The 67795-nt window shown below is 46.3% G+C and overlaps 4 protein-coding genes, 1 long non-coding RNA gene and 1 pseudogene across 11 annotated transcripts; 2 read left to right on the forward strand and 4 right to left on the reverse strand.

Annotated features, from left to right (window-relative positions):
* Positions 1 to 3558: 3558 nt before the first annotated feature.
* On the reverse strand, positions 3559 to 6816 carry LOC112897973 (zinc finger CCCH domain-containing protein 56). Its single transcript, XM_025966381.1, has 3 exons — positions 6480 to 6816; positions 5297 to 6192; positions 3559 to 4103 (listed from the first exon to the last, which is right to left on the reverse strand). The coding sequence occupies exons 2-3, from the start codon at positions 6102 to 6104 to the stop codon at positions 3820 to 3822; spliced, it is 1092 nt and encodes a 363-aa protein (XP_025822166.1). The 5' UTR covers positions 6105 to 6192; positions 6480 to 6816; the 3' UTR covers positions 3559 to 3819.
* A 3719-nt stretch (positions 6817 to 10535) lies between these two features.
* On the reverse strand, positions 10536 to 14977 carry LOC112896555 (DEAD-box ATP-dependent RNA helicase 42-like). 6 transcript variants are annotated; one of them, XR_003229500.1, is made up of 4 exons: positions 11602 to 14977; positions 11312 to 11366; positions 11104 to 11193; positions 10536 to 10952 (listed from the first exon to the last, which is right to left on the reverse strand). XR_003229500.1 is itself a non-coding variant. In XM_025964571.1 (2 exons), exon 1 carries the CDS (start codon positions 14854 to 14856, stop codon positions 11650 to 11652), a length of 3207 nt encoding a protein of 1068 aa, XP_025820356.1. In that variant the 5' UTR covers positions 14857 to 14975; the 3' UTR covers positions 10542 to 11366; positions 11602 to 11649. The 6 variants fall into 6 exon arrangements, 1 of the variants encoding a protein (XP_025820356.1); XR_003229498.1 differs by having other exon boundaries at positions 10536 to 10797; positions 10898 to 10952; positions 11104 to 11366; positions 11602 to 14975; XR_003229497.1 differs by having other exon boundaries at positions 11104 to 11366; positions 11602 to 14975.
* A 5450-nt stretch (positions 14978 to 20427) lies between these two features.
* LOC112897660 lies at positions 20428 to 22669 on the forward strand. The gene is made up of 2 exons (XR_003229696.1): positions 20428 to 20804; positions 21531 to 22669. It is a non-coding gene; the product is annotated as an uncharacterized LOC112897660 (long non-coding RNA).
* Positions 22670 to 27225: 4556 nt separating this feature from the next.
* LOC112898550 (alpha/beta hydrolase domain-containing protein 17C-like) lies at positions 27226 to 32952 on the forward strand. 2 transcript variants are annotated; one of them, XM_025966888.1, is made up of 6 exons: positions 27226 to 27710; positions 27822 to 28513; positions 29237 to 29273; positions 30233 to 30469; positions 30565 to 30612; positions 32233 to 32952. In XM_025966888.1, exons 2-6 carry the CDS (start codon positions 28206 to 28208, stop codon positions 32683 to 32685), a joined length of 1083 nt encoding a protein of 360 aa, XP_025822673.1. In that variant the 5' UTR covers positions 27226 to 27710; positions 27822 to 28205; the 3' UTR covers positions 32686 to 32952. The 2 variants fall into 2 exon arrangements, with proteins under 2 accessions (XP_025822673.1, XP_025822674.1); XM_025966889.1 differs by having other exon boundaries at positions 27827 to 28513.
* Positions 32953 to 38091: 5139 nt separating this feature from the next.
* Positions 38092 to 41068, reverse strand: LOC112898276 (protein mago nashi homolog 2). The gene is made up of 3 exons (XM_025966632.1): positions 40759 to 41068; positions 40467 to 40643; positions 38092 to 38367 (listed from the first exon to the last, which is right to left on the reverse strand). Exons 1-3 carry the CDS (start codon positions 40996 to 40998, stop codon positions 38302 to 38304), a joined length of 483 nt encoding a protein of 160 aa, XP_025822417.1. The 5' UTR covers positions 40999 to 41068; the 3' UTR covers positions 38092 to 38301.
* Positions 41069 to 56044: 14976 nt separating this feature from the next.
* Positions 56045 to 57790, reverse strand: LOC112896871 (annotated as a pseudogene).
* Between the last annotated feature and the right edge of the window lie 10005 nt (positions 57791 to 67795).

Consider the following 67795-nt stretch of genomic DNA (forward strand, 5'->3'; position numbering starts at 1 on the left):
TAATTCTAATTTCCACGTACGCATGCATCATCAGACAGCTTCCTCGATCAGCTCTGGTCTCCTGGTCATTCTTTACCCTCGTAAAAATTCAGTTACTTTCTCCCCTCTCATCAGTAACTAATTAAATTCTTGAACCTGGTTTAGTTTGGTTAATTCCCACGCATGCATCATCAGACAACCTTTTCTCCCCTCCTGGTCATTCTTTATCCTCGAGAAAAATAAGTTACTTTCTCCTCCCAGTATATTTTGTCTTGTAGTTTACGCTCAACATAATCGAATAATGAACAAGCAATCCTATGATTGGCTTATGGTTTTTTTTATTCCTGACTAAGATGCAGTTTTTATTATCTTTGCATGCAAATATTCTATCGCATTGGGAACTAACACAGGGTACACGGACTAGTACTGAACAATCTTTCCATCCGGCACCTTGGATTGTTTTCTGTTTCTCCAATGGAGTGTACATCAGGGACAAGTGCGCTCTTTTCGCCATTTCTTTAGTGCAATGTCACAAACTGCGTGCACCAATGTTTATCCGATAAGATGATTCGAAGCAGTCTATCTTACTGATGCCAAGCACGCCAAAGATTCCAATATGCAAAGGAAAAATGTTTGCAAGATTCCTCCGGCCGAACGGATCGATTGTGTTTTGTAGATACGGGCAACACTTAACTAAGACGTCAAATGTACAAAAAGATTATCTCTAGTTTATGGTACATCTTTTTAGGAGAGTATCTTCTTCGGTTTATCAATGAAGCATCAGCCAGCATCCAAGTCATCTTGCAGCAAAACCTGGACATGTGCTGCTGGATCTTCAAGCCTCAGCTCCCATTAGCCCAAAGAGTTAGGCTGGGCTATTTGGCCCGACAACAGCCCAATAACATGAACCGATAGCATCCAGGATGGAATTTTTTTTAAAAAAAGGTTTTAAAAAATAAAATTCGAAAAAGGGATGTCGGTTGGGAAAAATTGGAAAAATGGGTACATTCCGCCCGTTGATCAGGAGGGAGGCGTGGGGCCGGGGACCAGGCATCCAGCCCGGCCAGTGGGCGGGAGATCCCCTGCTTATTTTTCTTGTTATTTTTTGTTGAAATTTATGTTTTACAAACTATTTGAAATTCAGACTTTTTTCAAATATAATATTTATTCGCCATACTTTTTTGTATACATATAAAATTTTAATTCAATTTTATGAAGAAAATTACTGTATCTAAAATTCGTATGAAGATGGTTAAACGATAACATTTTGCAACGTAAAATCCAAATATTACGATAGTACGATACATCAACCAATTAAAAAGAAAATAGTATCATACAAAAACAGTTTAAATATAAAAAGTCCACCGAATCAGGAGTATCTACCCCGCCTGTCCCGGACCTTGCGCTCTCTTCGTCCTCCCCTCCGAGTACGTAAATGCATATGGAGAACAGTGAGGACGAGGCGGAGGAGGTGCAGGCATGAACGAGTCATCTTGGGACTGTGCACCTGGAGTGTCATATGTCTGGGAGGGACCAATAATGTCAGGCCCGGCGCCGCCGCCCACCAACTCCGACCAAGTGACGGAGCCGCCCTCCCAGTCATCCCAGTCCGGCACACCGAATGGACCACTGTGTGCAGAAGCTCCCATCGACCATGCATGCTGAGTATAGCACTAAGAGTACGGAGCAGCTGGCGTCGAACCCGACGGGAGAGACGTTCCTGGAGCATAGGCGCCAAACGTCTGAAGCACCGTTCTTGCGGGAGGAGGTCCCATTGCCGTCGAGTGCATAACTATAAAAACAAACGAAATTAGTCGTGTAAATCAAAGTTGATCGAAATGGCAATTATAAAGGACTTACAGTTGGAACTAACGGCAGTACCGCTGGACGATGCGTGCGGTGCTGCAGAGGTCGATGGGCCAGCTGTGTACACGTGGGCGGATGCATGAGATGAACTGGAGGCCCCCACGTCGTCTCTGCCGCGACACGTCAGTGCACGTAACGCTCGCGTCAAGTTATCTTGAATCTTACGAAAGCTGTCTTTGTACTGTGCGTCCGGTACACGTACTCCACGTTCAAGCAAGGTGATTTGAGATGTAGCTTCGACCTCCGCGCAGTTGATTAGATCAATCTGCATACGTAATGGGAAGCAAAGTAATATTGTTATCGATTTTTTATAAAAAAAGATTTAGTAATTGAAGTTGCGAAAGACGTACCGCGCCACGCTGTGCTTGATCACGGTAGAAGGGATACGTGTCCGAGATGGTCGGCTGGTGCTGATGCTCCGCGTCATCAATACGTGAAAGAGTGATGACCGGACGCGTGCGAGTGAGGTACCAGCGGAGTATGCACCGTAAGATGCCTCCGTGTGTGGCTGCGGCTCGTCCCACACATCGTTAGGTGCGTGTAGCCACCCTCCTACGTACTACTGCAGCTTGACAACCCAGTTGACCTCGTTGGCATGATATCCCCTGCGCAAATATCTGTTGCAAACATTTGAAAGACAACATTATTTCATGATAACGATTATATAATTAATACAAAACGAGTTATCACAAACTTACTCGTGTACGCTGCGCGGCACGGCCTGGAACGCTCGACATAGGAGAGGAAAGTGCTGCCGTCGCCTGAACTGCCTCATCACTCGCTCGACGCAGTACGGCTCGACGATAATATCGAACACTAGGTTCGCCTTTATGAGCCGGTACATCTCATCACGCGTGCAGAGGGAGGATAACCCGTGCGGCGCACGTGTCTGGACAGCCGCAGCGGTGTACGGGGTCCAGATGACATCCTGTGGCCGCATCCGATCAAATTCGGACACAAACTGCGGGTATGCTTTCTCGAACCTGCTGATGTGCCCAGCTCATCTTCAAAATTACACAACCGCGTCGGTACTTTGCATATACAGAAACGTACAACAGTAAATTAAAGAGCGTACCCGTCGATCGGTCCAAAGCGAACCCATCGTGGGGCTATCCTAAGAAATATATCTGAAAACTATTGAAATTATAAAAACTATTCAAAATATAACTACCCTAAAAAATATATCTAAAAACTATTTAAAATAGAACTACCCTAACAAATATTTCTAAAAGCGATTGAAAATACTGAAAACTATTTAAAATATAACTACCCTAACAAATATTCGTAAAAACAATTGATAATTATACGACTATAACAAGAATATACCTCCAAACCGACGTGTGAACAGAGTTTCGCCGCTTCCTCTCCTCCCTTTCTTTTTTTGTTAATTTTTGCTGAATATTATGAGAATTAGGGGTGGATGGGGGCTTAAATAGTGGGGGAGGGGGTGGTGACGTCCCGCCCGTTGGGAGGGCGGGATGCCCCTCGGGAGACCTCCCGCCCGTTGGATGGGCGGGATGCCGCGTTAGGGGCCTGGGAAATATTTTTCGACCTCCCGCCCGTTGATCGGGCGGGGGCACCCATTTTTCGAATTTTTCCAAACCGGCACCCCTTTTTCGAATTTAATTTTTTTAACCCTTTTCTAAAAAAAGCTCATCCAGGATGCACCACGAGTCCATGACTTCCAGCGCACAGATTGCACAAGCATAGCAATGAGACTTAAAGAGTTCAACTAAACAACAGAACCAGTAACCCTGCTATGTTCTAGCAGTTTTCCTTCCCAATATAGGTCTTAGAGTTGATCTTCTCTTAAGCATGCATACAGCAGAGACAACAGGGCCTGCAGCAACATAATATTCAGACCAACACCGCACATTCTTCTGGGACCAGGTTTTGCGGTGCCATCTACAACTTCTATGCGGCCTGCACCAGCCGAGGTGAAGGCAGCCAGGTACTAAGCGAGGGCTTGCCTTCCTACTCATTCTCGTCTATCCAATCACCATAGATCCTGCTGATCTTGTCAGGACCCTTCCACTTCTGAATGGGCCTTTGCACGTGCCCGGACCTCTGGCTGACGATGGTGGAACGCTGCGACTGGATGCCTAGATGGTACACGTCTGCGTGAGGGGGCATGGCGGTGGATGCAGCAGCAGAATCTGCAGGGGCTTTTGCAGAAGCACCAGCTTGCTTCGAGTCGGGAGTGGACGCGGCATCCCTGCTGTCTATGTCGACAAGTCCCCCACCATACTTGTGAAGTTCTGCGATTATACACACAGCATGTTAAGACTAAATTACATCAAGAACTTGGGGTATACAAATAAGAGAGTAAGCACATGACCCGAGCAACAGTTCATGCACCTGACTGAAATTTCAGTATTGCAATGAACACTAGTCTCTTTGTAACAAATGGTCACCTCAGCCATATGCCCATATACATGAAATGGAAATGTTAAGCAAGATAAAGACTGCAAAAGAAATATCAGATATCCATAGCTGATCCTAAGGTAGTGCAAGATAAAGACTGCAACAGAAATTCAGATGTCTGTAGCTGATCCTGAGGCAGCACAAACACAAACCGTCAAAAAGAGAGCTACGCAGGCACGTGACATTCTCTGAACAACACCCAACAGCTCATTGATTGAATCTAAGATGAAAGCTTGGCACGAGATACGAAATGGTCATGTTAAATTACAACTTGAAATACCAAGTCACACTTTTTCCAGTAGTAAAAAGCTTCATTGGAAAGGTTTCCTTTTCCATGCTGGCACCCAACTCAACATAATGAACTCATTATTTGAAGAGACAAACATAGAGAGCTATATTCTGAACAATCATCTCCAACCTCATCGGAACTGGAGAAGACACTACCTGTCTACACCTACAAGCAAGGTTTACTAATAAACCCTAAACATCTCATAGGCCCAATAGATTTCTTCTAGAAATTCACTAGCATATGAAAAGCATAGCATACATTTCCAAGTTCCAATCATAAATGACTGAAAAATAATTTACAAAACAATAGTTCAAATCAGAGTAATCACTATGAAAAAACCACATGTGCCAGCATCATTTACTTCATAAACGATGTAATATTCCCATGACACAAGATAGAAAAATATACCCAAAAAACAATATTTCAAAATTGTACTACTATATATTGTTGCTAATCATGAAACACCATCGATATTGCAACCTATCAAACCTAGGATCTTAAACAGGGTCAGGGATGAAATGGAGACGACTAACATTATAGACTCCAATGTTTCAACTTTCAACTAGAGGTAATAATATAACGATGTATCATTCACAAACTACTTGAAAGATACAAAGAGTGGACATATTCAGTTTTGGCACAGGTTGAATCATAATTGAATACATTAGACCCTATATGGATGAATCAGGAAGCATAACAGACTAATGATTGAAGGCGCATATGAAACCCAAGACTCACCAGCAGCTCCATGAGCAAAGTGGCACTTGCTCCCGAACGGGCAGTATCCAGTCATCTCCCACTTGTTACAGATCCTCGTCTTCCAATTGGATGGCTTCTGCACCATTCCCCCGGTGGCAGAGGTAGCATTGTATCCCCCACTGCCAACTGTGGGCGAGAGACTGATGGCCACGCTCTCCCGCGCCTTGGACTGCTCATCATGCAGGAATGTGCAAGCTTCGCCGTAGGGGCAGCCCTCCTCGGTGTAGAACTTCTTGCAGTGGCGGCCCTTGTACGCCCTGCCCCCCTGCGAGCCACCTCCACCACCGTCCCCAGCCACGACGCTGCCAGAGGTCATGATGGGGATCTGGTGCTCCTCCCGCTGCTCCGTGGCCTCCTCGTGTGCGGCCACGATCTCCTGCCAATTGGGCGGCGGCTTGCGGAGCTCCTCCATGCCATGTGCGAAGTTGCAGTTGGTGACGTAGGGGCAGGTCCCGGCCCGGAACTTGCAGCAGAGCTTGGTCTTGAAGAACATCTTGCCGATGGCGCGGGACTTGCTCGTGCTGTTGCTGCCCCCGCTGTCGCCGCCGCCTCCTCCTCCGCTACCGCCCCCGGCCCCGCCGCGCGACTTCTTGCCCGGCGGCGGCTGCTCGCTCCCCGCCCGCGAGGAGGGGTTCCGGTCGCCGTAGCCGGGGTCGTTGCTCCACTGGCGGTAGTCGTCCTCGGTGGCCCAGATGGCGGAGTCCCCGCCGGCCGACGGCGCCGCGTTGGTCCAGGCATCAGGGCCGGCAGCGTCCGGGATGATGTGGATGGCGTTGGTGTAGTCCATCCCAGCAGCTGTCGTCCCTCCAAACTTTGGGGCCCAAACCCTACCCTTCGACTAGCGCGCCCGCTCGGAGAGGGCGGAGAAGAAGAACCTAGTCAGACCACGGATCGACGGAGGTCAGTGGCGGGCCCAGGAATTGAAACTAGGGTAGGCCTAGCCAAAAATTTCAAAGCAGAATCAAGTACCTAATAACCAAATTTGCAATAAGATAACTGAAAAGGTCTCACAATACGTTCAATTCAACATATTAGTTTGGTAAGAGTAATGTTTCCGTTCTTCATGATTAAAATAATTAAAACATATTAATCATGATTAAAACAGAGTTCAATTCCCTACTCTGCTGATTGCAATTGGAGCAAAGAGAAAGAGTAGCGGTACCAATCAGTAGCGATGGGCGGAAAGCTGCAGTGGGCGACGACGGCGGGAGGTGACGGGAGCCCGCAGCAAGGCTCAGGCTGGACCAAGCGAACAGACGCGCCCCCAGGCCGCAAGCCGTAGACGCGCGGCGCGCAGGGCGGCGGGTGGAGCCGCCGGCCGCGCAAGGCGCAGGCGCGCTGCGCGAAGGGGCGGCAGGCCGCAGCCGGCGGGAGGGAGCAGCGCGCAGGGAAGCGGCCAGCGGGAGGGAGCGGCGCGCAGGGCGGCGGCGGGCGCGCGGGCGGAGGGCGGAGGCGGAGCCGTGCGGCCGTCGGGGAGAGGAGGGCAGGAGCCAGGCGCGGCCGTCAGGGTCGGTCGGGGGAGGGGTTGGGGGGCAGCAGGCGTGATCTCCTAGCAGCCGCAACTGGGCTTAGGGTTCGCTTGTTGGGCCATTTCTTCGATTTGGGCTACAAATTCAATGTACTAAAATTTTGGGTAGTTCTACATCTACCTGGACTACTCTATGAGCGCGCCGCTCGGGAGGATTCGGGTTGCTTGCAAGCCGCGGCTAGAAAATCCACGATAAAATCGGCCGGTGAATCGGGGAAGAGGAAGGGAGAATAGAGGGTTTTGGTTTGGTTGCTCACAGGCCAAAGAGAACCAATCAATCAATTCCCTCGAAGCCCCGGTGCTTCGACACACCTTTGCCCCGTGGCGGTGCGCCGGCGCCGGCTCGCTCGCCGGTCGGGTCGATGATACAGCTAACCAACAACGACGAGAGTGAGCCAAGCCTTTCATGCCCCGCCTTAGGTTAGGCCTTGGCCCATATTCCTACGGGCCTTGTCTCATCCTCAGGAAATCAGCCCATTTCCGCTGCCAGCAGCATGGCCTATGTATGGGCCCGGTCACTTCCTCAGGATTGCAGTTGCAGCCCATTTCCTCCGGCAGGCAGCTGCTTCCCTTCCATATTCCATCGCCGAAACATCTGACAGTGTGTTTAGAACCGAGGTTCCATAGTAAGCAGCGGGCTGGCAGTGACCGTTCTGCCCCAGTCACAACACAATCAAGTAGAGCATGAACAGCATAACCTGCCCTTGTCACAGCACAAAATTCATCACTAAGCACAGCTCTTCCCAGCATCACAGGACTCTGCAAGGCTTGGTGACAAGGTACTGGCACTCTAAAAGGGAGAATCGCTGTCCCTCCATGAAAAATTCTGAGCCAGATGAAGGGTTGAGAAACATGTGCTACACCCGTGAGACAGGCATGCATGTTGCTAGGCTGGTACTGCCGTACTGGTAACAATGGGAGGGAACGGTGGCCAGCACTCCAGCAGCGACAAAATTCAGATGGAGCTCAAGGATGGGTGGCGCATGACGAGGTTCAGCTGCAACTCAGAGTATGTGAGTAGCCCTAAAAGGTCAAAACAGGCACTGATTCTGGAGCCCTTTAACAATAGTTACTGTAGTGCAGAAACAAAAAATCTAAAGTAGTATATACAAATAACAAGGAATCCAATGGATGGATGGATGGGTGGATAGATAGAAAATCAACAGCAAACAAAGCACATATACATGAACATTATTTCTTCTTTTTTCCAAGACCATACATGAACATTGCTGTGAAGGCAGAACACTCTACTACAAAACAATTCATCCAGATAGTAAACTACTGCGATACATAATGGTAAATTCTACCATGGTACTACCGAGGGCACCTACATTACTAACTCGATGTGCCCTCTTCTTATACTACCAAACCAAAGTTTCGCCCCTGCAGCTGAGCCACAGATTTAAAGGTTTGTGGCGCAGAAACCCGGTCTTGAGGCAATTTTTTTTTCCTGCAGCAGCAGCAGCAACATACCCAAGAATTTTCGGAAACTGGCACTGATTACACGAGGGTTGACATATTTTCGGATGCGATTTCACTGCCGGTATCCACATCAGGGGAGCCCATTGCATACTCTTCGAGAAAGACGACCTTGTAATATGGTATTAATCGCCAGATCACCACGAAGTAAACCGTCATAAAAGCAATTAGCCCCAGTGCCACTGGTAAGTCATTGCTCTCCAGAAAGTACAAGGACTGTGAGTACATGACGTACAGAGCAATCGTGAACCCCTTGCATGAGGATCTGCAAAGAAACAGCAGCGGACAGAGTTAGTCATGATGGCTTCAGGACGGTGCTGGTTTGGAAGTTGGAACAATGGAAAGAGACATGATTGTATCACCAGCAGAATAAAAATTAGGCAAGTAGAACTGCCCCCAATGCGAGACAAAGATAAGAATTGATGATGCAGTATCAAGGCATGCCTTCGAAGAACATTGCCATTTGCCAAGCCCAAGATTAAGCTTTCCCTCAAAAACTTCCCAAACAAATGTCTCTATTTAATTACTGCATCAGAACAGTATTCTAACTAGGGATAATTTGATTAGAATATGTTAGACTGTTATTCACGCAAGACAATGTACAAGGGTTAGCTGACAATGCTATAAGAAGAATAAAAGCAAGCGTCTAGTTCGGATAGCAGCTCTTTGATGGACTGACTATCTGGTGGACAAGAAAGGATGCTTATCGTTTTAATAATGAATTTCCTACTGATCTAGCAGTGGTCGAGTTCTTGGATGGATTATGTCTGGGTTTGCAGATATGCGATGAAGGTGGGTGGCATGCTGCATAGGTTGCCCAAGATTAGCAGACCTCCATCAATTGTTAAGATTGCAGAGTTCAATCAGTCATTTCGCGGCTGTAAATCTCAGATTACAACCAAAGACCACCCCCAATTCCACGATCATAGATAGACTCAGGGACGCGGGGGATACGAGAGCACCTGGTGGTCATTCAGATGGGAGGGGGCGATGAAAGAAAGCACGGGGTGCACTTACGGCGGCGAGCTTGATCAAAGCGGCCAGCCCATGGTTCTTGACGACCAGCCCCTCCGCCATGGGATGAGGTCCCAAGCGGAAAAGATCGAAAGGCTCGTGCTGCTTAAAATGCTCGTCAGCCGCTCCATCTCCGCGCCGTGCCCTGCCCTGTGGCTGCCTGCGAGGACCGTCCCGTGCTTCCTGATTTATGAAGAAGGGTAGGCGAAGGGATCGGGCTCGGATTTCAAGTAGCGTGGCACCACCATTGGATTCCTCCCGAGACAATCCGAGTTCTACTTGGAGTCGGTTTGTCTCACCTCCCTCTCCATGCGTTGCCCCCCGCCGCCGTCGTGCGCAGCTCGCCGAGGCACGACGGCGCTGCTGAACTGGCTGGAGAGACCGGCGAGTGGACTCGCCACAGCCCATCCGCTTTCCAGCGCTGATTGATTAGTGTTGGTCTCGGCCCATGGGTCTGCTTCAGGTATTTTCGGTTGGGCTTGCGGCCCAACACCGCTGGAGCGGAAGCTGAGGTCGCCGTCTTCCTCCTCTTGCCTTCATGTCAATACTCGTGCTCACTCATGGCGCCACGGCGGCTGCTCGAGGATGGAGAAGAGATTAGCATGCTAGAGAGGAATTCGTTCCAAATTTGAGGTCCTAGCGGGGCGGACGGACGAGCTGCCGGTAGTCCAAAGACCGGAGCTGCATGTTGCAGTGCCGCCATGGCGGAACAGGGCCTTGCCGAAGCAATGGCGGAAACCGGAGGCTGGCCGGCAGCGATGAAGCTGAGACGGAGGCCAAGGACGAGACGGCTGTTCTCATGACAGTTCAGACATCAGAACGCAGAAGCAGCAGCACGCGCAAACATAGCTTCGGAAAGATCATATCAACAGATGAAACGATACTCCACAAGCTCCGCTTCAGGATCACCGGAAGCGTATCATCAGGGTTCAGGGGCACCATTCCACATCCATACTAATGCGGACCAGCACATTATACGACGCGGCAATGGAACAGCAAAACTGGGTGCATCCCATGTCTCCTCGAGCCAACTCTTTCCGGTTCATCGTATCCAAGCACAACGAGCAACACACCAAACACATCCGCAAACATCAGATGGAACTGCCGCGGATGCACTGCTCACGGATGAAAGTAATGTACCATCACTTACCAGGAATCAAGCATAGCATACCATTCCATATTCGACACAAGCACACGAGCACATTATAGCACGATGAAATGATAAAATTGGCACCAAGTTATCCAAATTTTTTCAAGCTCAGGAAACCAAACCGAATGTTACCGTTCATCTATTTTTCACACGATAAGATCCAAAAGGAAAAATGTTAGGGCAATGGAACTATATGAGCCAGAAGTCCAGCAGCATCAGCCACCACCACCACCACCACCACGGCGACCTGCAGCAGCTCACAAACATACCTAAGCTGATCCTCCGCTTGCAATGGTAACAACACAGCATCTGAAGACCAAAACAAGAACATCACGGCACCTTTTTAAACACAAAAAAGAAAACACTAGAATCAGAGCACACAAGTAATAAAGGGTTAACAGAGCCAAACCAACAGAGAAAACTATAGCTTCCCAGCTTCCCAACAGGCAAATCAATATGGACACCTGGATTAATTAGACCATAGTCACACAATCTTTGTATTATCTCTCATAAAAATGGGGATAGTATCCATAAGCAAGCAAACAATAAGATCAGTTTTCAAGGGGAACAATAATAACAGTATCCATAACACAACCATCACTTTCAAAACCGCACCAGAAAGCTGAGTGCCTTCCTTGGCGTTACGGCACTAGCAGGCCAACCACCACCAGTGTTCTAAGCCTTCTGTCCAAAGGTAACCAAAACCTGTCAATAGAAGTTGCCGAAACACCCCAACAATTACATAATAACCATGTGATAGCAAGTAACCATTAGCTGCCTTATAAAAAAAAATTAGCAAAGAAAATTATATGCTGGAGACAACTCGAACAGTGGAAGTAGCAGTCCATCAGCGGCTTTGTGGTGTGCCCATTTATAAGCTGCAAAGAAAAAAAAATCCAGAAAACCATCAGTACATAACTACAAAGGCGAAAATAGCATTGAACAGAATAATGTCAAGTCAATATTAGACAAATGAGAAATGTATCAGTTAGGTAAGATAAGAGTGCTATCAGAGATCAGCTTAACATAATAAAAAGAATATTTGCATATTTTGCCCACAATACAGTAGCTAAATACTCAACCTATTGATAATGGTATCAATATCATGCATACCTTCTAAAGAAAGTCCCTACACAGCCATTCCATTGTCTGCTCAGCAACTCAAACAACAGAATACTTTCCAGTTTGAGCAGATCCAGGAAGATTCAGAGCTTGGTTGGCACAATCCTCAAGGACACGTTTCAATTCTGCTTTCGCCTTCTTCACAGATGACTCTGTCGGGCCCTCAATAAACAGGTACAGCTTGCGCTCATTTGCACCAACAATTTTTCCTTGAGGAATATATGTTCCCCTTGTAGTGATAGCAGCACCAGTCCAGTCCTGTATAGGAGCCAATGTCTCTTTGTGAGTGATCTTCCAGCGGGCATTCTGTGGGAAATCATTAATCTCAAGTTCAGCCTCGTAGTGTTCTGGAACTGCATGGGCCTGTATCCTCGCCAGATTTTGCTGTAAGTTCATTGCAGCCTGAAGTGCACGAGCTGTGGCTTCATCATTTTGTTGGTTAGTTGCAGCAAGTAAAGGAATCAAGGGGACTGCCGTGGTTCCTGGTACTTGCTGGTTAGCATTACTAGAAGCCTTATTTGCAACCAAAGCAGCAGCTGCATGAGCATTGGCAATAGCTTGTGCTGCCAGGTCACCTCCAGCCTTACGCACTCCGCCTTCCTCATCAGAATCAGAATCTGACTTGTCCTCTTCATACCCATATTCCCTTGCCTGAGCCTTCTTTGCAGTCTTTCGTGCTTCATCCTCTTCCTCATTGAACTTGAAACCACTACCACCGTAACCTGTACCATGAGCCTGCTCTGTGCCCTGCTTCACCTTTGCCATAAACCGATCAGCTAGAGCTTTCAGATCTTCTGGAACAGCTTGTTGAGAGAGCTCCAGGGCCTTAACAAGGTCTGGTGCATACCGCTCCTCTTCCTCAGAAATAAAAGTCACAGCAAAACCTTTTCTACCAGCACGCCCTGTTCGCCCAACACGATGAACATAGTCCTCATAATGGTTAGGGACATCATAATTGACAACCAGCTCAAGTTCTTTCACATCTAAACCCCTAGCAGCAACACTTGTAGCAATCAGTAAGCTGCAGACATTGCTCTTGAAATCAACAATAGTTGATTCACGGTCAGTTTGATCTTTACCGCCATGAAGAGACAGACATGGATACCCATGCTGGAACAGGTCTTTGAGTAGGGAATCACATTTATCTTGCGAGTGAACAAAAACAAGAATTTTCCCCTTAACATACCATTCACCAAGCAACTCTAACAGCCTGAAGAACCTGTCAATGTCTGGTCGCACCTCAACCAGTTGTGTGATATCTTTGTTCACAACACTTCTCCCACCCACCTGAATTTCAACGGGCTTAGTTAGCACCTTGCGTGCCAGTATCTCCACCTGCCGTGGAAATGTGGCAGAGAAAAGTACTGTCTGCCTATCTGGCCGGGTGTTCTGAACAATCCGAGTAATCTGAGGCTCAAAACCCATATCAAACATCCTATCAGCTTCATCCATCACTAAGAAGGTAACTCTGCGGAGGTTGGTTATTTTTCCGCTGCTAGTGCAAAGGATATCAATCATCCTTCCTGGTGTACAAACAACAATTTCAGCACCCCTCTTCAATTCGCTAATCTGCTGTGCAACCCCCGAACCTCCATAGATTGCAACACAGCTGATGCCGAGCACCTTAGAAAACTTCTTAATGTCTGAATGTATCTGCACCACAAGCTCTCTGGTGGGAGCCATAATAAGGCCAATAGGGCCATCTCCAGGAACAACAGGTGGCTGGTCTTTCACATGCCTCAGCATGGGGAGGACAAATGCTAGAGTCTTTCCAGATCCAGTCTTTGCAATTCCTATACAATCACGTCCACTCATGATGACCGGCAGTGCTTGTGCCTGTATAGGCATTGGTTTCTCAAAACCAAGCTTCTTGATGGTGTCAAGGAGCTTGCTTGTCATCCCACTCTGCACCCATGTCTTTATTGGTTTGGGAACATCTTTTCCATGCACCTTGAGCTCCAACTCCTTCCTGTAGGCCACCACTTCCTCAGATGTCATCCTGGTAATGTCCTTCACCTCAATATAGAAATTCTTCCGGAATGGTTGGTAGTCAATCTTCGAATGATCAACAATTGCCAGCTTCTCTGCCTTTGTCTTCTTGACACGCTTTATGAACTCCTCATCATCCTCATCCTCCTCTCCGGCCCCCTCATCATCAGCATCATCATAATCCGACTCTGAATCATCCCCTTGCATAATCCTCCCCATAGCTCTCCTTGGCCCCTTTTTATCCCCATTACTAACAGCATCCTTTGTGCTCTTACCATCCTTATCATCCACACCTGCGGCAGGGGCAGTATCCACTGCTGCCGCAGCACTCTCCAGCTTCGCAACCTCCGGCAGCACCATGGAGTTCATGAAGGCATCAAGCGGATCAATCTCATCCTCCTCCATACCAGCACCGCCGTTGGCATCGCCACCCCCATTCGGCAAATCCACATCCATGTTACCAGATCCTCCGTTCTCCTCTGCCTTCCTGGAGCCCTCATTATCCCCTTCCTCATCAGACTCCTCCCCATCCAAGGTCCATTTCTTCCCCTCCTTGGTGCCATCAGCCTCGGCTGCAGCCACAGCGGAAGCGCCGCCAGCGCCACCCCCGTCCTGCTCCTGCTCGCGGCGCTTCTCCTGCCACTCCTTGACGCGCCGGCGGCGGCGCTCCATCTCGTCATCCAGCCGCCGCTGTTCGGCCTCCATGTCCTCCTCCTTCTTCCGCTGCCGCCGCCGCTCCGCCTCCTCGTCGTCCACCGCCTCCTCCTCCCGTGGCGGCGCCGCCTCCGGCTCCGCATCGCGGTGGTGGTGGTGCGAGGACCGGCGGCGGCGCTTGCGGTCGCGGTCGCGGTCCTCGTCGTCCTCGCCGTCCGCGTCCCCGCGCCGCCTGGACGACCGGTCCCGCTCCTCGCGGTCCCTCTCCTCGCGCCGCCGCGCCCGCTCCTTCTCCTTCTCCTTCTCCTCCCGCGCCCGCTCCTTCTCCCGCTCCTCCCGCTCCCGCGCCTTGCGCTCCTCCCGCTCCCGCTCCTTCCGCTCCTCGCGATCCCGGTCCTTCTCCCGGTGGCGGTCGCGGTCCCGGTCCCGGTCGCCGTCGTCGCGGTGGTGCCGCGAGGACGAGCGCTCGCGCTCGCGGTCCCGGTCCCGGTCCCGGTCCTTGTCGCGGTGGTGGCGGGAGGAGGAGCGCTCGCGCTCGCGGTCCTTGTCCTTGTCGCGGTGGTGGTGCTTGGAGCTGGAGCGCTCGTCGTCGCCGGAGCCCATGGCGGCCGGCGGCGAGCGGAAGGTTCGGGAGGCAGAAACCCTAGACCCGGATTTGGTGGTGGCGAGCTTCGTTTCGTGCTGCGATTTTTCCCCCCTTCTCAAGGACAGACCTGGAATTTTGCATAAAAAGATTTATTTTCGCGATAATAATTCGGTCGCGGAAACCGGCGTCGTGTTCGTCCTAGACGCCGCCGGGTTCGGTCTGGAGTCTGTCAGGCGAGGAGGTTGAATAAATTCGTAAGAAACTCCGCTCTCGTTTCTGTTTCGACTTTCGAGTGGTGTACACAAATGGAAAGTTAAACGGGCCTAATCAGATGATGAATTCTGAATCTTGGCTGGTTATATCCTGCTGAACGGTGAATGATAACAGGCTTTGCTCTGGAAGTACTTTACATTCACACTAAATTTTTACACATTTTTCTGACAGGAAGCCTGGTCGGAGCAGAGAAGCAACCAGCAAAGCCATTTCATTTTTTGCGATCTCATCTGCAATTATAAGATACCCATTTTTTCTGTATTTTTTTTATCTATCAATCCTATGTAAAACTCACCTCCAATAGGTGAAACAAGATGGATCTTGTATTGTATATAGTCCCTATGGTCAACCTCCACCTTCACCCTTCATATCATGTTAATATTAGGTTTGATCACCTTAAGAGTTATAACTTTCTTACCGGCATGCATTATTGACCTAGGTTTTACACCACCGAACTCTAATACTTGAGAAAATGTGGATATATGTCTTTATATATTCCCTCGGATGAACTTTCATCTTCATGATGCTGCAACAAACTAATGGAATTATGCCTCCTATCTCAACTCTGAAATTTTAAAGTACAAATAAATTTCTGTCATATGCACTTGTGACGTTTCTGTCAAGTTTTTGGCCAACCATTAGTTCATTACTCTGCTAATACACGATGTTTGTGACACAAATTTGACGTCATTAGATTCACACTTTAAAATACTTTCCCATACAATGATATACTTTTGTACTGAATGAATGTAAGATAGCGTTTGGATGTAGATATTGAAGAATAGAATTTGGAATTGGTATTGACTACACCTAATATCAGCTGTTTGGATGTTCCTAAAATTGGTATTCGAAGCTTCCTTCAATACCAAGCAAGCAGTATTCAGCGTGCTGTTGTACCTCCTCCCACGATTCCAACCCCAACATTTCTAAATTCGATTGCATTCGCTCACCTCTACCCCGTCGGGGCCCTTCGCCTCCGCGCCGCTTCCTCTGCCGGCGCGTCGAAGCCCCCCGCTACTCACCGCCCCGCCCCTCCCCCTGCCATGTTTCGAAACCCCCACGCTCCTCCCTCTGCCGCGCCTCGAAGACCTCGTGCTGCACCCCGTGCTCTCAAACTCTTCATCTTGACTAATAGGTTCATCTTCCTCGGGAATGTTGCCACCTACACACACAATCTTCCAAAGGTCTGGATTGACCCAATCAAATACACACGCATCGAGTGTCGCCATGAGGAGTACCCCGCCCCATCAAAGCGAGGGGGCTTCCCTAGGTTAATCGATATGCTTTGGGAAGACCCATTTAAGCGACCATAATTGAAAGAGATTTTAGTGAAGGTTTTGGTACTTCCCTTTTAGGTTACCTTTACCGATTTTGTGTTTAGTCGGAGTCCTCATCAGATGATTCTACTTCTCCTTTCTCCTTCTTCTTGTTGCCAACATTTTGATCTTTTGGCTCGTCGTCAACCTTGGCGGTTGGATCTCCCTCTTGTGTGGTCGACATGCCAATTCTCCAAAGCTCTGGTACTAATTGAAAGAATCTAGATGTCGACTAGAGGGGGGTGAATAGTAAAAACTGAAAATTTACCATACTTGAAATAAATTTATCAGTAACCTTTGGAATTTCCGAATATTTATCCGGAATCTCCGCAACTTCCATAGATTTCGAAAAAATATCCGGACACTCCGGAGAAATGAGTTGAAATCAATCTCGACCAGTCAAATCTCAAGCAATAGTAGATCGAAGGAATTTCTAAGGTTTGTAGGCTTGTTTATACCCCTTTGCCTACACTGCCTGCAATCAAAATCTTTCCAATAAGTAGATCGAGAGCAAACCCAAGAATTCTAGTGAGGAATAATAATTTCAACAAATCAAAAATTATGAACTCCAAGACACGAAGATTTGTTTTCCGAAGTTCAGTTCCGCACAGGAAACCTACGTCTCTGTTGAGGCTCCCAAGAAGAACACTTACTTCTTAAGCTATGAAGCCTCTCCTTAGCAGGCCCAATGTTGCTAAGAACACTTACTAAAACCTGGAGGTTGTACAAACTTTCCGGAGCACATCGCTAGCTTGGGTGCTTGACGGGCAACGCCTAGCCGGCTAGGAGCTTGAAGCTCCAAGAGTAACAAACACGAAAATCACCGACTTGACGAAGAACGAAGTGCTCAAGAGATGAGAAATCAGTTCACTAGCACTTTCACTTGCTCTCACCTTAATTTGCCTTCAGTTCCCTCACCAAATCTCACTTGGAATCAAAGGGGGAGTAAAGAGGGCCTCTTGAATGCTCAGTGGGAGAGTGCAGGCGAGTTAGGTGGAAGAAGGGTAAATGAAGGGGATGAGGTGTATTTATACCCCTTCCCCCAAAACTACCATTACAGGGTTAAGTTCCGCAGACTCCGAAGATTTCTTCGGAGACTCCGGACAACTCTCCTCCAGAGACTCCGGAAACCTCCAGAGACTCCGCACATGCCCGGAGACATGTAAACATTCTGTAGAAACCAAAATGTCCGGAGACTCCGGAAAATTTTTCGGACATTCTGAAACTTCTACAGTTAGCACTCCTAAGATATCTTAAGTGATGCATGAGTGCAAAGGTATCTCTTATGGGTTTGTTAGTCATCTTGAGCACCTTATTCTACGCAAAGCGAGTACATCTCATGTTCCTCTTGATAGTATAGCGTTCCTATACTCAATTTCAAAACATAAATGAATTAAATTCTCATGATTCTTCTCTTTGCTACTTTCATTTACTTTTTAGTAATCATCTCCTTATATTAATTCATCTATCACCTGTAATAGCTACTCATCATGCTCATAGACAATATTAGTTTCACAAGTGCATGTCCTTAATCAACCAAAACCCACTAAGCGGGCCTAGATGTTCTTTCAAGCCCCCCGCTGGTCGAAGCCCCCTTCGCAGGTTCGGCTGCCACCGCGCCCCATGTTTCGAAGTCCCCCGTGACGCTCCGTCCGCCGAACCTGGAAGGTTCGCCCGCCGCCTCGAGGACCCCGCAGCGCTCTCTCCGCCGCGCCTCAAAGCCCCCTGCGCCTCGAAGTCCCCCGCGACACTCCGTCTACCGCCGCACCCTGCCTCCTTGAGGATCTTGCGTCATCGCTCCCTCCATCATGCCTAGAAGCACCGAGCTGCGCTCTGTCCGCCTCTACCGCGCCTCCAAGACCCTGTGTCGCTCCCTCCGCCTCCGCGCCTCGAAGCCATCGTGCGCGCTTCCTCCGACCGAGCAGTGTTGAGGAGATGAAGATGGGTCGATTTCCAAATTCACAGTATGCACATTCAAACATGAATTGACATTTGCCTATAATTGAATTCCATCTAGCAATTCCATCTACATCCAAACAATAGTTTTGGTTTTGAATCCATTTTGATGCCTAGGCTAATTTGATATTGAATCCAATTCAATGCCAAGCGCTTCAATATCAACATCCAAATGGCTGCTAAGATTGATGGAATAATTTTAGATCAAAGCCTTATAGAAAATTGGGGGAAGCCTCTTTAATTAGGCTAGGTAAAATACTTCTCCTCCTCCATGCAAGCCTTGTTACATGTTCTAAAAATGATGAATACTCTTATGGAGAACCTGCGTGTTAGCTTCAAAACTTGATGGTAGAATTTGTTTTTAGGTTCACGTACCGGGACTTTGGTAAGCTACGTAATAGCTTTTAGATAGCTTTTAGAGCATCTCCAACAGTTCCCTCCTAATAATATATTATTAGGATATTCTAATATCACTACTACTTTTCAGGTTCACTTAGGCTGTTCACTACTGTTTTTGCGATGGGTTGCAGCTGCAGCTGCACAGCCCAGCCAAGCAGCCATTTGGCTGGAGCCGTGGAGCTTCAGCTACAAAGATTTGAAGCCCACTGTAGCTGCTGCGGCAGCTACTACCACAGCCAGCCACAAAATTAGTACCGAATGCTCACACTTTTATGGTTATCAAGGAGGATGCTTTTACAATTCCCCAATAATCTTGTCCCGGTACAACTAACAGATTGAGAGGGTCAAAATTTTCCGTTTATTTGAAGGGAGTTGGGCTAAAATATTGGGACAACCTAATAATTATGAGTAAATTGGTTGCTTGGCTTGAAAAATAGTTCAGCTTAGTTTCTTGGCCCCTTTTTAACTTGAACTTGGTTATCTGGCCTCAAAATGAATTCCGTTTGAGTTCTTAGCCCTTCCATCCATTCCGTCTACAGCTGCTGTTAGCCAGCACATAGGACGCGTGTAAAAAGATCAAAATACCCCTCCACCTGTCAGATCCTTCTTCTCCACCTCCTCCCCATCTTCCTCCTCCGTCGCTGCCAATGCTCGCTTCCCTCTCAGCGAGGGTCACCACGGAGGGGTTCATGGATTTGATCCAGTTCAGGAACACCGCGATCTCGCAAACAGCACGTATTTGAAGGCCAGCGTCTCGTCCGGGTGTAGCTCCAGCTCGGTGGCTGGGTCAGCGGCGAGCTGCGTGGTACAGGGGAGGAGGAGAGGGTGGAAGAGGAATGGGAGGTTGAGGGAGCCAGTGAAGGTGCAGAGACGGTCGCCGGTGCAGAGGAGCACATCACGGTCGGGGCCGGCGCCCGTGATCTGGACCTTGGGCGGGCCGAGATCAGGATCCGCACGGTCGGTGATGGTCTGCAGGAGCGGCGGCCACAGCACGCTGTGCGTGGCGTCGAGGTGAATGATGTGCAGGCGCCGCGTGCCGCCATTGGCGGCGGCATCCAGGATCGTCTGGTTCGCGGTCAGGTGCGCTAACCGCAGGAACGGCGCCATCTGATTGTACGCTAGGTGCGCTGTCGCCGATGATGCCCCAGGGCCCAAAGAAGAAGCCGCTTCTTGGCCCGCGGGTGTGGAGACGCCCTCCCCGCAGGCCTTGTTGCCGTCCCTGAAATGTGAGCATGGCTTAGAAAGAAATAGCACTATCACCTCATTAAGCACCTACATATATACTATAAGTTATCCTCTCTATACAATACACGCTATAGGTGCTTTAAAGAGCTTAACTATCTTGTCAGCACACTTTAAAGCATCTAAAGTGTTTCTAAACACTTCTTATTCCTAATCTGGTGTAGTGTATCTTAAGCATCATTGTTCCTGAGACCATTGAAGTGCTAAGAACTCAAAAAACGAATTCTTGAGGGTGCTAGGACAGTACATTTACAAGTGGTTGACAAAATAGGGTCCCTATAAATTCTAGCCAAAATGTTATGACGCTCATTCACCGCTGTGTTACTGCTTTTCTGCTTTTTAGTGGGGTTGCTCTATATCTCTACAACTAAAAAACACAGATGGCGAAAGTTTTTTCGCTCCTACGTCACCCCATCCGATAACCATCATCCTGCCGTCTTGAATTTCCTGCCGTCCCCTGCCCGCCCATCCAGCGATCCCAGATTGCAAGTCCCGGTCCAGCAGCAAACCCAGCTGCCGAAACTGCCGCCGCCATCAGCTCTACCTTCATACTTCGTGCGACGCACCGTCCCGCCTACCCTGCCGCGCTGAGATCACGCCACGCTGCCTCCCAGTCCGCCCTCGCCATCCTGCTGTTTTTGCTGCCTCCCAGTCCGCCCTCACCGTTGTCTCCGTCCTGCTAGGAGGTCTCGCACCTCTGTTCGAGCCTACTGCTTCCTCCTCCTTCCGGCCTCAAATCCGGCCTAAAATCCGGCCGATTCTAGTACTCCCCGCCACGGGTAAGCGGTAAAACATAACAATCTCGATCTCCTCTCTCTATCCCCCCACTCCTCGAACCCTCCCGTGCCCTACATCGCTAGCAATTTGGCTGCACAGTGCCACCGGCCTCCAAGGCCTTAAAAGCCCAAGTTATTGCACATTAGCCTCTGGAGAAATCTGTAATTATCATGATTTTTGTTGTCTCTTGGCAAACTTGCCGAAACCCCCTATATCTATTAGATCTTTTCAAACCGAGCCCAGCCATGATATTGTTGTTGTCAGTTCTTGTATAGTTGACAGTTCAGGGTTGAAAATTTTCCTATTCAATTCAGCTTTTTGTTGCTCATATTAGAAATCAGCAATATCATGACATTAGTTTTTTAGCTAGAGCAATGTTTGGTGGCCTCAATACAAATCCTGTTATTAGTCTCTACATTTCCGTACTTCAGAGTAGGTTATTGGTGTAGATTATGCTCTAACATTCTGTATTTCATATGGAGACTTGTAGTTCTTCACAGTCCCTTTACAGCAACATAAATTCCACTAAACCAAATAACATAATTCTTTGCTAAATATCCGGTTAGAAGAGAATTGAGGTCAAGTTTAAATACAAGAACTCTTACTAAGTTTGATAGGAAAATATAGCTTGGTACACATTTTATTGATGGCACTTTGTACATGTTATAGTTAGTCTGTTACTTGATGTCAAGTTTTACTAATGGGATATTGGTTTACAAAATTTGCAGGATGCAACGAAATGGAAGTGCATGTTGGAGGCAATTTGTGGTCTTTTTTTTTTGTTTTTCTGAAAGAAGGCAATCTGTGGTCTTGAGAGATCTTTGCAAGTCTTCTGGTTTTACCCATGCAAGATATATCTAGACTCTAAAGCAAGATCTGGTTTGTTTATGTTCTGAGTTCTTTTCTTGAGCAGATTATTTTTTTCTATTATCTCCTTTTTCTTGCTATGAGTGTAGAAGCCTTAATTACAAAGAAATACTTACTGCATATCCTGATTCTCAGCTAATGATTGAATAGGATGTTCCTGCAAACTCATTTTAGTTAGGCAGGATATCGTTCCCTCTGATCCTGCACGTGCTCATCCATAAATTCTATACTTCTTTTGTTCTTAGTCTCTGAACTTTCCTTTGAGTTTTTGAGTTAAGAATTTACAAGCGGCAAATCTTCAGGGTCTGTTCTATTTCCATCACCATCCTTAGTCCTTTCCCTTGTTAAAGAAAACAAATTTGTCTTCTTGGCAGGTTTCTTCATGAAAACCCTCAGAGGTGGTAGCAGTAGAGCAGTAGCCATATTTGATAGAGTAGTAGCTTTTTTTTTTCTTTTTTGCGCCAGCAAGGATTTGCCCTGCTGCAGTGTCATCGGGACTGGGAGTATTTGCAATCTTTAACCCTCTCGATTAAATATCCATTTAGTAAATTACAATACTTAATAGTCTAGCATATCCCTATAAGAGAAATATGACCATTTAAAAGAGCATCATCCTCTGATATTACTTCGAAGTATTTTTTTAAGATCATCACATCATGCAGCAGAACCAAGGATGAATTCATGCAGGAGGTGGACAACTTTAACTAAAGAAATCAAGCTTGGTGCTATGGGCTCAGAAGGTTTGCCAGTGACGCTGCGGTGTTCAGCCGGAGGTGGGTTTGTTGTTGCTAATTTGCTAATTGTGCCGAAACTCGAAATGAGTTTCATTATGTGTTAATTTTTGCAATTTGATGGATGATGGCTTGATTATGGTGTGATCCTGGTAATTGATGCATGATTGCTTAATTCTAATGTGATGCCAAATTAAATTCTATTGGATATCCAAATCCAATGGATGGAAACTTTATAATTTGTTTATATTCATCTGATGATTTGTGAACCGATGTTTTTCCAGATGTCTTTCAGATTTTATCACTTAGATTGATCAAGACGAACATGTTACACTCTTTTACATAATATGATTGCTTTTTACATAATATGATTGCTTGGGGTTGCTATTTTGTTTTGCTCGTAGCAACGCACGGGCATGAACCTAGTATGTTCTAAATCATATTGTGCAGCCGGCTGAGATCACATATTAAGACTTTGCCCATTTGCTAAGAGACTTGTTAAGAACGTTAAACCCAAAAGGAAAGGCATTGTTTCCCGGAAGAAGTTCCCTGCCATCCTTATTACTCCACTGTCGAGACAACTCTGCACTTGTTTGTAACCTCAAAGCATCAGCTTGAAGCATTCAGTATTTGCCGCGCCCAAGAACTTCAGATCACATCACTCACAACTTGAACTAGAATATTGTCTCTCTTTCTGCAACCCTCCTGATGGTAATGAATCGGTTGCTGCGCTGGTCTCGGTCTCCTGCATGACTGCATCTTCGTTCTTGTTGCTGCGACCACCAAGGCATCAACTTGAGGAGAGCAGACAGCCTCCTGCTGCAACATCCAAACATTTCAATCTCTCGTGATCAGATCACGCCTCGCAGTTTTGTCCGGTCAATTTGGTACTATTTGGACTTGTGCTTGAGCTCATCTCGTTGCGCACGTGCACGCACGTGCGGAGGAGTCCGCGACAAGTGGACCGGATCTCGACCGGCCCCACCTGTCAGTGACTCATTGTGCGCAAAGGGTTTCGTCGACTGCTGATTACTACATGTATACTACTGCCCGTAAGTCGCGAGCGTAATTGTAATCATGTCATTACAATATTAACCGCTCTTGGACTCCGATACCATCACTATGTAATTAACCGTTGGAAGATCAGGGTCACTTTGCCCCAGAGGATCCGATGTTGAGTGGCTCAAGGGTGCCGATGCAAGTGCCCAATTTTTCTTGCACGTTATCATGCATGCACCTAAGCACTTGTTTAAGTGGCCAGCCACATGCTTTGAGGTGCTGGGGAGCTTGGAATGATCCCGTGTCATGGTTCAGAGCAGGGGGATACTGATAGGGCTTTTTCTCTATTCAAATCCTGCTGCCACTGGGTGGACGACTGCCTGCACATTGGGGAGTATGTTAATGGGGTTGGTTGAATCTATCTAGGCCTTGGGGTGCTGAACCTGAACTGCTCACTGCTCAGTGAGGTGAGGTGAGCTGAATTGATGGCATATGGGATTCGGATGATAAAGATGGTTTGGCAGCCAGCAGCTGAGCACGCACTTGACTGCACTTGTGGATCTTTTGCATCCAGTGTAGTGTAGGAGGGTGCTTCTTTGGGCAGCAGGACTGTGCATATGCCAAGGCAGTGTTAGTTTGATTCGCGTCCTGTTTTCCAAAAATAAAAGTTTGATTCATGTATAGAATGGTGAAGAATGATTCATGTATAGAATGGTGAAGAAGCTAAGCATTCCTGAAGTAGTTCTTTATCAGAGAAGCATATAAGGCATTGTCAATTTTCCGTTCTTGGATTTCTTCTTGTTTTTCTTCAGATGTTGTTAGGCTAGTATGTTATATGCCCTTGGTAATTTGATAATACAAACTCAGATGGGTCTAATAAGAAATGGACAGATCAATCCTGTGTTTGTAGCACCTGTATCCAATTTTCTTGATATAAGCTACTAGGCGCGTAGTCTTTATCCTGATCCCAAAGTTGAGCATATATATAGCCGCATAGGGTAGGGACAAGGTGACAAACAAGTGAGCAGCAGAGGGAACGGAAAGGGCGGCAAAGAAAGCCTTTGTTTTTGGCCTTTGGAGGCCCTAAAGAAATAGTTCATGTGTAATGCAGACAAGGCTATGGTGGAATATTTGTCACCTTTCCCTGTGCAAGATTTGCAATGGTCCTCTCTCAGCTGGAAGCTCCATCTCTTCCATCATCAAATAGAAAAAGGGAGATGCAACACTTTTTTTACCATCTGTGATAAAAAGAAATATTACAGTTAATTTTGTATAACATATTCGTTCACACAATCAGACGTATTTTGGGGTTGAGGGCTGTAAATTTGGTCTGTTTTTCAAGAGTTGTAATTCTGTCCTCAGTGTACAAGTAAAACCGACACATGAGCTCGCTGTAAAAAAAATGTAGCTAGATAGAGTACAAAGTCAAACAGCCCAGGATCCATGTAGCCGATGCGAGCACGAGCACTGTGCGCCGAACAAAAGCTGCCACGATTTTGTCAGCTAAAGCTTTTGGAATCACTCCAACAGTGAAGAAGAAAAGGTGTAGGATGCAGATGAGGAGATTGTTCAGGGCCACTTCAACCACGTCATTCCTGTTTTCCCAGCCTTTTTTACAACGGTAAATGTGACGCCATCAGGTCGATTTATCACCACGTACGTACATGAAGATGCAATGAGAAACGCTTAGCTCAATTCGTAACATGAGCAGTTTGGTAAACGGTAAAGATGAAATGACGACAAAAGCTGATGTGCAAGTGTCTTGACTCTTGACTAAGTACAGGATTCAAAGCTTCACATCAACGTCAAAGCTAGTAACTTTTGGTGCTCGTGAAAGCCATGAATAGTTGGACACAAGTTTAGCAGTGATTGGCACCAGAATTTTTTTCGCTTTTTTTCTGAGGTTAGATTTTTTTTGTCGCATTTTGGTAAAATAGTTAAGACATGGCTAAAGTCTGAACTCTAACCAAATGACGGTCAAGATTTTTTGAGAACGGCTAAAATTTTTCTCGGTCTAGCTGAACTATAAACCAAACACACCATTATTGGCCACCTACACGTATTTCACCTACTCAGCTGCTGTTGCAGGTTTGCAGCCTCTACCTGGACTGGAGGTCTCTCTCTCTCTCTCTCTCTCTCTCTCTCTCTCTCTCTCTCTCTCTCTCTCTCTCTCATCTCTAATCCGGACACGAGGACATGAGGACATGGCGGCCCAATCCTTTATTTTGTTTTGGAGGAAGTACAGAGCTTCCAAGTTGATGCGCCCGTGTGAACTGCCTGTTTGGCACAGAATCCATAATTGATAGGGTCCCCCGTTGAAACTAGAATAGCTTCATGAGGTACTACTTCACCTTATCTCGTGGAGTGAGTACAAAACCTGAGAAAATTATGTATTTCCAAGGACATATATTCGGCGAATTGGTACACTTGATTTCCTCAGGCACAGAGTTAACACCATCCGTATTTTTTCTTTACAAATTCATCTACATAAAAGTAAACCAACAAAAATCATTCCATTAGTTGTTTTTAGTGCTACTAGCATTTTTTTCAATCATATTGCAGGCTTTTCATCCATCTGAAACACGGTAAAAGGTTTTCTTAGCCTTTCATGGAACTCCAAAACCTATCCAAAACAAAATCATTCTTAGATGGGATGATTTTTGTTGGATTTGAGATTATTGCATCATGTGATGATGATTAATAGGTGATGTTAACTACTGTACACATGTGACTAGAACTAGTAAACACAAAAGGAACTTAAAACTAGAACCAAGTGCTAAACCACCAAACCATCGAGTGTTCAACAACACGGACACAAGCATGCACCTAGAATCGTGGAGCAAAGCCAGGAATCCCTCTGCCAAACGTTGAAACAAGGAGATCAGAACCGGGTTGGAATCATGAAAGGAGAAAAGGTTCGGCAGGAAGGAGGGGGAGAGTTGCCAGCTTGCTGGGAATGGGTTGGAGTGGACAGCCTAAACCCTACTGGTGTACTACCCTCTCAAATCCAGCCTACTGAAACTGATGTGACCCTAACCCCTAGTTTAAACAGAGCTCCTTGTCTTTTTGCCAAAAGCATGTATACAACCTATGCCAGCCTATTAATCTTTTCTTTAGTGTGGATGCTGTAGCAGCAGCACATGCAATTTAGGTTCCTATGTGGTGGTGGCCTCTCGTGGATCAAGCTGAAAGGAGGTGCCAAATTTTCTGCGTTTTGGATAGAAAAGTGACAAATTCCTCGCACACGATATACTTCCTCTATTCCAAATTATACACCGTTTTAGCAAATTTATTTATATATATAACTTTTTTATACACCTAGATATACATTATATCTAGGTACGTTGCAAAATTTATACATTTAAATTTACCAAAACGATCTATGATTTAAAAATTTAAAACGGAGGAAGTACGTATTTTTTGGCACCACAATTGTTATAGCTTGCTGCTTGGCTAACCATCAACACAGACAACAGGTTGGCACTTGCCGACAAACACGCACCAAAATTCGACATGAGAATTTCCACGCTTTCCAAATTCCAGACACAAATTCGAACTCGGCACGCAGAATATGGCGACAACCGGAAGAAATCACAAAATTCAGAACGAGAAATCATCCTGACTATCCAACAGATTCACGCTCACCGGGGGGCAAAACCTCAGCAACACTCCAAAACGAAGACCCACCGCCCCGTCCTGGCACAAACCCGGGGAACACGACAGCACACCCCACCAAACACTCTGTTCTCCATGCGGCCGCATTCGGGCCGTCTGCCACGACGATCGGACGGTCCCCGGTTCCTCGGTCGGTGGAGCCACACGCGGCACTGTAGCGGCGGCTGAACGCCGCCACGCCGCAGCGTGTCCGCTCTCCTCCGTCCGTCCGTCCGTGCGGGCTGGGAGGGGAAGGCCGGAAGAGAGAGGCGAGAAATTGCTCGCCTGGAACATCAGACACATGCGAGCAACATCTTTTTGCAAAGGCGTGGGGGTGGGGGATCCCCTGCGCTTTCTGATGCCTCTCCTGTTCCAGCTTCATCTGCTGCCCTCCCTACACGGCTACACCTACACGCGCGCACCCCTGCCGCACGCACGTTGCGCGCAGCAGCATCTCTCTCTCCTCTCTCTCTCCCTTCTCTCAGGCCTGAGGGTGTGTGCCAGCGAGTAATAAATAGCAGTGACTAGCAGCGTGCGTGGCTGAGGCTGCTGACCGAGCTCTAGCGCTGTGCAGCAGCTGGCTGTGGACTGTGCTGTGCAGCGGTTGCTCCTCGCTTCCCCTACCGCGTCGCCTCGTCCTGCTCGTTTCCCACACTGGTAACCGCGGCGCTAAACCCTCTCAAACCCCTCCCCCGTATGATTGGCGCTATATCAATTCGTTCCTCTGGTGTTTTTCAATCGTTGTCTCCCTGTATGATTTTTTATCAGGGCAGATTTCTTTGTCACGAGGACGAGGAGAAGAGGAGGGGGAAAGGTGCTCCGTTTCTTGCTCTAGTCCGTTTCAGAGATCCAATCGATTCAAGAAACGGCATTTTTGTGCTTCCGTTAGGTTGCTCACCGAGAGATTCCCCCCAAAGTTTGTTGCTTGGAGCCGATTTGGGCCAAGAAAGGGCCAAAAGGCGCCGCAAATCCGTTACCGTCCCAGAAAATCCCAAAACGCCTCGTCGTATTTGATCGTTGGCGACCTGACTCGATCCATCTGAGCCAAGGGAGCAGCAGCCGCAGGGAGGAGGAGGAGAAGGGAGGAGAGGAGAGGGCGTCCTCTTCCGAGCAGTCGCATTGCCGCCTGTCGATGAGTGAGCGCTGCCTCCGATGCTGTCGGGGTGCTCGGTGTCCAGTCTCGCGGCGCGGTTCGCCTTCTTCCCGCCGGAGCCGGCGACGTACGCCGTCCGGAAGGACGAGGCCACCGGCCGCCTCGTCGCCTCCGGCGTGCCGCGGGACAATGCCCTCGACGTGCTGCTCGTCGACACCAGGAGGGGGAACAAGGTGGTGGCCTTCTACTTCCGGAACCCCTGCGCGCGCCTCACCCTGCTCTACTCGCACGGCAACGCCGCCGACCTCGGCCAGCTCTACGACCTCTTTGTGCAGCTCAAGGTCAATCTCAAGATCAATCTGATGGGGTTAGTGGTGCATTTATGCTTCCCGGCCATATATGTGATCTTGCAATTTTTTTTTCTTATTTGGTTTTGTTGCATTTATTCTGCTGTTTCTATCAAAAATGCTATGCTCCTTGATCTGTTTAGGAAAGTGTGCTTTTAAAAGTTAATAGTATGTTTCTTGTTAGGATGCTGTGCCAGACATGCCTTTCCTTTCTATTTTCTGAATTTTTGGGGGGCTCCACAGGGCTATTAAAGAAGGAACTCTATCTTAAGTGAATATTTGTGCGAATGCTGGCATGGTGCATTGCATAAATCGGTTTCATTTAGCATTTTGAGGGCGGTGGAAGCAGGCAGTTACTGGAGCCGGGGAATTTGGAATGTAGTTATACTAGGTTTTTCCCTTGGGATTTCGGTTACTGCATGATTTTTCAAAGCCTCACGGATGAATTATTTGTGTTCTTCTGTCCTCATGCATTTATTGTTCCAAACGTGGATTGTGATATCAATAGAAGATTCCGTTGATATTGCTGCATATGTATACGCGGTACTGTCATCGAAAATATTGCATATCAATATATCATTGACCCAAGTAAACTGCATCTTCATTCTTTAACTATAATTGCATCATTTCTTATTTCCAGAAGACGATTTGGTGTTTCCGGTTGCACGATAGTGCTCTTAAGATAGCTATAATGTTTGGTAGAACATGCTCATGTGATTTACTATGTGCTTGTGTGATTGCAGATATGACTACTCTGGCTATGGCGCATCTACTGGCAAGGTAAGAACTTACTTATCAAGTGTGAACTGTGTTAGGTTGCACCATCGACATATTCATGATGAGTTAAAAGTGATGGTGAATGGCTGATTATCTGTTTGAAACACTTGTCTTAAATCTCATCGGACTTTACAAACACAGATAGATAATTTATCTTTTCTGCCTAACTACAGAGTTTGCAGTTTTGCACTATTCAATCTCAAGATTCTAGCATGCCATGCTAGATATACCCTCGAGAAATGTCGTTTGAGTTTCAAATTCCAAGGAGCTCATATACCTACATGTGAAGAGGCTTTGGCCCATGCCTGACTGGTGCATTTCTGGCACAGCATGGCCAATGCATCTTCAAAGGCTGCTCAGAGATAGCAATGATCAGCATATATCTAGATTCGGACCCTTTTGCTTTCAGCCATGCATGCCATTTGAAGTTTCAGACTACAGTTTTAAGAATCAGCTTTTGTGAAACTACATGTATGGGCAGTTTATTCTGTTCAGGTCCACGTGCAGACTTCATGAAGTCCAAACTATCCATCTCACTGATGTGGTGTCAGTGGGATGTGGACCCAACATTTCAATTCAATGCAAAAATCATTTTAAGCGAAATTTCATGCTGCTGTTTGTATATGTCGTACAATTGAAGTTTAAGTTCTGAACTAATGTTGCCCTAATCAGAATTAGATAAGCAAATTGGAGTCATGTTCTTTTGATTTTCATGTTTTATATTTTAAAACTCCATTTGGTCAGTGCAGTGATAACTCTGACTTACGAAAATTCAGTTTGGGATACTAGATTGGCTGATATATTGCTATATGCGCATTTGAGCTAAGTCAGATGTCATTTCAGTTTGTATTGCTGTCAGGTTCCTGGTATTTGTACTTGTACTTATCATACACTTGTTGTCTTTCTAAAGAAAGCAATACATTGTGGAGCAATGAATCTTATGTTTGTTATTTGTAATGCAGCCGAGTGAAGAAAATACATATGCAGACATTGAAGCAGTTTACCAATGCTTAGAAACCGAGTATGGGATCAGCCAGGAAGATATTATCCTGTATGGACAATCTGTGGGCAGTGGGCCAACATTACATTTAGCCTCCCGTCTGCCTAGATTGCGCGGGGTGGTTCTCCACAGCGCTATACTGTCAGGCCTCCGTGTTGTTTGCCATGTGAACTTTACTCTCTGCTTTGACATTTACAAAGTAAATAACTCGGACTGATTCTCTTATCTCAGTCTGCACCTTCTATTCCTTTAGGGTTAGCTTTTACTAATGTCTAGTCAAACCTATTTCTGCAGAATGTCAAGAAAATAAAAAAGGTGAAATGCCCAGTGCTCGTTATTCATGTAAGTGATCTCTAATAGGATATCTAGCCTTTATTTATTTACTTCATTACTTGCTGTCCGATTAGACAAGTAGTAATGATCTTGAACTAACATGCACTCATTTCATACATGCCATCTCTTGGAACATTTTATCACTTTTACATCTTTCCTCATGGCAGTGTGCTGTTTTTGTTCCTGCTACTATTGGCAGTGTCTGTGTTGGTGCAGTAATTCAGTTACTGGCAGTAGTATTAAATCCTGTTTTCATGTCATTACTCATTACACACAAGTTCATCACGGCATCCCAACATCATACATTAGTATAAAAGCATTTTTCCATATATAAATATTATATAGGTCTTTAGATTTAGGAATCAAAGATGATGAACAATTGAAATGAGTGTAGAAAAAAGTCCATTTATTACCTGAATTCTCTTTGATCTGATTATCTTCTTTGAAGTCTTGCTACTCCTAGCACAACAGTTCACCGTCCCTGTTGCCAATTTTCAGCATATGAAAATATTCTTTAAACCAAAGTTTAGATGTGGAAGTTTGTGAACAAATTGGTTTAGATGCTGGAAGTAATTTCTGGCCTCTGCACTAACCAGGGATGTATACAGCCATAGGTACAGACATAAAGTGAAAAGTACATAGGTAGAGGGGGTTCTTTCAGAACTATAAAGGCCAGAAATAAAGTCTTCATGGCCTCAGCTAGCCAGCGGTTACGTCCCTCGAACCCAAGGCTTTTTATGGGCTGGGATGTCACTAGCAGTTTTGGTTCCCTAGTGTGCAAGTTGTGCACATGTGGTATCCTTAGTATATGCCCCCTGTGGGACCTCATTGATTTGATTCAGCCTGGTAACCCAAAGAATAAGTGGGCGTTGGCAGTCCTGGCCTGGTTGGTTGTTGGCCTTTCACTGTTCATCCTGTCATACTGAACAGCTTATGTTGTTTGGCTGAGCCCAACCAAATTTATAGCCATGTCAAGCCGGTAGGCCCAAAAGGTCAGGATTTTTCTGGCCCAAAACTTGCACAGGCCTGAGTCTACAGCTCTAGCCTCTAGTTGTTTGTTGCTGCCTGAAAGTGCATACTCTTGGCCAATGATCTTGAAACGTGGGAAGGCAAAATCAGAGTATTTGAAAGCTACCGCAGAGTCCAGTTTCCAGGCTTTGACAATAAAGGGCTGTTTGGATGCCTGCCTTAGGCGCCACACCGCGCCTAAGGTGCGGCGGCCGATTTGGCCGCCACACCTGTGGCGCGAAATGTGTGGCGTGGCGTGGCGTGTTAGGCAGGCATCCAAACAGCCCTTAAAACTGTCACACCTTGTCTGGCATAGTTCATCTGAAATAGTATTACTAATTTACAGTTTCGATATAATTTTAATTTTGCATAGATTACTAGTACAATCAATGGATATCTGTTTTAGAGTGATCTGTATAATTTGATTTTGCTAGACCCCATAAGAACTATCATGAGAAACTGAACGCGTTGCGCTGTTGCCTGTGTTAAGTGACTGAATATACGTCCCAAGCCATCTATATGTTTCATGGAATGGTATACATTTTGTCATAGCTCATAGTGCTGCCTGCATTCCATGTTTTAGAAGATATTTGTCTAAGTTGCACTGGCTGATATTTGCAGGGGACGGATGATGACGTTGTGAACTGGTCACATGGTAAGGAGCTGTGGAAACTGGCAAGGGAGCCTTATGATCCACTCTGGATCAAAGGGGGAGGTCACTGCAACCTGGAGCTGTATCCTGACTTCATCCGCCACCTCTCCCGTTTCATCCGTGAAATGGAGACCATCACAACAAAAATCCGGCTCAAGAAGATTAGGCAGTCCCTCCAGCCCAGAAAGAAGGCCCACCGCACAAACACCGCCACAACAACAACCTTCACCGCTAACTGCTGCTGCCGCATTCGAGTTCGCAAACCGACCTGCCCCAGCTGCAACTTCAGTTGCGGCTGCTGGGGGCTGAGGAACTGCTTCACATTCCGTTTTCTCAGGTGCTGCCATTCCTGCTTCTCCTGCAGCAGCTGCTGCTCCTGCCGGAGCTGCTTCAAGTGCTGCTGTTGTGGAGACGCGCGATAATGCCGCCAATCTTTGTGCGCGCGTGTATAGTAAAGAGGAATGGTCCTGAGATATCTACTAACCCTTTAAATGCCGTAGGACTAAAAACTAGATTTGAGTTAACTGAACATTGTGCAACAGATAGAGACTCCCGTACTTGTGCATCGTATCCGGTTCTACCTGTCCTCCATTTTAGTTGCATGTCAGATTCATCTATTATCGACATAACCCGGTCGCTGTCGAGTTTAGAACAATGTTAATGCCTGAATTGAATCTCCTTTTCATCTATCTTTAGGTTGTTCTGGTAAGTTTCCTATCATGCTGTAGCACCGTGCTGATCTTCGCATCTTTTTGGAAACTGAGATACTCCTGGCATGTGCAGACCTGATTGCTCGAGACATGATCTGGTCTGTTTGTTAGACTGGCAGGTGACAGCCAATCGAATGTTTTGAGATACTATCAGCAGCTACTCAGAACAACTCAAGGTGATTCTCGTGCCACTGTTTCTGTTCCTTCTGTCGAAATGCACTGTTGCTGCCCGGCAATCAGATTCAGTGTGCACCATCCAATCGATGCGGACTGCACGAACGGGTTGAAGACAATGGAAGGTTAAAGCTTGACAGTCCGTGTACACCAGCGTTCAGATGGACCACTTGCAATACCAACCAACCTGAAACAAACCTTGGGGCCTCTCCCATTCATGCGTGCAGATTCAGAAACTGGCGCCCATTAATACAGCTGCGTAGCATCATACAGATGCCAGCTACTAATCATTCTGTACAAGGTCAGCCATGTGAGGGGCATTGAATTGAATTGAAATCTCCCTTAGAAAATGCGCGACTAAAACAACACATCGGTCGGTGGATCGATGGATTATTGGAGCTCATGAAATCTGGCATTCAGCTGCATCCCAGGATCAGGGTCTCTGAACTTCCCTGAACTCACGAGCAAACCGAAACTCGGCGAGACCGGTCCGGGTGGTTGATCCGTAGCTCTTGCTCGTGCGATTTCAGGACCGGTCACCGAACTTTTAACGGAGGATCAGAGGCGACAATGGAGGTGAGGATGGATGGATGGCGCACCACAGGGTACCTAGCTGGTACGAGTACGACAGTGGTATGTATGTGATGTGGCATGGTATTGTTGCAATGTCTTGTCTTGTGTTGCATGTAGTGTACTGCATGCCAGTCCCTGTATGCAGCCAATGCTGAGCTGGGCAGTGGCACAAGGCTCCAGCTCCCCTGCGTAGGGCTCCCTCGCCCCTGTACCTTTCGCTATGCGAATCTAGGCCACCTAATTGGACCTAGTGGGCATGATTGAAGGCACATGAAACACTTCATTCTCCTCACAAAGAGCCACACGCAAGCGCACGAGCTTCAGTGTACGAGCTTCATTTGGGTCCTCAAGAGCTGTAAATGTTGAAACAAGAGTAGAGGACACAGGAAGATTCTGGTGGCGAGACACTGAGCAGCAGACCATTAGAGGCCGGCCCATGGCCATGGCGATTGCAGCAGTTACTGTGACGGATGGGCATGTGTGCGTCCCAGGAAGGAGGACACGAATGAAAGCCATGGCTTGCTCTCACTGACCGTCCAAGTAATGTCGCAGTACAGAAGAGTAGTAGCAGACGAGCAGTAGCTCAAGTGTCCCAGTACACGGGTCCATGCCAATGTTGACGGTGGTGGGCCCATGGGCCACAAGTGTGATGGGCATCCCCGGTTTGTTCTCCCCCTCAATCAGACAATCCCCCAACTGACTGATTTTTTTCCTATTTATTATTTTCTCGTGATATCTTTTTTTATTCCTCCTTGCTAGGCCATGGCCATGCAAAGAACATCTCAAGTGGGGACATTGGATTAAATGGTGCTGATTTTTCTTGCATAAAGAAAACCAGAGATGGAAAGGAAATGGGTGGAATTATTAACGGCTTCTGTCGGGTGTGGCTCCATCAAGTTTTGGGGCTGTGGCGCTGATATAACATGCCTTCTCCACATCCTCGCGACCTGGCAGATCTTGCTCCGTTGCACCGGGCCCTATGGCCCTAAGAGCATCTCCAAGAGTGTCCAAAATACACTCCCAAAAATCAGTTTTAGGAATAAACGAGAAAAATATACCTCCAACCGTGCCTAAATCGGGTTCCAATTTATTCGCGTCGCCCAATTCCAGGCTAAATTTCTGCTGCTGGCTCGCGCTCCCAATACCTGATGCCCGCCTATTTTCTCTTCGTCCCGCGTGATTCCTTTGCTACGCGCCATTTTCTCTCCAGCCCATCAGCCTCTCCGCTCTCGCGCGAGCTGAAGCCCCACCCGTTCTCTTGATGCAGGCGGCCATCCCTGGGAGGCGTCGCTCCTGCTACAGACCCCAGCTACCGCCCTAGATTCTGGAACTATGTGCCGCCACATCTCGTTACCTTGAGATGTCACTGAAACTCCAAATTGAACGGAGTCGAAGCGACGGTCACCATAATGGGGAGGGGCGCGGTTGGAGAGCACGAGCAACTCGACGATGAGGGCCTCCTGCAGGCGCAGAACGGCAGAAACCAAGGAGCTCTTGGATAGAATATTGAATACTCTACTTGGCATCAACGAGGAGAAATGAGAAATCCATTGCTAAACTCATAGTTTACCTACGACAATGTGAGTCTAGCACAAAGCATCGATGAGAAACAGCTCAAGGGTCAGATCGGTCAGAACTCAGAAAGAAGAATGCCAGATGCACCTGAGTAGGCAGAGGTGGTTGGTGTGTGGGCTCACGTTGGGTGATGAGTCAGCAATAAGATTTTTTAGGAACAAATTTTTAGGAACTGTTGGTGTGCGTGGCTTTTTTCCCCTCCCAATAGTTTTTGGCATGTCCCGAAACTAGTTTTTTTGACTCTATTTTTTAAGCACTCTTGAAGATGCTCTAATGCAAGTAGATTACACCCCAGTTGGTGCAAGTAATCGCGCGCCTAGTTATTGGTGCGCGACTAAATTAGTAGCCGCATCAACTTGTTTAAGACATCTTGGTAGGTTTATATTTGAATACGAGGGTTTAAGAATCAGGAAGAGCCCGGAGCGCATGAAAAGCGGTGGTCCTTCAAGTTTGCAGGCGTGTTTGGAACGAAGGAATACTTTCTAGTGTACAAATTACACGAGAAGGTGGGATTTTTTTTTCAATGAAACTCTCTTGAAATTCCTCCGTTTCAAACGCACCGTGTCCTTTCCTTTCCCTTGCTTGGCTTGCAGCGAGCTGTTTGGCACTGTAATCTATCAGCGCCGCACTAATTGGTGACTTGATTTTTATTTATTTCATCCTCCTATACATACGCTTGGTTTGTGTTTTCTCAATTGAATCGTTCATTATTGAGGCAGGATATCTTTTTGGCACCTGTCCGGTTCGTTGCATTAGCATTGGCTTCGGCATTGGCAAGAGTCTCCGGCTGTGGTAGCTGGGGAGTCTCCTTGCGAGGCATGGCCCAAGGGCTGTCTGATGTGCAGTGGCTGTCATGTAGCGGCAGCATCACTGTTAGTGATACCTCAAGCGGCAGCGCTGGGGACGAACACGACGAGCACCAACCAAATGATTCTGATCTGTGGGAGGTGCTTGCTTGGTAGATGAAGAACTATGGGGTGGGCACTATCCCACTGGACTTGTTCTTTCGTTGAACATGTGTAGTTATTTCTCTTCATTTCTTGTTTTTGAAGTATTCAGCCCCTAAACCCGATTGCTAATGCACTGGAAAATTGGAAATAGACTAGAAACAAAGAGACTTTTGTGGTCCAAAATTCTGGCATTGTAATGGCTGATAGGTAGGTTTCAGAGGACAAAGAAAGGGTGGCAAGCAGGTAGAAGAAGAGAACATATGGAGATGGAACGGAAGGGAAAGCTGCATCTCAAGCTCAGTATCTTTTTTCCCGAACCCCAAATCCACATGCCTTGGCGCAGCTAGTAATGCTTCATGTAACAAATCTCACAGCTAAAGCCCAACTACATGAAAATGGTCGGATTTGATGTCTCCAAGATTTATAATGTAATTTTCAGAACAACAAAGGCAATTTATGTATATCAGGGTAGCAGGATTACAATCTATACGACATAGTATTGAATGTCTGTTGACTGGAACAAATGAGTATGGGCAAGTGCCGTGCAATTGATCATGTTGTTATAGTGGGCAACTGCCTCAGTTGGAAGAAATGGTCATGGCAAAAACCTACAATTCTATCTCGGTGTTTTGTTTTTACCCCTGGCTTGAAGAAAGCCTTTGTAAAGAGGGTAAATCAAGAGGCTTTGGTGGTCCAAAATTGTACCAGATCAAGATTAATAAGTTTATTTCAAAAAAAAATATTAATAAGGCTGATTGGTAGGTTTCAGAGGAAAGAAAAGCAGCCAGACAGGGAAAAGAGGAGATCACATGGTGATGGAATGGAGATAAAAGGTGCATCTCAGCATCTTCTTTCCTGGGCGCATTGTATATGCTTCTTTGGCTTTGGCAGAGCTGACGATTCATGTAGTATACTAGCTGCTGGGCATGGACCATTTGGACTTTGGGTATGAGATTTGAAGGAAAGAAGCAGCAAGCTACCCCAATGCAATAGCGACAGTGCAGTGAGGTAACATACTAACATGGGCTTGTCCTGCTTGCACACCGATCCAGCAGCTCAAGAGGAAATAGACGGATAAAAGGCAAGGCAACAACCAACAAACGAGGGCATCTTGTTTTGGGGCGCCTGGCACCGGGATTTCAGCATCTTGTTTCTCTTTTCGTTGCCCCTCCCTCGTCTAGTCCTCTTTCAACCTCAACATCTCCCTCGTCTAGTCCTCTTTCAACCTCAACATCTCATTTCAACATTTTCTTTTGTTTTACCTCTCCCCTTAAACCCAATATGGACAGGGGAAGAGTTTGAACATAACCTTGTGCCCCTTGTGTTTACAATTATTCTTCTTTGAACTTGAAGTTGTTACTCTGTGTATGTAAGATCATCTAAAGCAGTAGCTTTCAGACTGGACGAGGAATCCCCAAAAGGCAAAAGAAACAAAGCAAGCAGGCTACCTAACAGTGCGCACAGTTCTACTCCTGGGAAGAGATGCCACCCATGGTCATTAAGCAGGCAAGGCGCATCAGATTAAAGATCAACAGACAGGTCCAGCCCCACACACGCGCGCGCGCTTCTCTTCAGCTGCTTTACAAAACCAAAGGTTCCTTGCACTATCGCTGATGAATCCAGTCGTTTTTCAAAGGCAACCCACTAGAGAAATCCACACCACATTACCCTGTGATGGCAATTGGCTGCACTCGGATCACCACAGGTCGGCACCAGTTACTGTGCTGGTGCCAACTTCGGCAGAGCACTGATAATATAAGTCAAAGGAGGTTCAGCACAAACGACAGAAAAGACTAGTGTGCCAAACGACCTTAACATTGACTGATAACAATAAAACTCCACCGAATAGGAAACAAGGAAAGAAGCATAAATATCATTACTCACAGTTTGCACATCCAAACAGCAATCTCAGGCAAACTCAAAGTTCCGCTTCCACCCAATGCTCCACACAACCCGAGTGCATCATCACAAACTAAATAGGATCTTACATGGTACAGGTTCTCTCTTAAACACTCGCAGTTTCATAACACAGTTACGGAACAGCATGGAATGGAGCTCAGGACTGAATTGGTTTGATCTTGAAGTGGAGGTTGATGAGCGAAAACACAAAACACTTCAGATCCTGCAGCCAAAAACATTGGGAGGGAACAAGTTAGGAATACATCTCATTTACAGAGCCATGTCCTGTGCACAACAAAATAACAAGGCACTTTTTTCTTGAAGAACTACCAAGTTTTCATATAAATTTAAGCCAAACAGTCAGCAGTAGCTAACACACCCAGAACATTGCACGCTCTTGGACAACATTAAGACAACAAGCCAATGGTGATGATCCAGAACTTACAATGTAGTCAAACATGAAAATGATTCACTAAGCTAACCCAAGAAAAGTTTAAGGATAATCATATCTACGCCGTAGGAGAGTAATGAAATTAAAAATGCACATAACAGTGAGCAACATACCATGACCAACATAGACATAAAAAATATTCATCTTTGTACCCATCTCAAAATTCTAAGTCCGTTACATATCTTACCGGCTTACCACCAATTTCAGATACAACAAGTAACTGTCTGTTTATCCAACCTAATTGCTCCACAAACAAGTATTGAAATGCAAATAATGCTTCAGCTATTATGAGTTCAAACAGGTCTGCAGTGTAAAAATAATAGCATCTGACTGAATTTCAACAAAACAGCATATACATCAGCTCTACAATGACATGATCTGACGACTACGATCCAGAAATTATCATGCAGTCAACCATGAAATTGCTCACTAAAAAATCACAAAAAGTTTAAGGTTGTACTCACATAATCACAGTTGCAATAGAGGGGCATCAGGTCATTTCCTAAGGAGGTGTTAAATTGAAAAAAAAACACATGCACATGACCGGTGAAGAACATAGCACAACCATCAACAGAGACATAATTATTTTAAAAAAATTTCGCTACCTATCTCACAGGAAAAATTCAGATAAAGCAAACAAACCCAGTTGCTGTATACCCAACCTAAAACTATTTCCTGAAGATAGTACTGAAATGCAAACAATGCTCGACTGTAATAGCTCAACAAGTCTAGAGTTTCAAAATCAGAGTATCTCGAGTAAACTTCAAAGAACAAGCAATCATGTATCTACCCTACAGACACAATAATCTTGCTCAGACATCTAAGTGGATTGTTAGGCCAGGAATGGTGAAGTGATTAAGTTTCTGAAGGGCAATAGGTACTAGAAAACGCATAAAACCAGTGTCTGTCTTTTCCCCTGCATCAAACTTATACAATCTAACGTAGTGAAACTGGGGGGATATTATCCAGCTTATTTTTAATAAAGAGCAGATAGATAGCTTCTCAATAATGACAGTTGTCTCAATGCTACCAAAGAATCAAAGTACCAATCACAGAGCATGGGCAAGACATGCCCCCCCCCCCCCCCACCCCAGCTCAGAAAAAAAATAAATGTTGACAAAACAACCAAAACAGTGACACTAGAGGTACAAAGCATTTGAAACATTGTAGGTCATCCAAACAACTCACAGTTTCCTGAAACCAACATATTCTGAAAGATAAAAAGGGCATATTTGCTCCTAAAACTCCAAAAAGAAACATAAGAGTAAAAAGGAAAACTAAGGCTCCTCACATAGTAGATATATTTTCTCAGGCAGTGAGCACAGCTTGCTGAGCTGTATAGCCATGGGGTACTCTGTTCTTGTTCAAAATTTACATTCTACAGATTTCTTCCGTTAGTATAAGACTCTATTATATCAGGACTTTAAGGTACATTTTCCTCCAAAGAAATAACAGTATTGGACTCATTGCTTATTTAAAATTATTGAAACTTGATTTAAGCGCTATTTTTGTGCTCACAAGTCACCAATTATTAAAACAAAATGTGAACTTACCCTGATACCAATAGTATGCAATTAACCTTAGCTGGTCAGAAACTAATCAGTTCAATTAGGGAATACCACTATGCAAACGCCCATAACAAGTATCCCAAGTGTGTACCGTACCAAATATGAACACTAATGCTGGGCCAAGCTACAATGCCACAAAGGTCCTAATTCTGCAAGTTATCAATAGTTGAAGGAACACAAGAATTTATCTCAGAGCAAACAAATTTGCGTGAGTATTGCCAGTTAGTCATCAAAATTGTGGAGGGCCGCACCGAACAAACAATGTAGGCAGCTGTGGGAGAAATGTGGGGGCTGAGGGCAAACCTGGACGAGGTAGTAGAAGATCCGGAGGCCCTCCGGGTCCTTGCTGGACTGGACATCGACGAGGGAGCCGATCTTGGAGGTGGTGAATGAGATGTGCTCGTTGCCCATGACGATCTCGAGCTCCTGCCGGCCGATGCGGTCGGGCTCCGGCCAGTTGCTGTCGTCCTCCTTCATAATCTGCGGAAGCCATCAAGTCAAATCTGCAAACCCTAGCTAGGTTTTCCTCTACAGATTCCGAACGGGATGGTGAATCGGACCCAAGGATAGGATAACAAGAGGGGTGAGGGCTCACATCGGACTCCTGGATGATCCTCCTGGCCTCGCGGAGGACGGAGGGGGAGACGAAGACCTCCTTGCGGATCATGGTGTCGTTCTTGTAGTTGGAGTTGTTGGCGTAGCGGAGCTTGCCGTCGGGGCGGAACTCGAACTCGAGGAACTCGTGCCCGAACTTGCCCTTGTGCCCCACGTAGTACCGAAGGTAGAACTCGCCGTCGCCCGCAGCGCCGCCGTTGTCGCCGCCGCCCGTCGCCATCGATTTCTTTTTTTTTTCTCTCTCCTCTTCCCCCTTATCCGTGAGAGTGGATTCGGTTCTTCGGTCTCGGTTAATTATGCTCAGGATAGCGGGCGCGACTACAGTTAGTTTCATCGCAGAAGGCTTCAGCGGCAGCGCCTAGTATGTTTCTTGGGCCGACATTCCATGGCCCAAGTTGCTTCCTTCACGATTCTAGAATCTAGAACCAGGCTTTCACTCCTTAATGCATGACGTACGTTTAAACTAAGGAAATGAACACTGTAATCATTTTTCTAGTATGCGTGGTGGCTTTTTATTCTTACGGTTCGTAGAGCCTAAGAGATGATAACTTTATTTCAGTACATATTTGGAATTGAGAATAAAAAATTATAGAATTAGTAAACGTGAATAGTAGTTAACTTCCTTTTAAGAATCAAATGGTAGATAACTTTCCAATTACAGAGGTAATAAGGATTTAATAGGGGCCACGTGATGTAACTAATGTAGAAGCCTAGGCTCTTTCCAAGAGTTCAAACATGTAACGTAATACTGGTAGGGAAGAAACAACTAATCGCAGAATAAATATAAAAAAATTACAAGAGTTCAAAATCATTTCATTCTTGCAAATTATTCCCACAAACTAGAAGTTTAAAAATTTACGCTTCTTGCGAATTGCAAGTAGGGATTACAACATGAGTTCCTTCTTGCAAATATTCATTGTGCTAAAGTTCAAACAACAACAAAATTCATCCAACAGCAACTATCAAAAATTTCTCTTTCAATTCTAGACAAAGGGAAAGCCCAAGCGGCTGCTCAACGAGGACGTTCTTGCTTGTTAACTTAAACCTACTTTTTGGCTTTCAGCACTTCTTTGCCGATTCTCTCTCATCATGGGCTAAGCAGTTCTCTCTCATATATAAGAATAACATTCTCTTAGCATCGTTTTCCCTTCGTGTAGCAGCTCTTCTTTTTTTTCTACTTAAAAAAATCATCTTTGCTAACTTGATCAGCTAGTATACACCAATATTCTAAAAAAAAGGGGTCAAATTAGTATTTGCACTATTCAATTGTTTTCTACTAGTGAAATGAATATACGGAATCAGCTGGAACAAAAACTTGTATGACACAGAACAAAAAGTTTCTTCACTTGGAACAAAAGTTCCCCAGTAATGGAACAATTACTCAAATGTAGGAACAATTGTACATATCACAAGGAATAAAAACTTATATATCAGTGAATAAAAAATTTGATAACAATTTGTGCTGATGGAACAAATATAGAAATCACCTGGAACAAAAAAAATGTATGACATGAAACAAAATATTTATTAATTAGAACAAATATTCCCAACTAATGGAAGAATTATTCTCAACCGATGGAACAATTGTAGATATCATAGGGAACAAGAAGTTATATCACGTGGAACAAATGATTTCACCACTTAGAACAAATAGTTTCTACTAATGGAACAAATTTAGGAATCATGTGGAAAAAACTTATATCGTGCGAGCAAAAGGTTGGATCACTTGGAACAAATATTTTCACTAATGGAACAATTCCACATGTCAGGAGGAACAAAAACTTATATCATGGAAAAAATTATTTTTCACCAAGATTAAGTGTAGTAGCACCAAAAGGAATGCCAAGGATTTATTGAACCATATAGTTTGACAACTTGAAGGATTCATCATAATATTTAAACCAAGCATTACCGATAATAATACGGTTCATGACCCATTCAGTAAAAGGTATAGAAACATTGGAAGCGGATATTTTCAGAAGAGCACGTAGAAACATTTGAACTGGATATGTTCAAAAGACAATCGAAACCATTTTTGATAATCTTCTAATGAATGAGCCAGATTTTTAAGCTCTTCGAAGAGAATTAAAGTTTCAAACAATCAAAGAACTATTTGTTACCGCAAAGACCCATGATAATTGATAAGTGTTGATAAGAAGATACAGAATTATAAATGCGAACACAAATATATTTTAATATGAGTAGAATCTGCTAAAGAAATTTGGATTTTAACATAAATTCAGATAATGTATATAATCATACATGAAACTTGGATTTCAATTAACATAAAGATCCGTTGTAAGAATCATGAAACATTGTAACGACAAAAAGTTTCACCGGTGTCGGTACATACAGACAGAGGTACCTCCTACTAGTGTGTCTAGCCCAAGGAGCGTGCGGTTATCCATAACCACGCCCTAAAATTCTGGGCAACAGGGCGTACGGCCCGGGCCTGATGGCTGGGGGCACGGTCTCTGGCCGCAAGGACAATATGCTCAGGAATGGCTGTCACGAGGCCGGACCACCGCGGGGTGGTCCTGGGCCCCATGTGAAGAAGCCGGACCCCAGGGGGCCTGAGCGCCTGGGCCTGCCAGGGGGCCCGGACCTCCTATCCCTCTGGGGAGGAGGTCCGGTGCCGCCACGTGTCCCTGCAGGATCGCCTGCTAAACCAGCACCGCTACGTGTCCGGAGGGTTCCAGTCTTCTACGAGAAGCCAACCCAACTACCGCATTAAATGCGGGTGGTTGGGGTGAGCGTGCCCAGGACAGGGCATGGGCTATTTTCTGACATGGCGGGCTGGTATGGCCGACATCACGGTAAGCCCGCCAGTTACCGAGGCGGCGCGTCATGTCACCGCGCCGCGTGCGTGGGTGAGGGACGAATAGTCACATCACAGCGCCGCGCACGTGAGCAAGGAGTCATTATGACCTGCTACAGGAAGGCCACGGCGTGCACGGCAACAGTGTGAAAAGACTGCAGCACGGTAGGTTAGTGTAGCCCCTTCGCCTATCAGCAGGAACTGACTCTACAGCGACAACACGACCCCACTATGCAGACAGGACGGTACAAGACCAAATCCAGACGGAGGATACGCACGAGAGCCGAAGAGAAAGATTTTCGAATCTGTGGCATTTAAGGCTCCAATGTGTACGTTATTTAATATATCGCCGGATCCACCTGTCAAGATCCCGCTCAGTGTACGCGCTCCCCTTGAGCCTATAAAAGGGAGAGCGTGCACGTTAGACAGGGGGAAGCTTTCAAAAGTTCCACGAACGTACAAGTTTCCCAAACTCACAAGCAATACAACGTACAGTGGACGTAGGGTTTTATGCTCTGGCGGTTCGAACCACTCTAAACCCTTGTGAGCTTCTCGCGTTCATACGACTCTTGATCTAGCATTCCTTGACTTCCCCCAAACTCATCCTAAACTAGGACTAGGCGGGTGCTTTCCGCCACCCGGCTGGAGAAATCTTCCGACAACAGGAAATATCTCAATTCATTACACACAACCTATAAATGTAGTCGCTACAGAAGTTTCACTAAAAATACACCATTCAACATTCCTATTGCTCTTCAAACTCGATGCAATTAAGAATTAATCTTATCCTAAATTCAGCTTGAAGTCCAGCCAATTGCCAAGAAATGAGGTGATTCGATCTGATAACATGGCAAACTTACAGTGAGGATTGAAGGGAGCCGGTAGATCAAAAGCGGTGATCGAAGCTAAATTCCTTGTGGTCACTGTAGTTACAGATCACATGCACCACCACATCAGCACTACAGCAGGCCGCGCTGGACACTTCCTCATCTCACTCATGTATAAGCTCGAAGGTTCCAGCAGTACAGTACAATACAGACGGGTTACCAAAGTGTAAGATAAAAAAAAGCTAAAGAAATGAACAATAGTAAAAATTAACTGTGTTAATCTAACCAATGTTGTGCATGTATAAGATTCTTAATAAAGATTTAAAGTTAACACCTTACGGTTAAAATTTCATCCTAAGAAATCAGCACAGGATTAGCACTTAGCCACTTAACTCATCGAGAGGAGATCATAAGCTTCACAAAATTTAGCAAAGAGAAACAAGATTGTTAGCTCCAAAGAACAGTATGGTTGGCTCTAAGTGCATTCATCCACTAAATCATGGATAAGAAAGGGCGTGAATATGTTTTAAGCATCATATCATGTGAATTGCATTATTAGTTGGTGTACTCAAGTCTGTTAGTGCCAGCATATAATATAATGGGAACACGGAGAGAGAGATTGTAGATAGGAATGGAATAAAGAGTATAATGGAATAAATAAATGATTCATTGATTGATTGAACAAACTGTGTGATTACATATTTATACATGATGAAAGGGTGTGTCCAAAGGACATATCCCTTGGGGTTCAGACCCCTTCGCGAAAAGTCCAGAACCTTTCATGAAATGTCATGTCTATCTAATTAGAGGTGTCTCTCTATGAAGAGATGCAAACTAATTGATCACTAACAAATTAGTTCTAACACTCCCCCTTGATCATTTAGCTCCTTATATGCTTCATGTAATTTTTGTTCAATCATCCTTCATTATTATATGAGAAAAACTCCTCAAAAACCATGTGGGAAAAATCTGAGGAGAAACCAAATTGTGTATTTATATGCCAATTAAACTCCTTTAAAATCCATTGCGAAAATAGAAGAAAATGATATAGCATATATAGATTATTGTCTCATCGCTAACTTATATAAGAAAACCTCGAAAGGAGAAAATTATAAGCAAGTTTGGAGACCAATAATATGATCCGTGGATCATATACGAATAACCTCCCCTAAATCCAATGGAAAAATATGAAGAGGAATAATATGTCTTTGATATCTTCTTAAAAACCCTTGTAGAAAAATAGAAGATATGGCATCCAATATATCTAGAATATCACCTTTAAAAACCTCAATTGGGAAAATAGGAGATATGACATATATTTTTTATTGATATTGCCTCATCAAAACCTTTATGAGAAACCGTTCCGAGGAAAAACTCATATAGAAAAAGAAAGTACTTGTTTACCGATTTCATAATTACATTTCTAGAATGTAGTTGTTGGTAATAACTTTGTGAAATAAATTCATGAGATTATCTCATAATCCAATTTTGCAAGATGTTGAGCAAACATATTTAGCAATACCGCTTTTGTATAACATTTTATCATCCAAGCAATACAAGTCGTATTATCCTTGTAGATAATCTAAGTGATTCGATGGAATCACAATTAATCATTTAGTAAAGTTATGCATATTCAGGTAATGCTTCAGAATGATAGATGAAGTTACCATTACAATTTATTTTCATAACTCCAATGAAAATTTTACTACCATAGCATCAGTTAATAGTTTGGCAATATGAGGGTTAGTTAGCCAGTGTCTTGTTATCCTACTTTTATCACATCATGATTTATTCATAATAAATCAAAACCTTTTTTAACCATTTGATATCCGTGGATATCCTCCTTGACTCCCACCTATATGGTGTTATTGAGTCATTGCGCTATCGTGCTATAGCAAAATATCTATAAATGCAGTATTAGACCTGTTGCAATTTGTAGGATATATAAGTGCTTTGATGGTACTAAGGATGTCATCCCACGGTCCTTATGAAAAAAGATCCATCTTTAGGGATTGACTGACTACAAGTGTTGATGGATATAACTTTCCAACATTATTTGAATATTGGTGTACAATATCAATTCTATATTGGTAAACTGATGTTTCTGCTTAGGTTGTAGACTTAAGTATAGTTTAGTTTTACCAATTTCATCTCAAAATCCATCTTAAAATGATTGCTTGCTTGTTTGTGTGTTGAATAATAAAATTTTATCTTGGAATTTATTTATAGATACACATATGCAATCATAATAATTAGAGTAATCCTTGTATGAAAAATACTCACTTAGTTAGTTGTACCACAATCAACTCAACCTTTTCAAGTCTCCATGACTTGAGTTATATACAGTATATGTTGCGACTCCAGTTCGATTCAGAATACAAAATCCATTGCATATCTCAATCTAGCAAATTCATTTGATCTGCAATGATCTGAATATGGGAATATAATTTTCACGCATACCATGCTGGTATGTTGCTCACTCTGTGTGTGAAATCATGTACTACAAGTTCTCATTACTTCACCATCTTACTTTTGTAAAGAATGCAATATGAGAAGATATTACTATCCTAAATACTTCTCCCAATTGAACGAGAACACTTCTCCCTAATTGTCACCTTTGATTTGACCGATTTGAGTGTTTCGACACTCTGCCTAGGACTTTTGGTCTGGATCTAGCTTATGATAATTTTGTTAAGGAGTATATACCGATAATTTTTAGTCTTTGTATGATTGATTCGATGGAACCAACAATATATCTTGTGAAAATATCCACCCTCTAGAACTCTATCTCATTTCCCATAATGATGGAGTTAGGGTGTTCCATAGACCCAGTTCCTAATTTTATATGCACAAATACTTGGCTTTTAAATATTAAACAATACTCATAGGCTTTGGATTTGAAAATCCACAAAGTGTCTAACAACATGCATGATGTTGATTCGCATTTACTCTATTTCCATGGATGCTTGAAATAAGCTATATCTCTAATAACCATACTTCTCCCCTATTATTTTGACTTGTGAGCTGAGTGATTTGCTAGGTACTTCCACTCTTTCTGGTACATTATCAATAGGGATCGGATGTGATGACTCTTTTGATCAGTAAATGCATATGGCGGACTATTTGTAGTGTGTTACAAATATAAGATGTTCGGAACTATGGTTCAGATATTCTTTGGTGCGTACGTGTATTTGAGGGTTGAATTTATAACATTCACTTTGGATCCTGGCATTGTATATATGATACTTATCTCCCCCTAATGCCAGAAATTACCCTCAATAGTGTAGTCAGTATACAAGTTATAAATTAATCCTCTATGAGCAATCAAAGATACTTGTAAAACATAACTCAAGATACTTGTAAAACATAACTCAATATCATGAACGTATACTGATGGTGGTAATATTGTTATGTGTAAAACATAACCGGTATGCAGACAGGAAATATTTGGCTGAGGCCAATTCTCCACGTACTAACTGCAATGGAGGGAGCTTTATGATTGTAGTTTAATGAATTTGTTGTAATAATACAGTGTGTAAGTCTGCATTTATCAAGATAAATTACAATTCTATTTTATTGGTCATACATTTAAATTATCTCAATAAGAGATCCAACTATTCAATAATTAATATGGACATATAGTACTTAATGATATAGTTTCCAAAACCAAATAATTCCATGAGAATGGATTTCATCCCTTGCCTAGATAATTTTATCTAATTAAAAAAACATGAGCAAATCAATTTGGTCAAATCGTGGTGCCTTATGAGTAAGGTACACATGCGGAACTATTTTCAAATGCGTCACTAAGCATTCTAGATTATCTAAATTTTCATTTAAAGGCTAAATTAGGCCACATGCTTATCATGAATGCAGTCACGAAATTGGGTGGCTTATTATTTCGAATTTTATGGTAAGAAAATCTTAAAATAATTTCCCTCGTGACACATGCGGTGCACATAGAATCCGAAGATTCCGGAAATATAATCTATGACCAATAAAATTGATAATAAATTTTTCCTTATCATTCCTTATGCAAAATGACCAAGACTATCATGTCAAGTCTTCTATTAAGATTGAAAAATTATTTCACACGCAACATGTAATATGGGATTATGGGATTGATGTATGCATAATACACCCCAGATGACATGAAAGGATTTTTTTTATGAATATTTAGTTTTTCTATCCATTTTACCATATCATGGTACCAAGTTGAGCATTGATATTTCATCATCACTCTTAGTAATAGATTTCAATCTAAAATCGTAGAAATGAACATCGTGGAAAACATATTGTGGTATTATCGTATGCATGAGTGCATCCACGATTAATAATTGAATACCCATATGGAAATTATGATCTCCATGATTATATTAGTGGTGCAGCGCTCCACTAAACAAATTTCCTTTTCAATTTGGTTAGATCCCAAATGAACTTTTGTATGAATATCATGTATAATTACATGATATCTATGATGGACAATATACTACATATAGTAGTATAATATTTAATTAATGTTAATTTTAGTATAGTATGGAGATTTTTGTGAATCTCATTTGTTGAAATGAATTCAAACTTATCCCCTTAAACTCGACTATCTCCAATGGATTTGAGGAATGATTCAACCAAATGTCTAATTTGGTATGAATGTAAGCCGTACAACCGCACCTTTGGACAACTGTGAGACTTGCCATTATTGACATATGTGTTTTAGGGATCCATTGCTATGTAAATGACCATTTAGCTTAAAATCATAATAAATGATTAAGTAAACAACTACTTATGTTTGGCAGTATTACATTCTTTGTTGGCAATTCCGAATGAAAATTGCAAAAGTTGATGGACCTTGCTCCTTTGAATACTCATCTTTTTAAAAAAAAATGAGTAGAAGGGGCACACTATGCATGTGTTGTTATTTTAGGAATAAGATGGAAATTCTGTTCGGTAGAGTTATGGTGGCAATACTATTATGAGCAGCCCAATGATATTATTTATATCTAGAGCCTCTACTTAGAGAATTAACCCCATTCAACGTGAGTTTAGGAAAAAATCCATTATCGAAACATTAGTCATGTCCTACATGAGTTGATCATGTATTTAATTAATTTACTTGAAAAGTAAATTACATAGCATAAAATATTGATGTGCATTTTTCTTAACCAAGGTGGTACTTGATTCTAAGTGGACTATCCAGTAATTGACGAGTGGCAAAAAGTCACTGCTATTGTTTTAAATCCCACCCATGTCCTTGCTCCACTTCTCCTTTTAAGCCCGTTCACAACCTCCCCAAACCCTAGCCGCATTTTTCCCCATCTCCACGATTGCCACCACCACCTTGTTCCTCATGCTTATGCAATAATTACTTAACATTAAAGCATCACCCTTGTTGAGCCTTATTTGCATGATCCTTGTTTATATAATTACATAAGTCTTGCGAGTATCTTTGTACTCATGTTGCTATAACCTTAAGTTGCAGGTGAGCCGGAGCTTGTGTTTGATCATTTCTATCCTGCCGTTTTCGGTGCGGGAGAGGAGTGAGTTGTTGTGGTCACAATAGCGTCCTTGAGCAAAGACGTCGTTGTCTTACCGCGCTTTAGTTGTTTTATTCGCTGCGTAGCTAGACTTGTGTGAGAGCATGACGGAAACATCAAACTTAAATTTATATCTCTTTTAATGTTATTCGTGAGCCCAAAGCTTGTAATGTGGAGCTGGAACCTTTAATTTTAGATTTGAACCTCCCTTATTATAAACTTGTAATCCTTAATGTTGAACCTTGTGTTATGTAAAATATGCTCTCTATGGATCTTATGGTAATGTGCAAATTGTATGACAGTACGTGTGCTTATTCCTAGGCATGTGGCAAGCACGTACCGGGACTACCGGATTTGATATCATTTTAGGTGAATGACGTGTCAGTTGTCGAAGCCTCTAGATGGGGGTTAGCACGTGGCACCCTCTTGAGAGAGTATGTGCTAGCTCTCATCTTAAGGATGATGACCGGCGGTTTGCTTAAAATGGTGTTTAATTGGGCGGTTCTTACATTCCGTCTCGAGGGGGAGGCCGCGGGGAGGTAGGGAGGCCACCGCAAGGAGGGGAGGGCGACGTGTAGGGGAGTACAGAGCAAGAGGGAGGCGTGTGGAGAGAGGGGGCGACGCGTTGGGGAGGGCGGAGCGAGGGGGAGGCGTCGGGGGAGTGGTGCGAGCGGGGGCGACGGCGGCGATGGGGAGGGCAACGTGATGGGGAGGGCGACGCGATGGGGAGGGCGGAGCGAGGGTGACGCGCGAGCAACGGCGTCGATGAGCTTGTGAATGCCCACGGAGAACAATCGGAGGCCGACCGGAGATTTCTAGTCACGCGCTACAGGAGGAGGAAAAAGAGGGTGGCCTCACCGTCGTTGTCGAGGCGACGCTGTGCAACCGTGGCGTCTCGCAGTGGGGTGCGTGAAGGGAGAGAGAGAGGGGGCGACGCGGGAGGAGAGAGGTGAGTTGAAACTGCTTGCGAGTGGGAGGGGTGGGGGCGAGGAGGGGAAACGATGGCGCGAGGGGTTTTTTTAGCGGTGGAACAACCCACCTTGATGAGCAGGGATTAACTCTAAGTAACTAGGGTTAAGGATATGAAAAGGAGAAAAGAAAAGGAAAAGAAAAGAGAAGAGGTCAAATTTGGTCAAAATTTGTCCAAATTTGAATAATTTAAGTTTAAAGGTTTGAAATTCAACTCTCTGAAAAGTTTTAAACAGCAAGAAATTCAAAAGAAAGTTAATCCTGGAGTTTGAAACTCAAATTCAAAAGAAACGAGTCTGAATTCAATGACTCACATGAAATAACCATGTTCAACAGCCTATATTTTGAAATGTTGTTGAACAAGCCAACTTTTGGTCAACAGGAAAAGTGTAGTACAAAGTGTGTATTTCATGATGGAATCAATTTTGGAGCAATTTAAGAATGTCTGGACATATGTGATGTGCTTGAAGTGGAAAAGAACTGTTGTTCTGAGCAGAGACAGAAAATTTCGAAGTCTGGAATTACAGTGTTAAAGGGGCAAATCTGGAGCTAATTAAAATAAGATTTTATATGTAACTTTTGGGCAACAAGTATATATTTCGAAATATGGATGTTTGCACTAGGAATAGGTGCCATTTGTTTTCCTGAAAAATTTTGGCAAGGGATTTGAATTTGAATTCAAAGATGGCCAGTTTGAATAGATTAATTGCAACTTTGAATTGGGACTGAATTCAGTGAAAAATGACTAATTTTGAAGCCCAATAAAGTGAGGTTTCTTGTGAAGATATTGTACAACAAGCATGCCATTGTGAAGCTGGATGTCTGGAATGTGCAATGGCGTCATTTGTTTAACTAGAACCCTATGGGAAGGCTTTCGAAATTAAATTTAAATATGGCTCGTTTGAGTAAACAAACTGAAAGTCTGAATGTGGTTCAAACAGCAATATTTGGAGGTTTATAAAGTAAGAATTCATGTATGAGTGTTGGATGACAAAGTACCCAACGTGGTATAAAGAGGTGTCATTTTTTTCTGAAAACATTTGGCAAAGCTTCCAAATTTAAATCCAAAAATAGCTGACTTGAATAAAGGCTAAAACTCTGAATTTCAGCTGAAACAGATATGTTCAGAGATATTTTTGAATGGGTTAGACATTGAATCAGGAGATGTGCCTGTGATGAAAGTGGTAGATAAATCCTCCACAACTTTGGTTATAGAAGAATTCAAAGTTCAGTAATGAATTCTGGAGATAATTGGATCCGAAGGTAGCAGGTTTGGGTAGATGACTGAAACAATTAATTTCAGTCCATAACCTTAATGTTCAGAGATGTTTTTGAGCATGATAGAGGCATAATTAAGGGAAGTTCTCAACATGAAAAATTTAGCTGAGTATTTTATCTATAATGTTGATGTTTGGAAAATTTAAAGATTCTATGAGACATCTGGAGTTAATCAGGGCCAAAATTTCTGGTTCAGGGAAAAAGGAGCTGAATTTCAGAATATTGGCTGAGGAATACAGTAATGTTCAGGGCCTCATAAAGTAAAATTTTATGTAGAAAAGTTGAATAAAAAGTATTCAATTCGGAATAGGAATGTTTAGGGAACAAAGTGGCATCATTTTTTGCCCTAGCAAAGCTCAGAAAGGTGTTTGAAATTAAATTCAAATTTGACAGATTTGAGCAGTAACTGAAACTCTGGATTTCAGCTGAGCCAAACCTTTTCAGAGCAGTTTTTGGAGGGGATAGAGGTCGAATCAACAAATGTTCCTGAAACAAACGTGGTGGAGAAATATCAAACCTACAACTTTTCTTTTTTGATATTTCGAAGTTAAGTGTAAGAGTTTGGAGAACAATGCACTGCAAATGGCAGGTTCAGAAGAGTGTAATCTGAAACTGTTCAGACCAAGTTTTGATCATGTTAGATGTTGAAATTAAACTTGTGCCTGAAACCATAAATGTAGAAAAATGTCAGACCTAAAACTTTTCTGTTGGAAGGTTTTGAATTTGATATGTGAAATTTGAAGAATTGAGGGCTATAAGTTTCAGGTTCAGGGGAGGAACAAATGCAGAAATTCAGAGATTCAGAGTTCTACAGTAGGAGTCGTCCTTATCTCCTTCCAGGGCACCGTCAGGACGAAAGCGCGGCAAAATTCAAAGGATCGACGTGTCGATCATGAGCGAGGCAAGCGTGGGATGTGGCAGCATGAGGTGGAGGCTGCTCTGGCGAAGTTGATTTGAATATAAACCCCCCTTTGTCTGTTGCTCACCGCCGGCCATCCTCCCGTTCTCGGCGAGCTCCCGTCGCCGTCCTTCCTTCCCTCTTCAATTCCTTTTGCCCAGAGACGTGTGAGCTATCCACCAACCCGTTCCTCCACTTCTCAAGCCGACCCAGCACCTATCCTCGCCGGATTTCGGCCATTTGTTCGGTTCCGAGCGCCGCCGTCGACCTGCTCCGGTGAGCAGTTTTCTCCCGGCCCTTTGGGTCAGTTCTGGGTGGCTTGGGGGGATGAGGGCGAGTGGTAGATCGTGGTTGATCAGGTTTCTAGCTTTCTCCGTACCTTGGGCGGCCGGAACGCGTGCTGCCGCCATGGCCGAGCTGTGGCCATGAGGCGCCGCCGTCGAGCCGCGCGCTCCGGCTGTCCCGAGGCTTGGCTTGGATTGGGACCGTGTTCAGGGAGCGACGGTGGTGCTCCCTGGTCATCTTTTTGGGGGGCCTAAGGCCCTGGCATCGCCGGCCACCATGGCTGGGCCTAGGCTCGTCGCCGGCCGCGGCGTTCCTGGTCGGCGAGGGAAAAAGAGGTGGGGGTAGGGATGCCCCTGCGTGGGTCTGTGCGCGGGGTTGCTGTGTGGCCAGGCTCCGTCTCCGGCGAGGTCACCGGCGGCGAGCAGGCCGCCGCGCCTGCCTCGGCGTTCTGCCCGTGGCCATGGAACGGGGGAGAAGAAGCAGAGGAGGTGTGGCCAACTTGTAAGAGAGGGAGAGAGTGGAGGGGCTGAGTTGAGAGAGGATAGTTTCTCCAGGGAGTTTTGTGCAAGATATAGATTAGATTTATTTTTATTTTGTTATTAACTTGTTTTATGTGCTAAAAATTGTAGAAAAAGCCTAAATTAGTTAAACCAATTTTATTAGGTGTTTTTATTTTTCCTTTATGCATGAAAAATATAATAACCCTAGGTTTATAATAAGATTTAATATTTATTTATTTCCTTTATTCTTAAAGGATTTAAATAAATACTTAAATCCTTATTTCACATAATTATAAAATATGGATAATTCTTAAAAAATATTAGAAATAATTAGGAATAATAATAAATAGTAAATTACAGTTTTCTTAGTGTAGAATAATTCTAGATAACCATAAATAATTGTTTAAAATTTGATTTAAGGTTAAAATAATAGGATAAAAATATGTTAGTTTTTAGAAGGGTAGTTAGGTGTTGGATTGCAACTTTATCGAGAAGGAAAGTTGTGATCCCTTTTTAAAGTTTTTTTCGTACACTAACTCTGCATATCATATTCTTATAACCTGAAGTCGAGATTGTCTAGGTCAAGCTCGTCAAGCCAACGTCCGAAGCTTCGAAAGAGGAAAAAGGAAGTTGATCAAGATAAAGTTTGTCGAAGAACTCCAAATCGAAGCTTCATTTCGCGAAAAGAAGTCAGGCAAGCACCGGAGCATCTATGCCTACTAATTCCATTAACTTATGTTACTACTTTTATGCACTGCATCAGAATGCTTAGGTCTTGGAGTTGCTTGATCAACCTATTTGATACATGTATACCTTTCTTGAAGTAAGGACATCTTTGCCACCTTCTCAGAAAGACTAATTTGAATTGTACCCACCATAGTCAACCGTAGTTGTACAGACTATATACCATCAAACCTAGATAGTTAAACAAGGTTCCTATGCAATGTAATGTGCTCAGTTGAGCAAGAAGGTTGAGTTGGTCGTTGAGTGCAGAGCAGAAAAGGAGTTCCGGCTCTGTCCTCACTTTCAAAAAGAAAGAAATAAGGAACTTATGGTCCTTGGATCGAGCGTTGAACTTACCAGTCACATGCTGACATATGGAACCAGTAAGCCCGGTAGCTTGGTTGACCTAAATTCTTGAACCAAGTTGTACCCCACTCGAAGTGGGAAGTTGGCGGGTCGTAGCCTAAAACTCGTATTGAGGTCAGGCCCGACCAGGGCGGAATACGGGGGTGCGAACCCAGGTCTGGGTAAGCTTGATTCAGGGTTTAGTATCTTTCTTGTGAAAGGTTGCCACGTACGGTTTTTATGGAACACCTACGTGACGTGTGATCAGGTATCTCCTGGAGGATGTAAAATCAATTCGAATCGTCTCAATTCTCGATTATGAATGCCGCTTGATCTAGCTTGAACATCGTAGAATAACAAGATGCAACGATCGTGAGTGCTGGACCTAGTTTATTTCCTGCTGGTTTGATGAGGTACTAGATGTCATATATGTTACAATTCTACTATTATTTCCTTTCTTAGTAGATGTATATGTTCTAGTCCAAATGTTTTCAGTTAACAGACCAGTCCACTCAACAAGCCTTGCACATCCTTGGATCCTATGTTTATACTTATGTAGTCGGGTCAGTCTTGTTGAGTACCTTCGTACTCAGTGTTTGTGCAATGTGTGTGTGTGTTCAGCTGCTACAGGAGGAGCTCGGAGGTTAAGACTTCAATGCCTACAGGATATGTTGAGTCCATATACCTCTAGATGTTTTTAAAAATTTGTAATAAGACCAGTTTAACAATCAAACCCTAGGACCGCAGGATCCGCGTTAAAACTCAGTAGAACTGGTTTGCACTAAGGTTTGTGCTTATTGTGTAATAAATCTCATCTTGTTATCCTTGATCTATTCAACGTCTATGTGTAATATCTAAAGCTCCTATGCAAAACGATCTTGTATGCATGTCTGAGACATGGTTGTGTAGTGGTTGAATCGAGTGTGAAACCCGACAGACCACCGGATTTGTTCCGTTTTAAGAGTGTTAGCTGGATTATCTTTGTAAAAAGGTGATCAAACGCTTCTAAGCCGGAATAAATTGGTTGGTTCCGCCACAGCGGGGTAAAGAATTAGGAGGAGGCAGACTAACGCGGAGGGTAGATTCATCTGAGGGGTAAAGGTCTACTTCGTTCTTTTTATTATGGTATATAGAAATACATCATTGCTGCCTACTCTACTGCAAGCTTATACATCTGAACTAGTTGTTGAGCTACAGATCAAGTAGCTAACTAGAAATACAGGTTCAACAGAGATCTGAATTTCATAGCAATAAAATAATTAAACTGCTAAAAGCCTATAGCTGCACAGTTTTGGGGAACTCTGGGTCGCTTGGAGGCCCCCATGAGCTCAACCAGTGATGGCAGGGGCCGCGGAGCTGACACGTTCATCGACCTGTACAGTCGCCCCAGGCTCGCATTAAGACCCTTTGATGATCCAACAGAGGTTGAAGAATCGCTCGCCCTTTCAGAGACACGATCAAAGCTCTTCCCAGTTTCTGGTGTAGTTGTGTCATTCTCTGTTGCCTCCTCTTTGATTGTAGCTGAAACTATGATGACATGCACAGCTGAGATCTCTTTAGTCACTTGGATTTTGTTTTTACCTTCAGTAGTCACCTTATGCCTGCAAAATTCCCACAAATCAGCATGACTGCTCATATTCTGTTCTTGGGCTTCCAACAATTCAGCTTCCCCTTTCCCTTTGTCATCCATACACTGTTCAGGCGCCGCACACAAACTCAGATCTTTCCTTCGATCTTCAGTTAGATCAACTACTTCAACTCCACCATCAGGCTTCCTGTCCTTCAACAGCTCAGATTCAGAGACTGAATCCTGCTCTGTTGCAACTTCAGTTAAATCCATTACTGCAACATTCTCATCAGGCTTGCTATTGGTACACAATCAAGTTTCAGTAGCAGAGTCCTTGGCTTCAAGTCCACCATCATCAATCATCTCAACACTCGGATACTCATGTTCCCACGTTTCAGATTCGTGCCAGCACTAATCCAAACCTTGCACTTCCGAATAGCACCACAGGCTGCTCAACTCTGATTTCAAAATCAAGCAACGTTGGTTCTGCAGCCTCAACCTGATTGTCATCATCAGAGCCACGCTCATCAGTACAAGAACTGAACTCTTCCTCCCTCTTGCGGACAGCTTCTACCGTCAGCGCTGCCTGCTGTTTGCCTGTACCAGTAGCCGTCCCCTCAGGTATCCCGAGCAACTTCCAGATGGGATCATCAGGACCAAACCGGGACAGGGAGCAGTTCTTCTTGACATAGCTCAGACCCATTGCCATGCATGGAGGCGTCGTCGACACAACCCATTTGGGCTTGAGGATCCCCAGCTCCAGCTCTTCCCTGGACGAGCGCATCGACAGGCAGACATGCCAAACCCCAAACTCATCCCGCATTGGCTCCGTCAGCACCGGCTTCCGCTCCGTCGACCCATCCGGTGGCTCGTAGTCGTAGTACGCGTACCACTGCGAGGACGGCCTGATGATCAGGGGCTCCGGCTGCTGCCTGGCGTGCGCCAGCGTGAGAATCTCCGTGGCCCGCTCTGACAGCCGCGGGAACGGGATCACGTGGAAGCGGGTGGAGGACGCGACGTCGGCGGCAGCGAGGATCTCCTGCGCGACGTGCGTGAGCGTCTGGTGGCAATCGGAATTCTTCTCTCTGTCGACGTATATATTGGATCCGAACGCCTTGGACACCTCGATGAGGACTTCCTCCAAGCGGACCAAGCCCAGCATGTCGCACACCAGGTAGACCACCGGCGCGTTCGGGTGCTTCCAGATGCAATTGATCACCTGGAATCAGAAAGCGAACATCAATCACCTGGAATCAGAAAGCGAACATCAATTGGGTAAGAAATTCAGATCATAGGAGCTCCAATCGGGTCGCAATTTGCCGAATACGGATGTGTGCGAAGCAGGAGGTCTTGTCTTGTGTTGTGGCATGGTATTGTTGCAATGTCTTAGTCTTGGTACGAGTACGACAGTGGTATGTATGTGATGTGGCATGGTATTGTTGCAATGTCTTGTCTTGTGTTGCATGTAGTGTACTGCATGCCAGTCCCTGTATGCAGCCAATGGTGAGCTGGGCAGTGGCACAAGGCTCCAGCCCGGGCTCCCTCGCCCCTGTACCTTTCGCTATGCGAATCTAGGCCACCTAATTGGACCTAGTGCACATGATTGCAGGCACATGAAACGCTTCATTCTCCTCACAGAGAGCCACACGCAAGCGCACGAGCTTCAGTGTACGAGCTTCATTCGGCAGTTCAGAGCTGTAGAAGAGTAGAGGACACAGGAAGATTCTGGTGGCGAGGCACTGAGCAGCAGACCATTAGAGGCCGGCCCATGGCCATGGCGACCGCAGCAGTTACTGTGACGGATGGGCATGTGTGCGTCCCAGGGAGGAGGACACGAATGAAAGCCATGGCTCACTCTCACTGACCGTCCAAGTAATGTCGCAGTACAGAAGAGCAGTAGTAGCAGACGAGCAGTAGCTCAAGTGTCCCAGTACACGGGTCCATGCCAATGTTGACGGTGGTGGGCCCATGGGCCACAAGTGGTGATGGGCATCCCCGGTTTGTTTTCTCCCCCTCAATCAGACAAACCCCCAACTGACTGATTTTTTTCCTATTTATTATTTTCTCGTGATATCTTTTTTATTCCTCCTTGCTAGGCCATGGCCATGCGAAGGATATCTCAAGGGGGGACATTGGATTAAATGGTGCTGGTTTTTCTTGCATAAAGAAAACCAGAAAGGGAAAGGAAATGGATGGAATTATTAACGGCTTCTGTTGGGGCTGTGGCGCTGGTGTAACATGCCTTCTCCACATCCTCGCGACCTGGCAGATCTTGTTCCGTTGCGCCGGGCCCTACGGCCCTAATGCATGTAGATTACACCCCGGTTGGTGCAGGTAATCGCGCGCCTAATTATTGTCAGGCGACTAAATTAGTAGCCGCATCAACTTGTTTAAGACATCTTGATAGGTTTATATTTGTATCCGAGGGTTTAAGAACTAGGAAGAGTCCGGAGCGCATGAAAAGCGGTGGCCCTTCGAGTTTGCGGGCGTGTTTGGAACGAAGGAATAGTCTCTGCAGTACAAATTACACGAGAAGGTGGGATCTTTTTTTTCCAACCAAACTCTTTTGAAATTCCTCCGTTCCGAACACGCCCTGCTCTTTCCTTTCCCTTGGCTTGGCTTGCAGCGAGCTGTTTGGCACCGTGATCTATCAGCGCCGCACTAATTGGTGACTTGATTTTTATTTTTTTTTTCCATCCTCCTATACATACGCTTGCTTTGCGTTTCTCTCAATTGAATCATGCATTATTGAGGCGGATATCTTCTCGGCACCTGTCCGGTTCGTTGCATTCGCATTAGCATCGGCATTGGCAAGGCTCTCCGGCTGTGGTAGCTGGGGAGTCTCCCTTGCGAGGCATGGCCCAAGGGCTGTCTGATCAGGGAGTGATGTGCAGTGGCTGTCATGTAGCAGCAGCATCACTGTCAGTGATACCTCGAGCGGCAGCGCTGGGGACGAACACGATGAGCACCAACCAAATGATTCAATGGGAGGCGCTTGCTTGCTTGCTTGCTTGCGTGCGTGCGTGTATTATTGGCCTTGTTTAATCATCGATCCACGGCTTGTGTTCCTGCTAATGATGGGGGGTAGTGAACGAAGTATCTTCTGATGGAGTGGTACTTTGTTCGGCTCATGATTGAACGAACCCTGACGGCGGAATGTCTAGCTAGCAGGCGCTGCACTGCTGTTTTGTGGCTAGCTAGGTCGTTTGCAGTGACTGTTGCTCCAGCCAAGATTCCTGCTGGTTGTTCCCAGGTATCTTGCACCGCCAACTTGACAGCACTATAATCACCACCGAAGGATGCTGAGTGAGCAGATCACTGGATGCTGTCAGAATTTGGTAATACCTAGCCTGCAGGATGTTAGATACAGGTGCTTGATTAGTTTTAGAAGTGCGCGGTCATTTACAAACTGCAATGGGCATTTGTGCAAACAGGGTATGCATGTATGTGCTGAGATTTTTGTCGATGGAAGATACCAGTGTAAGGCACAGCAACGAGGCGTGACCTCAGACAAGATATACAGTGAGTGGTGTACATGTGCACTCGTGATCCACATTCTCCTAAATAGATGCTTGGTTGCCGGCGTGCAGATAATAAGGCAGCAACCATAATCTAATCAGCCGATGTTCTGGGTTTCACGTCCTTGATCCTTGGTTTGTTTTCAGGTATCTGGAAGCACAGCAATGGCCAGAACCTTTGGAGCAGTAGCATGGTCATTTACAATGACCAGTTTTGTGTGGCGATCGATTTTTCGCCAGCTGAAAATAGCAGCTAGCGTAAGACATGGCATGTGGGTGATACGGCACGACAAGCAGGTCAATAGCGAGTGTAACCACAAACAAGACGAGATACGCAGCGAGTAAAATAGTAGTAGAACCAGTACAGGGTACAGCAGGGTGGTTTCGGCGCGGTGCAGGGGGAGCAGCCTCCGTGTGACCGTGTCTGTGATTCGCTTGCCATGACCCTTTTTTTCGACAGGTGGCGTACGGGCGTCATGACCTCGTGTTTTTTTTTAGTAACTCGGCGTGGAGCGCAGAGCACCATTTCAGGCACGTTGTAATTAGCAGAAACCCTGTGCAAGCTAAACCGACACGATCAGTCAGTCACGGAGATCACATTTCGCTTTTACGCATTTATTTATTTCTTTTCTTTTCTTTTCTCTCCGTCCGGTCCGGCCGACACAGGGCCGGAGGAGGAGAAGGCCACACGTGCTCCTCGATCCACCGAGGCCACCAGACTGATTTTCTTTATTTATTCTTATCGGGGAAAAAAAAATAGATTTCGTGCCGCGTTGGCGAGTGCGGCGGCCGGGGTTGGTTGGCTGGCGCGTCGCTGTTGCGCGCGATCCGATTCCTCCCCGCCGCTGCGGTGCTGCTCGCTTTTGCTGGCAGGAAAGGGAGGGCGCGGTCAGCACCTGGTTGAAAACGGGAATCGACCGACCCCGCGTAGGCGTAGCATCATGCCGCGGGGGCCGGGCCAATCATGGAGCTCCACTGCTCCAGCCAGCCGCTCAAGAGATCTCCTCCTCTCTTTTTCTGGGCTGGGGTGATTAAACAATGCGAAGAGGAGTGACGGCGACAGGAACGGAATCATCATGGGGCGAGCTAGAGCTAGAGCGACAGAGCAAAGCCGAAGCCAAGCGGGGGGCAGTGAGGTGAGGCCCAGCAGCACCGGCAGCGGAGTAGAGATGCTTCCATGCCATGTTCCGCACATGCGCGCGTGATTGCCTGCGGCGGTGCGAGCCAGGCAGCCAGCCAGCCAGCGCGGAGGCGAGAGATGCCAAGCTTGGGATTGGAAGCTTCCCCACAGCTCCATCCTGGCACCAGCCAGCCAACCAACCAACCCTCATACACGGGCAGGCGCAGGACCGCGCGGCGGCGCACGCGCGTGAGCGCCAGCGCCCCAGCCGCAACGGTCGCCCGCACCTCGCTCGGCCGCCGCGCCAGACAGCCAGCCGCGACACCGGCACCGGCACGACACCCCGCTTTCCCTCCGAGAGCCGAGAGCGAGAGCCAGAACCCGCAGGCGCACGCGCGCAACCGGAGCCCTGGGCGAGCAGGGCCACCCACGCCTCGCTGCCGCGCGCGCACCGGCCGGCGGGGCGACAGGGGATTCAATGCCAACAGAGACTCCGCTGACCGCCGCGCCGCCGTGTCTCCACGCAAACCCGGGGGTCTGCCGGTCTAGCTAGCGCGCTCCCATCCCGTCGTGACCGCCGCCGCCAGGATCCCGCACGCTGCTGCTGCTGCTGCTGTGACGCTAGTTCCTGCCTTTCCAAGCATGGAAGGTACCCGTATGCGTGTCTGATCCAATCATGCGAGGGCCGGGCCTGATCCGATCGGGCGATCGATCCCCAATTACATGGACGTACATGGACACCTTGCACGCCACGTCGATATAGGAGTGAGTATACATGTAGTATCACGGGACGCAAGCACTCCACCTGCTCGAGGCCGGTGTATTCCGTTGACCACAGTCGAATACAGTAGGCGCGTTCGGCCAGAAGCACTGGGCCTGTCCTCTTGCTGCACGAATCACGGAGCAGCAACAAGTCACACGACACTCTGTTTGTGCCGGGAACGCGGGTACAATTTTTATCCCAGCAATATTAAAATTACTCTTAAATAATGTACTATATTCCATGTTACCAGATCCATCGATCCGGGAACTTTTGCCATGTGATTGCGAGCTTACGGCCGCGGAAGATCGATAGGCTCCTATGCCTGCACGTGACACATGCTACGCATGACGTACCGCCGATTTGAAACAGGAGACCACGTCGACGTCCGTCAAAACACAAAAGGGGTCGCGGAGCTTTGCCTCGAGGGCGAAACGTGACAGACAGCAGGGATCGAGAGGTCGATTGCTTGTCCGTGATCTTCCTTGTCCAAGCTGCTACTACGACGACGACGACATGCCCACGCCACAGTGTAAGTACTATCTGACTACGTGAGCCACCATTGCCCGGAGCATCAAATGAAGAACAACCGTAATTTCAGGCTTTCGCCTATCCTAATCAATTACGGTGTTGAGATTATCCTAATTCCTGTGATCTTTCACGCCATTCCGTCTTGGTCTCAGAATCCAAGGAGTAGGAGAGGGGACCGTGCATGCATGTGCAAGCGGCCAGGCAAGTAGAGCTGTATCTCTAGACCCCACCCCACTACACGTCTACTACGCGTGTGTCTATATACACACGTACACGTACGGGGGGTTGTGTCGTGAGCTGTGACCATCATGTCACATGTCGAATCTACCGCCCATCCAAACAAGAGACGGGAACGCCGCAGCGCGTCGGTAACCTCAGCTCGCGGGCAACATGTACCCGCCAACGGTCGGGCAATGTCGGAGTTGGATGATGGAGGTGACACGGTAGTTATGCTTGCTATTCGTTTCGGGGATCTATCCTCCCAGACACCTAGCTTAGCTTAGCTTTAGCTCTCCCTGACCCTGCAGCTTGGCGTGTGACAGTCGTCTGCGATTGGACTGACCCGGCTTCTTTTTTTTTCTTTTTTTTTTTGGAAAGGATGGACGCACCAGGCTGAAGCCACTGATGATGGGTCGAGATGGCGGGTCGTCGTTCAATCCGCGCCGGCCGGTGAGCTTCCACTGATGATGGGTCGACATGTACGACGACGTGGGAGCTTCGATCTGGTCCAGGCTGCTGTAGGAGATGGCTGTGTGGTACTACTCGCTGGATAGCTAGCTGCAGGCCAGGGAATCGGACGGCGTCGCGATACACTACAGCTGGTAGCTAGCTATATATGACATGCACCGCGCGGCGGGCGATCGGGCCAGGCCACCTCGCTGGAGCCTAGGCCACGCCTCCGCAGACCGACCTCAGGCCAGAGGCTACCCGTGATGGATAGGGGACGCACGCGCGCGCGCGCGCGCGCGCACGGACCAGCGCCGGCGCCGGCGGTGCGCCGTCACATCCGGCGCGTCGGCCCGGACCGGTGGCGTACGTGGCTCCGAAAAGTTGGCGCGACCGCACCACGGTCATCATCATCTTCCCGCCGTCGCCCGTGGGCCGCGGGGGCGTGTCGCGGGCGGGCGCGGGGAACAGCAACGCCGCAACCGTTGCGGCGGCCGCCCGCGCCCGCCGCCGACGCGCAACGGATGGACGGAACCGTCCGGCAGCGGCGTCACCGGCACGAGCGCGGCCGGGGACACCGGGACAGGACACCGCGGTGGCAGGCTCGCGCCCCCCCTGTGGGTCCGTGCCCGGTGAACTGTGAGGTGAGTGCGAACCGTGGACGCGTGCGCGGGATGTTCGTGTCCGGACCGCTGCGGCCCGCACGCAGGCAGCAAGCGGGGGGACCGGGGGCCGCCGGCTGCCGTGCACGCAAGGAGACGTCACCTTCCGATCCACTCCTCCGGCCGCTGGGTGCGCTAGCTGCCAGTCGGCGACCGGGCAGGGCTCGGGCACATCGGGTTCGATCCGTTCCGTGTGTGGCGACGAACGGACGGTGGCGCCGCACGCCACGCCACGCCTGGCCCTGGCGCAGCGCCGTGCGCACGTACGTGCGTACCCTGCAGGCCGGCGGGCACGGCGATCTCGTAGGATCCCGGTGCGCCCTGCTCCTGCGTCCACGCCGCGCGCGGCCGGGGTGGCTCATGGCATGGCTGGGCGCCACCAAACCCAACCAACCAACCACTACTGTCTACTGCCGCGCACCGTCACTACTCGCCGCGCGGGGGGAGCGGTACTAGTGCTCGGCTTCTGCGGCGCCACCCAACACAATGTGCAGAGCAGGTGCCCCAGCTCCTGCTGGTGAACGCATCGCATGCTGGCTAGCTAGCTCCTCCGGCACACACCTACCACTACTACTGGTACTGGGCTGATCAGTGATCACGCTCACCGACCGAACCATAACTGAAAACGTCTACAGGGACGATTGGCATTTTGCCGGAGCTAGTAACAAATGGCCAATGGTATGGCTAGTAATGGTGTGAAAGAACGAAACGGCGGACTCGTCTGGTGCCCGGCGACGTGTGCCGTCGGCACGGCTGTGCTACAGAGCTTTACACTTGGTCGTGCCGCCCGGGCCGTCGTCGTCGTCCACCCGTCGCCCATTGACCCGCTACTCCACTCTTGTCGGCAGTTACACTACCTTCTGGATCGAGAGACGAGAGAGCAACTGTGAAGGTGAAGCCACCGGTCGTCGCCGTCGGCTCAACACTTGGCGTGCTCCGACCCGGGGACAAGCCGCTAAAGGACACAGGACCCGTCCGCCTCCGGCGCGGCCATGCGTCATCATAGCACCGGATCGAGTCGCTGGTGATCACGAGCTCATCCCATGGCTGCTTGCTCTCTGCGAGCTAAACTTAACTGATGGTTGGTGGCAGTGGACGACGCTGACACCGCCAACACGTACTTAGTACGCTATCCAGAAGCTAGCTAGGACCAGAAACCCAGACCCCTTTTGTGTCTTGCGTGCATTTATCCATCCATGATCTAGTAGAGCCCCGGCCGGCCGGCCTTTAAGGCCCGTGTGATTTATAGGCGGCTGGTACGCACAACTCGTACCAGAGGAGTACCGGTACCACTGCCACAACTAGTGTACCCGGCACTCCACCTTTATCTACTAGCCGTAGCTCCGCTGGTGCCATTTGGTGTGTAGCAAGTAGCACCATCAATGCACCGAGCCTTCCGAAACAAGCATCGACTCGACCGGCCGTTTCGGTTTCCTTTCTTGCGCCGCCGCCGCCGGCCGGGAAAGCCGCGGGGAGCCATGAAAGGCGTGCGAGCCAAGTTTGGGCAGCCAAGGACTGTCACTGTACTGTACTCTGCTGAGTGGTGGCTTGCAGGAATGTTGCTCCTCCTCCTGTTCCGTGTCATCATCTCCCAAAGCGTGCAAAAGATGAGCGGATCCAACCATCTAGCGGAACAATCTGTTTTCCCAAAAGTCGTGTTGCTCGGCTGGTTACTTTCGCCCAAAGTGATCGGACACGTCGGTTAGTTCCGGATCATCATGAACTGGACCGATTCCCTCCATCAATATGTGACGGCAAGAATAATTGTCCGGTTTGGGACAATTTCAGCTCCGAGACAGTACACGCGGGATCTAGTGTCGGTAGGACAAAAACACATTGGTTTAGACATATATTTTGGAAATACCAAAATCGTCTATTCGAACATCTGCCCACGGTTCCAACTCCAAGATTTTTTTTTCTAGAGCAAGAATGATCAGAAAAAAAGGATTTCGGTCCATATAAGTATATATATATATATATATGAAAAATCCATTCTACACGCGCTTGTAGCTTCTTCTGATGGTGAGAGTAGGTACATGCGAGTGTAGATAAAACTTGTCATATATACACACACGCATGCATGTTGCACAATGCACATCACGTTTGCTAGAAGAAACAAAATGGTTGAAAATGAAGGCGTACAGTAGCTGGCTGCAAATAATAGAATGCTAGTAACTTTTTTTAATTGCCCACAAAAGACATTTTCTAATTAATTGACCGAGGACGGTCCATTGAAAAGTACAATATCAGAAAGAAAAATAGACGGCTGGACCAGCCTTCCCCCCCCCCCCCCCCCTTTGTTATTAACAATAACAAAGCAACAATGCCTCTTCGAGAATCATTGAAAGACAAAGCACATAGAGAAACAAAGGAGCTGAGACGAAAACCTATATTCTTTTCACGAAAATACCATAGGCGGTACCACCGCCGCCGCCGCAAGGTTTACAGGCGCCTTACAGCCTTACACGACGAGACACAAAGATCGACAAAGCTCAAGTCTTACTGATGCAAAGCAAGCTTGCACTTGCACTTGTCCTTTTCTTATTTTCAACGAGCTAGGTTTATTAGGCCCCGGTTGGTCAAGGAGATTGGTTTGGATTATCTTTATGCATGTGGCTACTGAGCTCCAAAACATTGCTCCTTTTGTAGGTAACAGCTAGATAGCAATTAGAAAACCAAATGCCATTGTTAGTTATTTTGCCTTTTTCTTTTTCTTCCCTTCTCTCACCGGTCCTTCCAAGCACTTCCCTGTCAATGATTGGCTGCAAAAAGCATCACAAGTCGCAAGCCTTCATCCTCTGCTCGTCCTCCACATTTATTTTCATTCTTTTCCCCTAACACCATTTCATTTTTTTTAATTCTTCTGGCCTCCAACAAAACAATACGGTCCACCCAAACTGTCGGTGGTGCCATGACAGGGCAGGGCATCCCGGAGCATCTTCATATTCTCACTCAACTCCCCCGCTAGCTCGACGCCTTTTAGTTTAGGTTTTTTCTCCTCCCCGCTTTTTGTTTTTTCGGCCGGGCTGGCTTTCTTTTAGTCTGTGCTTGCCTAATCATGCCCATGAGTCCATGATGATGCAGCGACGACGCTTATGCAATACTCACCCCCACGACATGACACTTTTCATAACCCCGGTCCCTTATTGAGTCCACGCCTAATCATCGCCTATATATCTTCCGTATTGCGACGTGATTATATGCTCTTCCGAGTGCATGCACGGGAAGTTGGCCAGGGTTTCTACGTTTCGTGACGCCATGCACAAATGAACCGTGGATCAAGTGCCGCGCTGCCTTGTGGAGCACGAATAATGCACACGAGTTGCAGTAACCTACCTCTGTCTTGGAACGTGAGCGGCGCTGCTAATGGCTCGCTGTTAACTTTTTTTTTAATCTAAAGACTAGTGTTAGCAGAAGGTGTTGCAGAGTACTACTAGCAGCAAGCATGAGAGAATCCTGAGGAGACTGGAGATAATATTTATTGAACAAAGAAAAAAAAAGTGGGGATGCGCATGCAGCCATCGCTGTCGAGCTTGATGGCTGATGAGTTACCTACCGTACGTCGCCCCTTTGCCTTTCTCCTCCGGCGACGATCCGATGCGTGACCGGTCTCGAGCTGCTGATCGCCGTTTCGCGATCCGGCGATTAAATAGAATTCTCCCCGGCGTCGACGCGTGAGAGACCGGAACGTGACACGGTACGGTGGCCGCCGTCGGTGAAGGCAACAGGCGTGAGCCATGACCACCGTCTGGACACTCCACACATGGCGGCCGTCGGTGTCCGGCGGCGCGTAGGACGGTAGGAGTACGTGGGGAGCTGCGCTGTGCGGCGAGACGCAGACCGCGCGTGATCGGCGAGGGCTTGGAGGCCGACGCATCTGCGTCTCCCGGCCGTGATGGCGCCATCTCTCCGTCTGCCGGGCTCGGGTTGGCTGAGCCTGGGCCTGGGCCCGGCATGGGCAGGGGCTAGATCGCTTTCCCCGCTCCTCGTCGGACCTGGAGATTCGTGCCTGGGTC

This window comes from Panicum hallii, chromosome 6 (genome assembly GCF_002211085.1).
Source record: "Panicum hallii strain FIL2 chromosome 6, PHallii_v3.1, whole genome shotgun sequence".
NCBI classification, from domain to species: Eukaryota; Viridiplantae; Streptophyta; class Magnoliopsida; order Poales; family Poaceae; genus Panicum; species Panicum hallii.

Coding starts and splice junctions, on each gene's coding strand:
- LOC112897973 (XM_025966381.1), bottom strand. CDS start 6,104: ATGGACTACACCAACGCCATCCACATCATCCCGGACGCTGCCGGCCCT. Junction 4,104..5,296: donor CTTTGCTCATGGAGCTGCTG/GTGAGTCTTGGG, acceptor GTATAATCGCAG/AACTTCACAAGTATGGTGGG.
- LOC112896555 (XM_025964571.1), bottom strand. CDS start 14,856: ATGGGCTCCGGCGACGACGAGCGCTCCAGCTCCAAGCACCACCACCGC.
- LOC112898550 (XM_025966888.1), top strand. CDS start 28,206: ATGCTGTCGGGGTGCTCGGTGTCCAGTCTCGCGGCGCGGTTCGCCTTC. Junction 29,274..30,232: donor ATGGCGCATCTACTGGCAAG/GTAAGAACTTAC, acceptor TTTGTAATGCAG/CCGAGTGAAGAAAATACATA. Junction 30,470..30,564: donor TCTGCTTTGACATTTACAAA/GTAAATAACTCG, acceptor CTATTTCTGCAG/AATGTCAAGAAAATAAAAAA.
- LOC112898276 (XM_025966632.1), bottom strand. CDS start 40,998: ATGGCGACGGGCGGCGGCGACAACGGCGGCGCTGCGGGCGACGGCGAG. Junction 40,644..40,758: donor GGATCATCCAGGAGTCCGAT/GTGAGCCCTCAC, acceptor TGGCTTCCGCAG/ATTATGAAGGAGGACGACAG. Junction 38,368..40,466: donor TCTTCTACTACCTCGTCCAG/GTTTGCCCTCAG, acceptor TTTTGGCTGCAG/GATCTGAAGTGTTTTGTGTT.